This window comes from Fundulus heteroclitus, chromosome 9 (genome assembly GCF_011125445.2).
Source record: "Fundulus heteroclitus isolate FHET01 chromosome 9, MU-UCD_Fhet_4.1, whole genome shotgun sequence".
NCBI lineage: Eukaryota > Metazoa > Chordata > Actinopteri > Cyprinodontiformes > Fundulidae > Fundulus > Fundulus heteroclitus.
Window position 1 is genome coordinate 29,276,887 of NC_046369.1, and position 71,812 is coordinate 29,348,698.

At 40.0% G+C, this 71,812-nt stretch overlaps 3 protein-coding genes and 2 long non-coding RNA genes across 6 annotated transcripts; all 5 read right to left on the reverse strand.

Moving 5' to 3' along the window:
- Nucleotides 1-2,548: 2,548 nt before the first annotated feature.
- LOC105939630 lies at nt 2,549-3,176 on the reverse strand. Its single transcript, XR_004931609.1, has 3 exons — nt 3,115-3,176; nt 2,743-2,829; nt 2,549-2,645 (listed from the first exon to the last, which is right to left on the reverse strand). It is a non-coding gene; the product is annotated as an uncharacterized LOC105939630 (long non-coding RNA).
- Nucleotides 3,177-10,577: 7,401 nt separating this feature from the next.
- Nucleotides 10,578-17,276, reverse strand: LOC118564086. The gene is made up of 3 exons (XR_004931623.1): nt 17,202-17,276; nt 16,228-16,229; nt 10,578-10,590 (listed from the first exon to the last, which is right to left on the reverse strand). It is a non-coding gene; the product is annotated as an uncharacterized LOC118564086 (long non-coding RNA).
- A 2,794-nt stretch (nt 17,277-20,070) lies between these two features.
- On the reverse strand, nt 20,071-22,129 carry faslg (Fas ligand (TNF superfamily, member 6)). The gene is made up of 4 exons (XM_012866399.3): nt 21,699-22,129; nt 21,126-21,174; nt 20,958-21,020; nt 20,071-20,881 (listed from the first exon to the last, which is right to left on the reverse strand). The coding sequence occupies exons 1-4, from the start codon at nt 22,071-22,073 to the stop codon at nt 20,463-20,465; spliced, it is 906 nt and encodes a 301-aa protein (XP_012721853.3). The 5' UTR covers nt 22,074-22,129; the 3' UTR covers nt 20,071-20,462.
- Nucleotides 22,130-25,936: 3,807 nt separating this feature from the next.
- si:dkey-86e18.1 (uncharacterized protein LOC557342 homolog) lies at nt 25,937-31,092 on the reverse strand. Of its 2 annotated transcripts, XM_012866325.3 has the most exons (6): nt 30,960-31,092; nt 30,700-30,740; nt 30,532-30,606; nt 30,265-30,454; nt 26,555-26,608; nt 26,091-26,445 (listed from the first exon to the last, which is right to left on the reverse strand). In XM_012866325.3, exons 1-6 carry the CDS (start codon nt 31,024-31,026, stop codon nt 26,207-26,209), a joined length of 666 nt encoding a protein of 221 aa, XP_012721779.2. In that variant the 5' UTR covers nt 31,027-31,092; the 3' UTR covers nt 26,091-26,206. The 2 variants fall into 2 exon arrangements, with proteins under 2 accessions (XP_012721778.2, XP_012721779.2); XM_012866324.3 differs by having other exon boundaries at nt 25,937-26,608.
- Nucleotides 31,093-54,089: 22,997 nt separating this feature from the next.
- jun (Jun proto-oncogene, AP-1 transcription factor subunit) lies at nt 54,090-56,061 on the reverse strand. The gene has a single exon (XM_012866454.3). The coding sequence runs from the start codon at nt 55,737-55,739 to the stop codon at nt 54,765-54,767; it is 975 nt and encodes a 324-aa protein (XP_012721908.2). The 5' UTR covers nt 55,740-56,061; the 3' UTR covers nt 54,090-54,764.
- Nucleotides 56,062-71,812: the final 15,751 nt, after the last annotated feature.

Here is a 71,812-nt window from a genome sequence, read left to right on the forward strand (position 1 = left end):
GTCGCTTGACACGTTTGTGGAGGCGTCGCTTGACACGTTGTGGAGGCGTCGCTTGACACGTTGTGGGAGGCGTCGCTTGACACGTTGTGGGAGGCGTCGCTTGGACACGTTGTGGGAGGCGTCGCTTGACACGTTGTGGGAGGCGTCGCTTGACACGTTGTGGGAGGCGTCGCTTGACACGTTGTGGGAGGCGTCGCTTGACACGTTGTGGGAGGCGTCGCTTGACACGTTGTGGGAGGCGTCGCTTGACACGTTGTGGGAGGCCGTCGCTTGACACGTTGTGGGAGGCGTCGCTTGACACGTTGTGGGAGGCGTCGCTTGACACGTTGTGGGAGGCGTCGCTTGACACGTTGTGGGAGGCGTCGCTTGACACGTTGTGGGATGGCGTCGCTTGACACGTTGTGGGAGGCGTCGCTTGACACGTTGTGGGAGGCGTCGCTTGACACGTTGTGGGAGGCGTCGCTTGACACGTTGTGGGAGGCGTCGCTTGACACGTTGTGGGAGGCGTCGCTTGACACGTTGTGGGAGGCGTCGCTTGACACGTTGTGGGAGGCGTCGCTTGACACGTTGTGGGAGGCGTCGCTTGACACGTTGTGGGAGGCGTCGCTTGACACGTTGTGGGAGGCGTCGCTTGACACGTTGTGGGAGGCGTCGCTTGACACGTTGTGGGAGGCGTCGCTTGACACGTTGTGGGAGGCGTCGCTTGACACGTTGTGGGAGGCGTCGCTTGACACGTTGTGGGAGGCGTCGCTTGACACGTTGTGGGAGGCGTCGCTTGACACGTTGTGGGAGGCGTCGCTTGACACGTTGTGGGAGGCGTCGCTTGACACGTTGTGGGAGGCGTCGCTTGACACGTTGTGGGAGGCGTCGCTTGACACGTTGTGGGAGGCGTCGCTTGACACGTTGTGGGAGGCGTCGCTTGACACGTTGTGGGAGGCGTCGCTTGACACGTTTGTGGGAGGCGTCGCTTGACACGTTGTGGGAGGCGTCGCTTGACACGTTGTGGGAGGCGTCGCTTGACACGTTGTGGGAGGCGTCGCCTTGACACGTTGTGGGGAGGCGTCGCTTGAACACGTTGTGGGAGGCGTCGCTTGACACGTTGTGGGAGGCGTCGCTTGACACGTTTGTGGGAAGGCGTCGCTTGACACGTTGTGGGGAGGCGTCGCTTGGACACGTTGTGGGGCGTCGCTGACACGTTGTGGGAGGCGTCGCTTGACACGTTGTGGGAGGCGTCGCTTGACACGTTGTGGGAGGCGTCGCTTGAACACTTGTGGGAGGCGTCGCTTGACACGTTTGTGGGAGGCGTCGCTTGACACGTTGTGGGAGGCGTCGCTTGACACGTTGTGGGAGGCGTCGCTTGACACGTTGTGGGGAGGCGTCGCTTGACACGTTGTGGGAGGCGTCGCTTGACACGTTGTGGGAGGCGTCGCTTGACACGTTGTGGGAGGCGTCGCTTGACACGTTGTGGGAGGCGTCGCTTGACACGTTGTGGGAGGCGTCGCTTGACACGTTGTGGGAGGCGTCGCTTGACACGTTGTGGGAGGCGTCGCTTGACACGTTGTGGGAGGCGTCGCTTGACACGTTGTGGGAGGCGTCGCTTGACACGTTGTGGGAGGCGTCGCTTGACACGTTGTGGGAGGCGTCGCTTGACACGTTGTGGGAGGCGTCGCTTGACACGTTGTGGGAGGCGTCGCTTGACACGTTGTGGGAGGCGTCGCTTGACACGTTGTGGGAGGCGTCGCTTGACACGTTGTGGGAGGCGTCGCTTGACACGTTGTGGGAGGCGTCGCTTGACACGTTGTGGGAGGCGTCGCTTGACACGTTGTGGGAGGCGTCGCTTGACACGTTGTGGGAGGCGTCGCTTGACACGTTGTGGGAGGCGTCGCTTGACACGTTGTGGGAGGCGTCGCTTGACACGTTGTGGGAGGCGTCGCTTGACACGTTGTGGGAGGCGTCGCTTGACACGTTGTGGGAGGCGTCGCTTGACACGTTGTGGGAGGCGTCGCTTGACACGTTGTGGGAGGCGTCGCTTGACACGTTGTGGGAGGCGTCGCTTGACACGTTGTGGGAGGCGTCGCTTGACACGTTGTGGGAGGCGTCGCTTGACACGTTGTGGGAGGCGTCGCTTGACACGTTGTGGGAGGCGTCGCTTGACACGTTGTGGGAGGCGTCGCTTGACACGTTGTGGGAGGCGTCGCTTGACACGTTGTGGGAGGCGTCGCTTGACACGTTGTGGGAGGCGTCGCTTGACACGTTGTGGGAGGCGTCGCTTGACACGTTGTGGGAGGCGTCGCTTGACACGTTGTGGGAGGCGTCGCTTGACACGTTGTGGGAGGCGTCGCTTGACACGTTGTGGGAGGCGTCGCTTGACACGTTGTGGGAGGCGTCGCTTGACACGTTGTGGGAGGCGTCGCTTGACACGTTGGGGGAGGCGTCGCTTGACACGTTGTGGGAGGCGTCGCTTGACACGTTGTGGGAGGCGTCGCTTGACACGTTGTGGGAGGCGTCGCTTGACACGTTGTGGGAGGCGTCGCTTGACACGTTGTGGGAGGCGTCGCTTGACACGTTGTGGGAGGCGTCGCTTGACACGTTGTGGGAGGCGTCGCTTGACACGTCCAATTCCACTTCATTGGTTTCCAGTTGCACTTAAAGGAACAAGGTCATTGTTAGATATTCACATACCTTTTAGTCTTATAAATGTCCATGTAATGAAAAGCTTGACAGAATTTAACAAATAATTACCTTCTTTTGAAGTTCCAAACAACCTGGAATCCATTGACTGGAGTAAAGCAACTTTTTTCTTTAGAGGAATCTCATTTTGGGACAAGGCTGAAACAAATCAATGTCAGTTTAGCCAGAAGTAAGCTTGTTTAACAATTTGCATATCCACACACTTTTATCTTACAGTTTCCAGTTCCTTTTTGTTCGTAGTGTATTCCTCCATTTTGATCAATCGGTAAACAAGACCCTGTGAATTGAACAGCATATTTGTTTTTTATAGCATCTTTTCACAACTATAGCGGCAACCTTCCGGGATCACAAATTGCCAGGTGAATCACCCATACTTTTTAAATATACACAAAAAAATAAAATAAAAAATTAAACTACACAAACCTTTAAGCCACAATGTGACTACACAAAAACCCAGAAGCCAGATTCCTCCCATAGTTCCTGCCACAACTGAATGGTCAACCAGCACCTGAGGCTTAAATAGAGCTCTCTACAGCTGTCGCTCATCAGCTCCTAATTGTTTTGTTTATCTCAGACAACCAAAGTCTTACTGAGTATTTACTGAGATCAAGGCAATTTTTTCCATGAACATAGTGTAGCTTTTTATTGATTTTTTTTTACGTTTTCCTTACCATGTTTTCTCAGCAATTCTATTTAAAGAACATTGTGGCTTTATAGACAATTCTCATCCAATAACAAGCCAAAGAAATGGAAATACAATTACATTTTGACCAGTAAGAGCTCCTATCTTATTTCATCTAAATTGTGATTTTTCCCCCCCTTTTTTCCTTCTCCTGCGAATTCGTTCATTCTCCCCATAATGGCATTTTCACAGTATTAACATTTCAACTAAGGAGAGTTATGCTGAGTCTTAGTCTTCTGACCCTTATTTTCCATATTAAGAACCGTACTGATTAGATAATATTCTAACCTCGTCAGCAAGAGGTTATGAGGCATCATTTTAATTTTATTTTTCTCTCAGAATTTTATTTTCTTTAATATTAAATGCATCTAGCAAAGTACTGCAAATTGTAGAATTGGGAATAGGCTTTTGCTTCTGAACTTTTTTAGTTCACTTTTTTATTGCTTTTGTGTATCTGTTATGGAAATACTTTGTGCCTGAAAAAAAACCTTCAAACTCAAACAAACAAACAAACAAAGATGAATGTAATATTCCAATGTCTTTATCTTTTGATCGTGGCCCCATCTTGCTAGTTAATGCTGTTCAAATTAATTTGACATGGAATCACAAAAAAGTCAGTTAGAAAAATCTATCCAACATCTATCTTTCCATCCATTGTCCCAAGGTTAGTTTGACAGATTAGAAAACCTCTACGATGGACATACAGACATCCCTCTCTCTCTAGGAACTATACCAAGCTCTTTCTGTGGAATCCCAAGGGGGTTTCATGTTAACAGGGATATTTTGAATCCTGCAGCTTCCCTGAGGTTACTTCCCAGAGGGATGTACCTGAAGCTTAGGATCAGAGACTACAGTCATTGAAATCATTTCAATGGAGAGGACCAGTGGCTCTGCTCTCATCTTCTTCCTATGAACAGCCTGCCTTTAAAACTGATCCTGGCCACCCTCCCCTGCAGAGCAATGCAATTGATGGCAGTCATGTTTAGTGAATTTATATTTGCAGCAGTAAAAATTAGAGAGGAAGAGTCAGTTAACTCCCTGTGAGCTATAGACCTCTGCCCGTATTCAAAAAGATTCCTAAATATATTTCTTAGAATTTTACCTCGGTAAGTCTAAAGTTATTCACAAAGCACCTTAAGCCTTAAGAGAGCTCCTAAAGTGAAAAAATGTTTAGAGTAGTGAGGAGTGTCTGTATTCAAAAAGATTCCCAAGACTAAAAGTAGCTTTTAGTGACGTAATTTCAGGCAAAATCTTAGAATTTCACAAATTCTTAGAATTTTACTTTGGTCAAATTAAAGTTATTCACAAAGCATCTTATGAGAGCTCCTAAATTGAAAAAATGTTAGGAGTAGTGAGGAGGACTTTGAACGAGTCTGACAAAGTGGGTGAGAATACCATTTGCTTCAGTTCATATAATTTTAGGTAACATTCTTGTTTTGATTTAGCCATATTTTATTTAGTTTATAGTCTGCAAACGTATACTATCTCAGGTTTGTGTATGTTTTGCATTTCTACAGATTGTTTACCACAACATCTTGGTTTAAATCAATTCACAGTTCCCGTTTGTATCTATTGTTTGATCATTTAACTTGTGCATTTTATTTTGGTGAACTTACCTTACTTATCTGTGTTTTCAGGAGGAAGTGTTACCTCACTTCCTGTTATTATATTTTCTTTGTTCTTTTATATCAGAGCCTCCACGGGACCTACTAGAACATCGGGACAAGTAAAAGTGAAATACAAGAATATTCTACAAAATGGTAGCCTTTAATTATTATACTTTATTTTAAAAAGCCACTTGTTATGTCAACAGATCCAACTTTCGGTGTCATTCCTTAGACACTGGAAGTAAATGACGCGTGCAAACCGGGAATTTTAACTAAAAATTCTTTATCTATAAAATAAAGTTCTTCCTTTTCCAAGTCATCCACAGTTTACACGGTAAAACTGTATTGCTACGTCTCTAGATAATCCATCCATAGTTTTTTTCTAAAACAATATACGGCTCGACAAGGAAGCAAGCCTTTCAAAGTAAAACTAAACTTCACAATAAAATGGCCTGAACAAATCTTCTTACTGAATATGATAAAAAATAAAAATCAAACCATCATACAAATAACTTAAATATTTTCTATTTATGTCTCTATCTCCACTTTTCCTCTTTAAAAGCCACTGTGAACTGACCCGTTGTTCCCCCCCTGTCGGCTGGCGTGAATGTAGCAAGAAATACTGCTTTTCTGTTTAGACAGACGAAACACACCCTGACGCTCAAGTCAAGCATAAAAAAATAGGACCTTGCATATTGCGTAGGACCAATGACTTAACCCTAGTTTTGTGTCTTTAGGGAAATTATTCCTCGCTTTTATCAATATAGCTAGTCTAACTATTGCCATCATGCAGGTTTTACAAATGCACAAGGTTTTATCGAGTGAAAACATTTTAATCTGTTTGTCGCTGCTTTTGGATGGGTCTATATTGTAGCTTGTTTGATGAGCTTTAGCTCAAAAATGTGTCAACTCTAAGAATCTTACATCTGGACTAAAAATGGAAAGCCTGTTGTTCATGCCAGGAATCACAGCCAACACTGGGGGCTGAGCACCCCTAAAGGTCAGATCCTAGAATCGCCCCTGATGCAAACCAACACACTAAAAAAGACTCAAGTGCGAGCCACTAGAATTGACAAAGATTCCTGGATAGGTGTTGAAACATTTTCAGAAAAACCGAGTGAAAGTTTGGCTGCCTCCAATTTAAGCCTGTTTTTTGTAGCGAAGACCCAGATAACTTAGAATTTGCAGAGGCACAAAAAAAAACAATAAAAGAAAAGCACATTAAATTCAAAATAATTATTTCAAAATTTTAACTCTTTTATTCATGAAATTACAAATTAAGGGTCAATTGCCTGCTTTGTTTTTTTTTTTTTTTTGTGTGTTGTTTGTTTTGCCTAGCTAGGAAGGATAACCAACACTAGACGGCTGCAGATTATGTGACAGGACATAAACTTGTGCATTTCCATTATTTCCAGAATTTTCTCTGCCTTATCAAGCTCCTGTCAGACATCTACCCTGCCTTGTGTTTTCTGGACAACAACCTGGACTGTTACCAAGACCACTTGTCAAGCCCTACAGATCCACCTGCCTGTCTCTGACTTGCCTAAGTATGACCCATCCATTGGGAAAGCTTTCAGCCTCTGCCCATTACCTGCATGTCACCACCTCTCTGCTCTCAGCCTGCTCTGAGCATTGTTGACAAGACAAACACAAAAACCTTGTTCAGAGGAACTTTCCCTGCAAGGCAGACAAACAGGAAAAAACAAATGCTGAACAATACCGCAAAGTAATCTACTGCTACAAGCTAAAACTGTCTGAAAGCCTTTACCAAGCTGTATATCTTAGTCACAAAAAAAAGGCCTTTGAATTACAGTTTGACATTTAGTTAGTTTATTGCCATCTCACCTGAAGAAAAACCAAGCCATGTGATCCACTCCTTTTCCAAAAGCCTCACGTCATCATTTCCTTCTGTCACACAGAACTCCTGAATCTCTTCTTTAAAGGGGAAGTCCGGTCAACAAGGAAAAATCAGGGTATCATTAGCTATAGCTAAAACTAATACGTTTGTGGTTATTCAATGAACTTATCTTTAATCAATAAGAAAATAAAAACATAAATTGTCATCTGAATCACTGTGTATGGGGGCTGACATTACTGCCCATATTTGGGCAGTAAGGGGCGTTTGACATCACATCCTGGGTCGTGGAAAAGCGGAAGCGGCGACAGCATTTCTCTCCGCTTTCCATGCAAAGTCAATAGGAGCCATTCTACACAGCTGCGATCATCAATAATTTTTTCGGATTTCCAGAGGACTTCACTGCTGACATTCCCAAGAGCTATTGCTGAAGCAACAATGCCCGCGTGCATGGCCATCGGATGTTCCAACACAACTGATAAAAGTAGAAAAAACATTGCTTATTTCAACTTCCCGATTCTTGAGCCACCGGGCTTGTTGCTGGATTGCCAACTTGAACAGAGCGGATTTGCCATCTAACTTCTGGCCAGAGAGAAAACACGTCATATGCAGCAACCATTTTTAAAAAGAATATTTTGAACATGACATGAGAGCAAGGATTTTCGGTAAGTTATTTTTTATTTTAAATTTTTTATTTAGAATTTGCGGGGATGGTCACCGAGCAGAGGGGCGGAGGGATACCACATGTGATGTGGTATCCCTCCGCCCCAGCATGTGCTGGAACGCTCTTATATTTTAATATTTATAGAATAATGACCACCTGCCCTATTTATGAGAGGGCAAATATATAACTTAAGTCACTTCAGCGATCTCTCCTCCGCTGTGTGTGTGGTTGTGTGCGCTCCGCTGCAGCGCCGCCAAAGCCGTGCTGCGGCGGAGCGCGCGCGCGCACACACACACACACACACACACACACACACACACACACACACACACACACACACACACACACACACACACACAGACACACACACACACACACACGCGTGTATACATATATACTGTAGGACCCGACTGAGTTTGCACTGGAAATGGGTACGCTGGATTCCGTCAAAAGTCCGGTTTCTGTCAAGAAACTCTTCTAAAAAAATCCATATCGCTATCAGATGATGATAGCTCCACGGAGCTCCCATCAATGTCACTAAGTACTTCATCACTCTCTGCTTCGTACAGAGCACCAGTCGTCACCATGTTGGAAAATAGTGCACCGTGACAAACAGAGCGTTGAAACTTGCTCAACTACGGGTCCGCCGAGTGACGTGAAAAAATGGGAGGTGACAGTACTATTCTTGACCAAGATGGATTCCTCCACATAAACATGATTAAATGAAAATTATTCATAATTAAAAAAACTTATAATTTTTTGCACAGTATGTAGTAGTTTTATATTTAAAGTACTTTCAGTGGTTTGAATTCTGATTTTGACCGGACTTCTCCTTTAAAATACTGGAAACATTTCTGCACTTTGCCCAGGCTGAACCAACGGTATACCTTTGTGGTAGATTATGTCCCGATGTTCAGCTTCATTTTCCTCCAAAAGAGCAACAATCTGTTTGACCATTCAGTGTGTTGCCTTGATAAAGGTAACTATTTTAGTCCCAACATCAACAACATGGTTCACCAACGACTTACACAACGCTTCTTGATGTATAATACAATGTAAAAATGTACATTTCTGCCCGGTTTTTGTTTCTGTCTCTTTATTCTGCCTTCTTTTTAACATTGTTCCCAAACAGATTTGCGCAACCATCAGCTGTCACACCTGCAAGCAGGTCCCATTTCAGTCACAACATCTCCAAACATGGATTTCTCTCAGAAGAGATCTTCTCCAGTTGCGGTCCCTTTCATTGGCTGCATGGCTGCCAGTTCTCCAAGGATCTTAAAGCCTGTGGTTATCCCTTTGACTACACATTAGGAGTTAGACCATGTCATGAACATCACAGGTCTCAGCCAAAAATTATTAAAATGGTCCTCTCTGTTTTTCCCTCTATATCCTCAATCCTCCTTGTTGTTGCATGCTGCCCTTTGACCAGAGCATGCCCTATACCAGGTGATGTCCTGTACCGTGTACTGCCCAGATCTGATCTACAGAGTGGATCAATGCTGAATCAAAATGATCCAATAAAAAAAACGCTCATCACAACTACCAGGTAGTCTGGAAAATGAGCATCATCTTCATAACTCCACAAAGACCTCATAATTGTCAGGAGTATCTGCAGTCCACCTTTAACTTTTCACTGAAACTGTCCTGGAAAAGATTTATGCACTCATAGATACAGGATAATTAGCAAACAAAGTTAGTTAGCAGTTTTTATCACACAGCACAATGCTGCAAGATGCTGCAAGATTTGAGGGAGCGTGCAATTGGCATGCTGACAGCAGGAATGTCAACCAGAGCTGTTGCTCGTGGATTGAATGTTCACTTATCTACCATAAGGCGTTTCAGAGAATTTGGCAGTACATTCAACCAGCCTCACAACCACAGACCATGTGTAACCACACCAGCCCAGGACCTCCATTCCCAGCATGTTCACCTCCAAGATCGTTTGAGACCAGCCACTCGGACAGCTGCCGAAACAATTGGTTTACATAACCAGAGAATTTCTGCACAAACAGTCAAAAACCTTCTCAGGGAAGCTCATCTGCACGCTCGTCGTCCTCATCAGGTCTCCACCTGACTCCAGTTCGTCGTCGTAACCGACTTGAGTGGGCAAATGCTCACATACGCTGGTGTCTGGCACGTTGGAGAGGTGTTCTCTTCACAGATGAATCGCGGTTTACACTGTTCAGGGCAGATGGCAGACAGCATGTGTGGCGTCGTGTGGGTGAGCGGTTTTCTGATGTCAATGTTGTGGATCGGGTGGCCCATGGTGGGCAGGTGTCTGTTATGGACGAAGAACATATATATATATATATATATATATATATATATATATATATATATATATATATATATATATATATATATAGATAGATAGATAGATAGATAGATAGATAGATAGATAGATAGATATAACAAACTGGTTAAAATACATCCAGCAGCTTTCCTAACCTATCAGAGTATAATTTAGAAATGTCAGCAAGTGAGTTGACCTGTTTTCAATAAAAAATAAACAGGGTTCCAAGAAAAGAAGATAAGACGGGAGTCCACAGAGAGGAAGACCAAGGAAGTGAAAGATGAACAGGCTGTCTTCATCAGACAGTCAACACAAAATACTAAAAGAATGTCAGGAGCAAATAAAAAAAAACTTTACTGACAGTTGCAGACAGTGACAGAAATTAAGGAAGTGAAGCATGTGTGGCATTCACTTTACAGTGTCAAGTATGCTGCCCACTTCCAAGAGAATTGTGCAGCATACAATCATTTCAATAAAAATACTTGCATGATATCATTAAATATTATACAGGTGTTTCATTTTGCAAAAGATATGTGGTGATCTGGTAATTATGTGAAGTGATTTAAACAACAGTTTGTTTTCTAATCTGTGCCCATGCCTAAACAGTCTTAACTATAACTAGCAATGTACATTTTTATGACACCGGCAGAGGGCGCCACAGGAGTGATTGACAGGGTGTAGCAAGGCGGAATAAAATCAGAGGTAACTGTGATATTATGGAGGAGTAAAGCATGTTACGCAATGGTTTAGGCCGGGAATTAGAATTTGCAGAAGTTTTTTGCACCCAGGAGGGATGAACTTCTAGGCACTCTAACATGAATTTTGATTTTTCTTATCTTTTAAAGTTCCAGTGTTTTCTATATGTTAGGAAGCTGCTTGTTACTTCTAAACCCCTAGTTGATGTTTTTTTGCATTAGATTTCTGTTCTTGAAAACCTTTCTTTACAGTCTAGCTTTCTAGACCTGACCAGAGGAAAAATGTGTCTAAGTTTTGCCGTGTTGATACTTATACTCATTATGTGATACGTATTGACACTTCTTCCAACACCAGTATCTGCTACATAATCCCGAAGCTGAATATTCTCAACTCCCACTTACCTGTTGGCAAACTACCTATTTGTTGTTGTAATGCTGTTCTTTCTCTAATATATGCTGATTGTAGCTTGATATTAACTGCTTAAAAAAAGAGCATACTTCTAAAACCCCTCCGGGTAATTTGGGTGTTACTTTGCACGTTTCCTCTTTTCTCTTAACCTATTCGCGCAGACTCATGTGCATGCATCAGCAATGCGCCATCACCTCCTGAGCAGCTTTTAAACCTTCTTGCAGGACAAGTGCAATCATATGGGGCTTTTGTTATTCTCTTTCTTAGAGAATCACTGCAACACTAAGTTTTCAGTGTAGATTTCCATTGGTTCTGGAAATTTCCCATTAACACTAACAGACCGGCCCTACAAGTCGAGTCCAGTCTGTCAAGACAGCCAATGCTCAGGTTTACCCAGTGAAAAAAGCAGATGGATTAGAAACTACTTGCTAGAGATGGAAACTTACTAAAGCCTTTGAATGTGATAGTGCATTTTTAACTCTTATTAATTTAAAAGATGTGTTAGGAGTCCTCTAGTGGAACAAATCCTGTTGTCTTATTAAGCACCAACAGTGTGTTAATCAAGTGTTCAAAGATTATGTTAGATTTACATTATTGGTATGATCAAGCATGATTAGTAAATTAATAAACATTCTGAATAGTTTATAAGGAAAAGAAAGTTGTCTTGATTTGGAGCAGGTGTCAAATTAATTTAATCATCTGACAGATGGTGCTAGAGACAAGGGGAGAACAACATAAATAAAACTCTAGCATCTTGAATTTAAAGAGAATTTTTCTAACTTGAACTCGTTCTTGCACCAAGAGGGTGCAAGTTTGAATCCTGTGTATGGGTTCTCTCTGGGTACTCAAGCTTTTCACCCACAGCCCAAAAACTGGATTGTTAGGTTAATTGGTCTCTCTAAATTGTCCTTAGGTATGACTGTGTGCATGTATGGTCCTGTGTGTCTCAGTGATGGACTGGGGACCAGTCCAGGGTGTACACTGTCTCTCGCCCAATGATCATTAGAGACAAGCACATCTGGTAATAAGCTATAAGCTTATCAAAAAGAACTTTGGTATGGAGACTTGCTAGAAGGTTGAGTTTTTTCATTTTTTTTTTTAAACCTTTGTGTTTTGGACCATTTTCTTGCAGTAAGACCGAATGATGACCATTTTCAGTTTCCAGGCACAGTCCACAAGATTTTAAAGTGAACTGTCCTCATATTTTAAAGAGTTCATGCACTCTGACAAAGTTTATGTTCCTTTGGAAGAGAAAATAGGCCAAAAGCTTCACTGACTTCCCCTATATTTATCAGTAGGCGTGATGTGCTAGCCCACATATTCATGTCATACCCAGTAGGCTTGTTTCTTGCTGTAAAGCTAAGTTAACTATCATCTCAATGGAGCACACACACTAAGTTTAGGCCAAACTATAGCTTAGCAAACACCACATGTTTAGTTTGCACAGGGAGAACATGCAAACTCCATGAAGAAAGACACAGGGCAAGGGTTGTACTTGAACCCAGGACCTTTACAAACCGGTTCTGTTTTATAAATCTATTAGAGACTAATTTTGAAAAATAATCTATTAATTTTTACATTTAACTTCCTGTAACTATTCCTAAAGACTGACTTTTTATGGAAAACTTTACATCCGTCTTTTGAATCCTGCAAGACACTTCTTGTCACCTGTAGTACCTGGATCCTTCACCAGGGAGCAGGAGATAGCCTGGGACTTGAGAAATGGGTATTTGAGGAAGATACAATTCTATGTTCAAGTATTAGTGGTCTAGGAAACATGAATCAAATATTATGCATAGGCGTAATCAAGTTTGGTAAAACCCTACTGTGCATAGATGCTCTGTTTCTTACTGTAATTTTTAATATATATGCGTAGAGGTTTCATCCAACAGCTTTTAAGTTTGTGCACCACCTGGGATGTAGAGGTTTGATCTATACTATTGACCCTACTGCAAACAAGCAGTTGCCTCTGATTTAAGCCTGTTTGCTGTTACGATGACCCGGATAACTGAGAATTTGCACAGACATATTGACCCTATTGTCCCAAAGTGTCTCGAAAACACTGTCACTTATAAACATAAGAGGCCTTTAGTTGCTCTGTGATTAACCAGTGGTCATTTTTAACCACACATTCTACTATGCACCTTGTTTCTTAAATGATTCCTGGTTAACCATTTCAGTATTTGGTGAGAAAAGTCCTGAACATGCTCTGTGTGCCACCAGTCTACAGATTGTCAGAGGTCCAAGTCTTTAGCCCACTGATCACAAATAAATTATTCTTTGAATTGCGATCTCATCTTCAGTTCATCATTTTTATCAATAAGGAAAAACACCTTGCATTGAGATCTTGCTGTATTCGACAGATGTCTTCAGTAAATAAAATATATTATCACACAGATTCAAAATTTTGATTAATTTAAATTAATAAATTTACCTACAGGATTCCTTTTTAGTTGTGTCAATTAAAAAAAAGTAATTCTGCTCTGTTGTCTTCTATCTTTTCAACTTATCACAACTGAGGTAATTTTATGCAAAATATGGCAATTTTCATTGGAATAGAAACATACATAAGTGTCTACATCTACAACGACTTTCCAAAGGTTCCCCTAATCAGTAAAGCATGACAAAATCTCTTGTACATAGCCGTACGAGCCATTGTTACCTAATTTTATCTCACTGGCTGATGTCTTGAGTTGGTGCTTCAATATTTCCACTCAATGTGGAAAACTGAACAGCCCTCTTTTGTGAGGTGCACCAGTCCCTCCTACGGCACACACCTTCACAACATGATGCTGCCACAGTGCTTCACATTGAGCATGGTGTTCGTAGGTGTGCAATTTTAAACTTTATCCGTGTAAAGATAATTATGATAATTATGATCAACACATATGTTCACAGGTCCCGTTTCAAGTCTGTAATGAGTCTGTAATAAACATTTTCTCATCAAACCCATGACAGTTTAGCACACCTTTATAGATGGATTGATGTAGGTTAGGATTCTAACTTTTACAGATTATTATGACACAATAACACCACATAATCCACCAATGTCGTTGGCTAAAAACCAGGTGGTTCCTTTCACAGTAAAATCTGTGAAGTCTGTGAAATCTGTAGGTTACATGCTGAATACATGAAATGAAAACTATTAATAAGACTTGAGACGCATACCAGGAATTCAAGTAACAGGACAAGTATCAAAAAAGTATTATCTGGCTTTTTATGTTGCTTTTAGAGTATTGACTTCTTCATCTGTGACCATTCTGTCGATATTTATGGAATTGTTATGGAGTTGTTATGACAATCATGTGTTTCATCCTACATCTTAACAAAAATAATTTGGTGTTTTTCTGGGGTTGATACACACATTTCTTATCAAAACATGCTGGAAATTATCACCATGGATAAACCTGATATGTGGACGTCCACAGTTCTCTTCTCTTTGAAGACATCGCAATCATTCTCTTTATAAACTTCTGAATTTGAATAAAATTTTGAAAAAAACAATCAGTAAGGTATTTTTAGTGGCAGTGGAAAATGGGCTAACTGTTTCCATCCATCCATCCATCCATTTTCTGACCCGCTTAATCCCTCATGGGGTTGCGGGTGTTGCTGGTGCCTATCTCCAGCGTTCACTGGGCGAGAGGCAGGGTACACCCTGGACAGGTCGCCAGTCTGTCGCAGGGCTAACTGTTTCCTTAATTTGCATTAAGCAAATACAAAACTGAAATGGTTAGTTTGTTTAATTACAAATACTGCTTTTGCATAACATAAGTACATATATAGCCCAACCTGTATAAGATAAGAAACACCTATATTGTCCCACAACGTAGAAATTTAGTTCTGCCAGCAGCAAAAACACATAGACAGAGCTACACCCTAAATCCGCAATGAAAAACAAAGTATTAAAGCAATAGAGAATGAAATCAGAAAGGCAAACAATACAAATGACGAGAAAGAAAGTGTTGCACAAATATTGATAATGCGGCATATTCAGACATGTACTATTCAAGTTAAACAGAAGAGTAACCTTTAGCCATGAGGGAGCGCTAGACCGGTTACTTCCTGGTTTAGCGCCCATGAAGGCCACTGGCAATGCTGCACTGTCGCAAAATTAAATCATCACCCTCCATGATTTGGAGTCATGGAGTTAAAGTAACTCCATGACTTCTCAGTCTGCTGGTCCAAACTGATTCGGTTGAACTACGTTTCGTCTCCAACTTGTGCTACTGCACCATCAACTATTTGCTTGGCTTTGCTTAATGCTAGGTCTGTAGCTAATAAGACCTCCATGCTACACGACCTGTTTACGTCTCGGGATCTGGATTTTTTATTCATCAAAAAAACTTGGTTACAAGAAGGTCAGTTGTTCCCGTTCTCCGAACTTCTACCTCAGAACTGTTCTTTTATAAATACTCCCCGGTTGTCTGGTAAAGGTGGCGGACTGGCTACAATCTTTAAATCCAGTTTCCAATGTCTAGAATCATCTATAAATTAATTTTCTAGTTTTGAGTTTCAAGTGTTTGAAGTGAAATTAACTGAACCAATCCTGTGTGTGGTTCAACAAGGATTTTATTCATCGAATCTCTAAACTTATGGCATGGATTACTTTAGAATATGATCATATTTTAAGTGCAGGTGATTTTAATATCCATGTATGTTGTCCAGATAAACCTCTGGTGAAGGATTTTTTGGACTTGATTGATTCATTCAATTTAACACGATTTGTGGTTGGGCCAACACACTTAAGGGGACGTACTCTGGATTTGGTGTTATCACATGGACCAAATCCAGAGTTTCCATGTTTGGATATCATTGAAATCCTTCAGACATGTATTTCTGATAATTTGCCTGTTTTATTTTCTATTAACATTTCATCTTCTGTGGATACTAACAATACTAAACCTCTACTTTGTCGTACTATAAACTCCGATACTGTTTTTCAACTAACTACACTTCTTGCTAATACTACATTCCCTACTGATAGCAGTCTTGATATTGAAACTCTTTTTCAAAATTTTATCAATGTATGTTCAAATGCGCTAAACACGGTAGCTCCCTTGAAAATTATAAAAACTAAATAAAATAAACTTTCAAAGCTGTGGCTTAATGAAACCACTCGTGCACTCAGACGGGAATGTAGGCGTGCTGAGAGGAGATGGAAAAAAGATAAACTGCAGGTTTCGTTTGAAATTTTAAAAGATTAATATTTAATTATCAGAATACTGTCAAATTAGAAAAATCTAAATATTTCATTAATCTTGTAGTTTCAAATAAGCATAGGCCTCAAGTCCTTTTTAGTGTCCTTGATAGGATTGTTAATCCCTTGATTACATCTGGCCCTGTGGCCTCTGTTGAACTCTGTGATGCTTTCTCTGAGTTTTTCACAGAAAAAATTGTAGCTCTTAGAGGCTCAAATACCCTGTTAGATTTAGACTCCCAAGAAATGCCACAATGCACAGCTGTTTTGGATCATTTTCAGACAGTTTATTTAGATGAACTGACTTCAGTTATTAAGCATCTGCGGCCATCAAATTATTCTTTGGATTGTCTTCCTACTCGTCTGATAAAGGACATTTTTCTCACTTCCAGCCATTTTATTTTAATGATGATAAATGCCTCATTGCAGTCAGGTTGTGTCCCATCAATACTTAAACATGCTGTGGTTAAACCCCTTCTTAAAAAACCCAATCTAGACTCAAGCGTATTAGCAAATTTTAGGCCCATTTCCAAACTCCCCTTTTTATTTAAGGTTCTGGAAAAATTAGTTCTTAATCAGTTTGAGATGTTTTTAAAAGACAATAATATAACTGAGAAATTTCAGTCTGGGTTTAAAGCTGCACATAGCACTGAAACAGCTTGGCTTTAAGTGTACAATGATCTTCTTTTAACAGTTGATTCAGGCAATGTTGCAGTTTTACTACTTTTAGATCTGAGTGCTGCATTTGACACTGTAGATCATCAGAGTCTCTTACACAGATAAAAACAGTATGTTGGCCTGAGAGGCCCAGTATTTGAATGGTTTCAATCTTATTTAGAAAATAGAACTTTTTCAGTTCATCTTGACCAATGCTGTTCTGGGGCCAAACCTTTAAAGTATGGCGTTCCCCAATGCTCAATTCTAGGTCCTATTTTGTTTATTCTGTATTTACTGCCTCTTGGTCAGATTTTCCATAAGTTTAGTGTTTCTTTTCATTGCTTTGCAGATGATGATCAGATTTATATGCCTCTTAAACTACAAAATGGAAGAAATTAATCTCTTCAGCTATTGATAGATTGTTTAGCTGAAGTCAAATCTTGGATGGAACAAAACTTTCTTCACCTTAATCAAAGTAAAACTCAAGTTATATTATTTGGTCAGAGTCTTCACACTACAAATCCAGATCTGATTCTTGGTTCTTTAGCTCGGTTTTGTCAGACCTCTGCTAGGAATCTTGGTTTTAATTTTGATAGCCGTTTAAAGCTAGATAAACAAATCAACTCTGTTGTTAGATCAAGTTTTTGTCACCTGCGGATTTTAGCAAAAATTAAATCTTATTTTTGTTTTAGGGACTTTGAAGGACTTATCCATGCTTTTATTACATCCCGTTTGGACTATTGCAATTCATTATATAGAGGCATGGATAAGTCACAGATGCAGCGACTTCAATTGATCCAGAACGCAGCGGCTCGGCTTCTTACAGGAACCAGGAAGCGTGACCATATAAGGCCTATACGGGCCTCTTTACATTAGCTGCCCATCTTTTATCGAATAGATTTTAAGATTCTTTTATTAACCTATAAGGTCTTAAATGAATTAGCTCCCCCTTATCTTAGAGACCTTTTAAAATTCCAGTCAGTGTCGAGAAGTCTACGTTCAAATAATCAACTACTACTGACAGTTCCTCGGACTCGACTTAAGAGGAAAGGAGATCGGGCCTTGACCTCTTCAAATTAAATCTGCCCACAGCCTGGATCATTTTAAATCGCTTCTTAAAAACTTATTTTTATTCTTTGGCTTTTATTTGAAGCAGTGTTTCCCATTCTGTTTTGTTGATTGGTGTTGTCTTTTTGTAACTGCACTGTGGTGCAGTTTTATACCTGTTTTTAAAGTGCTATATAAATAAATTTGACATTGACATTGACATACAAGACAATGGAGGCCGAGTTGTTTTCAAAATGTTACTCTCTAGAACTTGTTTTCAAAGAAAATGCACACCTTATATAGGCAAACAGTAGAAATGCAACTAAACTTTTCAGTTTTGACCAAAAAACATTTGTAAGCATGAGCATGTTGTCGAGTTTCAAAGACCACACCTAGTATAAGAGGCGTGGGAGGGAAATTACACCATTTCAACTAGTGTGTTGTGCATGGAAATCATAATTACAATGTCGTCATAGAGACGTGTTAACAGAAACGAAACAATTGTATTTTCAATGGATCATTGATGTGTAAACAGGGCCTAAATTAAAACATAGTAATTAAAAGTGCTAGGCCCTATCCACACGAAAATGTTTTTGGTTAAAATGGAAGGGCTTAGTTGTGTTTGTACAGTTTGCGTATGCCACAATGCGACGTTTTCTATGAAAACGTTTTTTTTTTTTTAAAACATCTTGGTCTCTGTTGTAGTGTGCACAGGAAAAAGTTTAGCTGCTTGTACGATGAAACCCGGGCACAGGAGCAGTAGGACGGCAATCGGTAGAAATTAAGCAGGGAGTGCTGTGGTTTAGTTTTAAAGAAAATACCGCCTACTAGCATGGTTAAGATCTCTTGCATGCACAGTTGGTTTAAAAACCCCTTAAACTGCAATGACTATCTCGTCAACAGATATTTAAAAAAACAACCTCAAAATTATCTTAAGATTTTATCTCTTGCTGTGGTTTCATACTGAAACATGTGCTCTGTTTTTTTTTAATAATGGCCTACTTATATTTTATTTGCAATCTATTTATAAATGTGAAAATGTAGTCTCCAAAGATCAAATATTATAAAACAGATGAAAAGCTCAATGACATGTAGTGCATTTTTAGTTCAATCTGTGTTGATCGGATAATAAAAGGTTTGATGTTATTTGAATCCATCTACAACCAGCTAATTAATGGAAAGGAATATGGTGCAGAGTAACAGGTGCAGCTGTGTTACTTGCACAACAAGATGTGTTTAAACCAAGATGGAGGGAGATCTTTACAGACTAAGCTAAGACAAGCAGTATTGCGAAGTGAATTTAGTGAATGCTGGAAAGAGATGTAGTACCCGCCTGTGTGCTAATTGCAGAGCCTGGGTGTCATCGCCCAGACAAGGTTGTCTTAATTATGCTGCTGAGTAAAACCAAAATTGCCCTCAGATGTGTGATTTTGGAAAAAAAGAGAAGGAACCTTAAACTTATGAAACCTTATAAGTAAACCTTATAAATGAATAATAATTTAATGTGTTTATTTAATTAGTGGAAGGCATTTATTTATTATTCTGTGATGAAGGGACAAATTAATCAGCTTCTGATTTACATGCACTAAAGGAAACGTCTGTCTGAAACCAGTGGCTTTTACAGGCCAGAAGATGAAATGTGTGACTGAAACCATAATTATGATAATACAATGCTTTTTAAAAATGCTTTGCAGGTTTTTTTTTTCAGGTCTTACCACCCATCTCCTCTGATCTTGGTCCTGGAAGCTAATTTCTAAAGAAGGCCAACCGCATGGACAGAAGAAAGCATAAAATCTTTCACAAAAATCAACCTGCAGACTTGCAAGACCCTCTTGATGTTCACACAGGAAGGAAGTGCGTCAAAACTGCTGCTGTTATATCCCTCGTTATGTGTTGCCCGGCCTGCACATTTTGTCACTCCACTAACCCAGCTTTGTGGTATACAGAAGCGAACACTGCAAGGAAACTGAAAAAAACTAAAAAAAAAAAAAAAAGTATGTGGTGGTTAGTAGAATAAGGAGGGTTGCTTGTCTTGCAAGTCTATGAAGTAGTTATTTGATTTCAAGCTTATCTGGATAATGTCTTGAAGCTGCAGCCTCTTCACCTCAGTGGAATTTATGACAATGAAACTCACTTCCAGGAGCATAATGCAAAATAGTTTCCAGTGGTCATGATAAAAACCACTGTAGGTGTTTTAAACAAGACCGACCACTCAACTATGAAACAAAGTCAACATCATTTTGTTTTGTTGTACAGAAATTAACACACATAAATCTCCATAAATCATTCCTTTATTCCCCTTTTAAAACACCCAATATATAATACAGGCATACATAACAAAATAAATACCGAAAATGCTACAACTATATCAGCACCTTAGTGTCAACTGACTAGACATCTTTCACAAAAGCAACATTTTTGGGGCAAAAAAGGCTCTGTTCATTTCTCGGTGCTTTTTTTTTTTTTCCTTGAGCTGCCAATAGAAAAATGTGCAATAGGATCTCTAAGTTTTTACATTACAATAAGAAGCTATTCAGTCCAGGTATTACAGACAAAATACTGAAAATACAATCAAAGGTTCACTTTGTTAAAGTTATGAGTAGGTTATCCTCATTCAGAGCAAAACCACTGCACAGTAATACAAAGCCAAAACAATCAAAGCTCTTCAGATCTTGAATAAGCCGAAGAAGTTGCCGTTATGGGAGTGGCTGAGATATTGAGGGTGCGACACGTTCACGTAAACTCTGTCGAACTTCCCTAGCTTTAGGACCCCGCCGAGGTAGTTGTCTGTGGTCCACGAGTGGGCTGCGCGCTGGGCGCAAAAGCCCGCCCTGTGGGCCTCCATCAGAGTCACAGTTGGGGAGTGTCCCCCTCTCCTCACAAATATGATATGGTTAAAAGAGGATTCGGGAAGGCACTTCGAAAAGATCAGCTCAACTCGAGAGTAAATTTGGTAGACTCCTGACTCGTTGACCTGCAGGGAGCCATCTTCAATTCGATAAGACACCCCTCCAGAGACGAAGGCCCGGCCAGCCATCGGCTCCCACCGCAAAGTCTTTTGGGAAAGTTGGTTGTTAATTCGCCCTGCAAGAAGAGAATTACACTAAGCAAAGTGGACATGAGAAAATGAATGACTGTGTCAGCTCAATAGAAACCTTACCAATCACATGAGCTGCGGGCCTGTCCTTGTTCTGTTCTTCATTTGATTCAGGCTTATAGAGACCTGAAATGACCATCACATTAGTCCCATCAACTGTTTTTTATTTATTGGGAACATTTCCATCATTAAAGGAGTGCTTTATGTGCAGAGAACACAATGTTCACATACCAATTTGCTTCAGAGGTGAACCAAACTCTGTCACGGGTACAGGTTCAACCTTGTGGGAAATGAAAGGAAGAGAAACTCAATACCACATCACACGGAGACATGTGGCTCAATGCTTTCTAAAGCTTCAAGCTCTATCGCGGCACATGTGAGATAGAGGATATCCTGTCTGATTGGACGGGTGACCACAGTGGAACGACCAAGACTCTGGGTTGCATTTTAAATGTCAGGGCTGAGGAGTGAAACTGTAACACTAAACAGTTTCAAAATAATTATTAAACTTCACATGTCTGCCCAAACTTTCCAGCCATGGTTCCATTCTCCCACCTCCTACCTCTCATTCACCCCCACTTTATGCAAAGATGGCAGAAGTCTTAATTTAAATCGTAGCTGCTGAGCATTACACACTGAACATTGCAGAAATAACATACTTTCTTGGTAAAAATGCCCTTTATCAACAAGCAGAACTTGAAGCAAATGTTTTACCAAAAAATTGGCATTTCTTTAATACTCATGGCCATTTTTTTTTACTAAAATACTGCACTTAACTTTAATGTTTTTCTTGTCAGCCCTTACCTTCTCCACATCTTTGATTTTTTTCTGGATGTTCTGGATCTGCCAGGCTTCAAACCCCAGGGCTGCAAACACCAGCAGGAACAGCATCAGCAGCACCATGGCCAGGCTGGGGCTGGCCCCCATGCAGCCTCGGCTCCTGCCGCGGCTCTTGATGGTCTCCGGGGCCGGCGGGAACGACCAGCAGGGAATAAGGTTTGGAGGAGACACCGGCTGGCGTTGACCTCCGCCTTCGTCCACCAGGAACACCTGCGGGAAGGGGTACCTCTGGTCACAGCTCATGGTGCAGGTCCTGATTGGGAGGCAAGTTGTTGTCGAGTTGGTCTGCTCTGCACTGAAGGAGGTGTGGACTTGTGTCTGAGAATCTGTCAATTTCATGTCAAACCCAAGATGCTGTCAAAGCATTCGCCACCCACTATTCCCTCCCACGCCTCCCCTAAAGAGTTAAACCCTGTTATCTACGCTAGGCTTGCACGAACTGTTGCTCTCAAGAAGTACTGAATCTGAACATATTGTCTTTCCTGTATACCTTTTCTCAACATAACTCATGCATGTTGTGGTTTTTTTTTTTTAAATGTAAAACCTTTCCATCTTTACTTGTGCAGACTGCAGACCGATAGGTTTAGCTGCACCTGTAAAGTAAAGGAAGTTTGAGGTTGAGCTGACCCATACCTTACTAACCACCCTCTCGTTTTCTACATAAAGAGACCTTTTCACAAATTCCATGAAAGGAAAGACTGACTAACGTCCCCTTCAGGAGCCGTTTTCTCTATCGACACACTCAAACGTGCCACCGTCACACTGAATCAGATTCCACCTGATCGAAAACGCTGTCTGATTGCCGGGCTAGATTCTTTATGTGTGTCAGCGTGGATCGGCGTGTTGGTAAACAGTGATGCTGCAAGTTTCAAAAGCACACAGCGTATTCTTGGTGGGAAGAAGCTGCTGCCACATGAAAAGAAACGACTGCTGCGCATTGGCTTGAGTGCTGTCGGCTTCTGAAAGGCTCGCAGAAGCATTCACAGCCATAAATGAACGGGGGTGAGAATTACAACGCAGACCAAGATCTGAAGAGAGAGCTCACAGAAAGCTGAGTGCAAACATGCGCCGCCTCCCTTCCACATGACTAACACCCAATGCTGTCGGGTCATTTGGTGAGCAAGCGCACGGATTGATGGATTTATATGCCGCTTTCAAACAACCAACTAAGAAGGCCAAAGCGCTTCATGCTGCATAAGAACATACAACCATAAAATCAGACGACAGGAAGAAAAAGAAAAAAAAAGGCCACCATGTGGTTTTGGTTGAGGGTGACTTTGCTCTTATGTGACTTATCTGATAGTTAAAATCAAAATCAATTTTGTGGTCTCTTTAAAGGCCCACATATATAGATTTTCAAATAGCACACTGTCCGTTGCAAAGATAAATAAAACAAATTAAATGAGAGATCGTTATGGCTCATGCTTTCTGCTGCAACTCTGAACAAGACTGCATGTCGAAGCAAAAGCTACGATCAAGTGAGGACAAGCTGTTCTGGCGAGATCTATCTATCATCTGATATGCAAAAAAAGCTTTGGTGAGATTCTGTGCGTGTGTGTCAGGACTTGGCTTTCTGCTGCAACGACGCTGCAAAGTTCCCTTTCGTTTCTCCAGGTTCAGGTAGACAAAGGGAAACCCACCTTGCACTGTGCACAAAAGGCTCCAACTTAAAGGGCAATTACGTCAAGCTTAACCATAAACTTCACAGACTGCCGGTAGCCTGGAAGCCGATGTGTCTGTTTCCCAGAAGTGTCATGCTGAAACAGTCGCTCGCAGCAACACCAGCAGCAGCAGCAGCAGCAGCAGCGGCAGCGAGCAGGTCTGGTGGGAGGGTAGGGTTTTGGGGTCTAACCAGGCCGCATTCACGCTTGCTGCTCCAGTTATTATAACCAGCCGATCGAAATAAGGCGAATTACTGAATCAGCAAGTACTTTTCTCAGTCATTGTGTCTCCCACCGTCTTCTTCTGGCGGTTGTGGTCTTTGATGACTGATAACACAAATAACGCAGAAAATGAGAAGGAAGTTTGCTACCTGGAGAGAATGACATAACTCAACCTAGATTTTTGGGAAATATACACTTGGTCTGTATTTCGACCGAACCTTTCCATGAGTTAGCATTTCCTAAGAGAGGCGCCTTGCAAAAGCATTCATGCCACTTGACGTTTTGTAACATTATAACCAGAGTCCTTAATGCATTTTATTTGGATTTATGTAATAGTCCATCACAGTGATCGCCTTTCACTTCATAAATTACAACACAAGCGTTTTTTTTACAGCAGGGGTGCTGTGATGTCCACACTTGCAGCCATGCAGTGAATGTCACTAACAACACGTTATGCATTAGATGTTCATATTCGCAAACATGGCACAAGCTTTGTCACCTACTTTAACCCATGTCTGCTTATTGGTAACTTTATCGGTAAGCCAGCTGCTTTTTTTAGCTCCCCTTTGTATTGAACTGGGTTAATCCACTAGTGTCTAAGTTCACCTTTATCTCTTGTCGGGTAGATCTGTTAACAGTTCTGTTAAATTTACCGTTAAAGCAGCCAGTTCATCTGACCTCTTTAAAGAGCCGTGACATCATTGGATGTTTGTAGGTTGCTTTAAAAATAAACTTCAACTGCATCCTCATGCCTTACTTGCTTGGTCCACTACAGATGGTGTTTTAATGGCTGACATTATGGTATTAGTGTTCCACCACATATAACAACGTGATTGTCAGCCTAAAAAACATAATTTGGGGTTTTATTTGACTTTAACATGCTTGCTATAAAGTCGACATTGTTTAAAATGTCTTTGTTATGACAAGACCTTAACTTAAGAAAACCCCAAACCAAGCCCTTAATTTAACTTAATCCCAAATCAAGCCCTAAACTTAACCTTGTCTCTGTTAATGTCAAATTGTCATAACAAAGACATTTTAAACAATGTCAACTTTGCTTTAATAGTGTCATAATTTACCGAATGACAATTAATGACAACAGTCCTAAACATTCATAAAGAGTCATTTATGTTCATAACAGGTGTTATGTCATGTTTATGACAGTGTAATGTCAGTCTTATGTACACCCCTTCAAATAAAGTGTAACCGAACGTTTTCATGCATGAAATGCGGATTTACGCAGCCCCTCCAGAGTTAACACGGACCTCTTAGTTACTTTTGATTAACACCTTCTTTGCGTGGCTGTCAGTTTACGTATGCGGGGATCTCTCGTTAAGATTGCAGCTTGACCGTACTCTTTCCATTCCTGAATGATGAGATCTGTAAGATGTTCAAAGTTCAGGATTATATGTTATAACATATACGTTCTAACACAACACAGATTTAAAATACTTGAAAATTAAAGCTGTGTTTGTACAGAATTTAATTTACACAGGTATAGACTCTAAATAGTGATTGCGTTGGACTTTTTTCAGGGGTGTTCGCCTTTTCCTTTTGTAAAAAAAATAAAAATAAAAATCTAACCACTGCAATTTCTTCTGAAGCCACAGGGTTATTTCAAATAGACAGTAACAAAATTACAGTATGACTGTATTTGTACTGTCTGAATTAGGGCGCAACCAAAAAGAAAAAATATAATTAATTTATAAATTTTATTTTTTTAAAGTGTCACCTGAACTACAAAGCAGTAAACACGAAAACTAATGTTAACATTCTTCATGGAAATACGTACCTTTAATTCAGTTGTGCAATTATTTAAATTTTTGTTAATTATTTTGGTGCTCTGTGTGCCTCCACTTTCCTTTCAATGTTATGCTCATATTTCATTCTGTTCTTTCTAAAATAGATTTTTTTCTTTATAGTGCAAACAGTACATTTGATCCACGCAGTGCTTCTCTCCAGTGTCTGATTCTGAGTATCTTGGATTAAATTGTTTTTGGTGATCAACTAAAGTCAGCAGAGTAGGTTGCTAAACGTTTTGACTAGTTTCTGCTCTGTCAGCTTCACTCTGAGTCCACTGTTAACATGTATTCATGTTATTAATAGCCACAAAATAATAACTTTACCACAGTTTAGTTGTAATGCAACTGTCTGCTGAGGGATTTTAACGGGGAATTTGATCCAATGTAACACCATGTAGGAGCAATCAGTAAGTCCCTAACTTTCTTCTTGCCCATACTATGTTCTTGTAACAAACGTATAACATTATAACGAAAAAGAAATATTTGTATTTGTACTTTTAAGAAATTTGACAATCACTATGAAAAATAATGTTTTAATAAAGGTTACATATTTTGAAGAAAAACAGGTTTCTCAAGCAGTTCAATAAGTTAGGTAACTTAATAGCACAGTAAAAACCATTATCTATGAAAAATGACTATGTGTTAGTGTCCTCATCAGAGGAGGAGTAGCAATCAAGTCCCAGGATATGTCCACTCGTCACTTCTGTGGTTCTGGAGTCAGATGCGGCTTCACGGCTTGGATTGTCGTCTTGAACAGCACTTTGTTCTGTTTTAACGTCAGAAGCTTTCATGGACTCCTCATTTCTCTCTGGTTTCCTGCTCTTACAGTCAACCCTTTGTTGTAAGTGAAACTTACTAAGATTTGGAAGGCTAGACTGCAGCATCCTGGCAAGGTTCTGTGTTTGAGAGGAACTCTGATGCAGAGCTGGTCCTCTGAATGCAGCTGCAGCCACCGCCAGCCGTGTCTGGTCGAAGGAGAGGGGCTGGTCCTGGACTGAACGGGGCCCCGCCGAGGCGTCTGAGATGCTGCTGGTGGAAACAAGGCCCTGAAACCTGGTCTCTAAAAAGCTGCAGGTCTCCTCGGTTGCTAAAGATTTAAAGTCTCTGGGTGAATTTCTTGCCAAGTCGCTCTCACCTCTGCTCTCCTGGCTCCCTTTGTCATGCAGCTCATTAAGTCGAGGGTTTTTAACTACGAAGAGAGAGGACAAACATCAAGGTCAAGCATACGTACAGTTAATTAATCATAAGCAATCCAGGCGATTTTTCTGTAACTCAAACCAAATTGTAAAAAAAAAAAACAACCAACTCGGTTAATTGAACTTATTATTCTTAGATGGCATTAAAGCACACAATGTATGTAGTTTTACTGTAAACCCTACAGCTTTGTGAAGGCCAAACCCATGGCCACACCTTAAAAGTCTGTACCACACATACACTTTTCATTTACCAATCAGTATATGCACATTTTAGTTTGCAATAAAACTTTATTCTTAGTTTAAGTACCTGTGTTCTATTTGTAAGCGCGCACATTTAGTTCACTTTTGTACTTGGTCAATTTTCCATACCTTTTTTGTGTTTTGTTACTAATATTTATTTCTTACCTTCCATGGTGCCTGGGAGTTTTGCCAGACAAAAGATGGCTGCCAGGGCTGAGATCAACCAAATACCGGGGAGGGTAAATTGGACTGTTCCACCTGCTTTTGCTGGAAGGGGGGATTTGTATTTTTCTTTCTTTGTTTTGTATTTCACTTAGGGTTTATATTTAGAGGTTGTGTGTTTTTCATTGTTCTTAGATTAGTTTAGTGCCAAACATAACTGTACTGCTTTGTTTTGTCATTTGTGAGTGTTTGTTTGGTTTTAATTACCCCTATTGTGTTAATTGGTCTGATCAGCCAGAGTGTGTGTATATATACCCGTGTGTCATTTGTTTGTAGGTCAGTTATGTTTGGTTGTGCAGTCAGTTAGTTTGGGCACAGTTTGCTTCAGTTAAAGTTTGTTTTTCTTTTTTTTGACCTCTTTTATGACTCCGGAACCCACCATTTTTGTACTTTTGGCTTTTGGGTTAAAAATAAAAACCCCAACTTTTGAATAATTTCCTGTGACTCCTCATGCGTTTTTACCTCGGTCCATCACAAGCTTCCTCAGCAGGAAATACAGCTAAAGCCTGTTATGATCATCCACCTTCTGCGGCATTCCTTCTGCCAACAGCACCAGCTACGTTCAAAGAAAATAAATATTGCTGATTTGTATTGCAATCCATTGAGCTATTGTGTGATTATATATTAGGTAATTATCCACAACAGACTTGTAAAAATCCTTCTTCTTACATACAAAGTGATAAAAGACTATTACGAGCTTCTTGTATTCTGTTTAGGTAACTTTTGTGGCCGTGACTTCTTGTCAATTCTAGCCCCATAAATACAAATTATGTCCTTAAAAAAACACTTTGAATATTGCAACATATATTAAAACAACAACAGGAAACCAGTGGAGAAAATAGCTAAAATAACAATCCTGACAACACTGGCAGCTTTGTTTTTTTTAAAAAAATTTAACTTTAATGGGCGACAAAAAATGTTTGTCTATTTAACACAATGGAGGGCTTGTCTTTTGACAGTGGTCATTGAGATCAGGATTTCAAACGAGGATTGCTGCTTAAATCAGAATAGATTTTTTAATACATGTTAATGACCCGAAAATGAATTAAATTTTTTGAGGAAATTTAGACAATTTGTGCCCGCGGTTCTATTGTGCATGACTGTGTGCTGACTGTTGAATGGCTAATTGATTTCATATCACACAGTCATGACATCTTGAGCAGTATTTAAAGAAGGTAACCTGGTGCTCTAAACCCAAAACAGTGCAGCGAATCTCCAAAATGTGTTTTTTTTTTTTAAATCAAGGCTTTTCTTTTAGCAGGACATTGGGCAAGTGGGGAACTACTGTGATGTGGTACTTCTTTTACCTGCCATAGAAAATCCAACTCCAACGTATTCTATTAAAACAAGATTAAAAACTTCATTAGTAGAGACTTTATTTCTGAGAAAAATTGTTTCGGTTTTGTATGCATCTTCTTAGTGTGTTGATAATCTTCTGTTTTCATGCTGTCATTGTACTTATTTCAATAGGTTTTCCTCCCTGTAGGGTCCTTCAGTCTTTATGCTTCTGAATAACAGTCTGTCTTTTGGTATTTTTCTTGAACATTTTGAATATGCATTTTGAATATGCAGCTGTCCAGCATATGATTAAGTAACCCACTCTTGAGCCCCTTGTTCTTCCTAATCATAGACCAGTCTCTAAACACATTTGTTTAGAATTGCCTTTGAATGTTCAAGTTAAAATGTTTTACTGATTTCAAATGTTCTTTTTTGTTTCTACACTATCCCTGCTTGCTTTTATTCTGTTTTATTTTCCTATATTTTAATCATGTAAAGCACTTTGCATTGTCTCTGTACTGAATTGTGCTATATAAATAAATGTGCCTTGCCTTGCCTTGCCTAAACTGTCATTTCTTTTCAAATACCGTGAGAAGGTAGTCTACCACCAACTAATGGCATACCTAAAAGAGCAGAACATCTGAGAGGTTTTACAGTGCAGTTTTTAAGCTTCTCACAGTAAAGAATCAGCCATTTTAAAAGTTATGATCTTTAAAAAAATGCTTAATCTATTTCTATTTTATTTCATTATTACTTATTGTATAACTCTTATCTTATTTTACAATACAGGGCTGTTTTATTTATTTTTAGGCCATTGATTTAATTATTCTTATATTATTGTGTGTGACTGCTATTGTACAGACCTTTGGTCCTGCAGCTGTTTAAAGTGCTGTAGAAATACAGCTGGTATGGTAAGATAAGTTATTTTAAAAGTCTAAGAGAAAGGTTCTTTTTTTCCATCCTATGTTTACCCATGCTGCAAATTCTTGGGGGCAAGGACACCAATACAGTAATAATCAGTAGTATTGTATGAATGATAAAGATTTTTTTTCCCACTCTGTTTCCTGAACACCTGGTAGGACAGGCCAGTAAAGATACAATTTCATACGAAACATTGAGCTTGTCCAACATTCAATAATGTGTCTGACTGACTGACTGACTGACTGAGGCTAGCTGTGTTCATCAAAGTGTAACAAAGTGAGACTTATAAGTACTAAATGCTAAAATGTGGACATGCATGAACAACAGAGTACAGGAATTACGGCTGTATTCAACATTAGTTATTTTTACCCTTTACTCCTAAGCATTGCTTTTTTGTAAAATGTACCTAAGCTAACTATATTGTATTGCCATCATTAGTATACTGCTCCCTAACCGGTGTGTTTAAAGTGACATCTAGGTGTTATTGTCTCTTCTTTCAACAGTAGAAACCAATGGGTGGTAGCTGTTTGCAGCTTAAAATATACCACTTTCATAGATGACATATTTCTGGTAGGAGACTTGTGCATCGTAATTAAGCAGCAGAGTATCCAGAAGCTGGTTAACTTTGATAGCCCGGTTGCCCTGCAGCAGGAAGATCCTGGGTTCAAATCCCGGCATGGGGTCTCTCTGTGTGGTGATTGCATAGGCATGGTTGGGCTCTGTGGGTACTATGGCTTACTCCCACAGCCCAAAAGAATCACTGGTAGGTTAATTGGGCTCTCCAGATTGCCCTTAGGTTTGTGTTTGTGATTGTCCTGTGCATCTCTATGTTGCCCTATGATGGACCTGTCCAGGTTGTATACACCACCTCTTGCCCAAATTGCTGGAGACAGACACCAGTCCCGCTGCAACTATGCACAACTATGTCCTCCACAGATAAGCGAATAACTTTGATTTCATGCTTGGATTTGACAATCTAACCACTGACCAGCAGCCGGTGAGTCTTGGGCCTCTGCTCTCCTTTTGCTGTACGCTCTGGGAGTCCACGGCTTGTGTTTGCATGTGGGGTCTAGAACTCGTAGCTTGGCGATGAAGCTTTTGTATTCTTTCTCCAAAGCCTCGATGCGCAGCTGGAACTCAGCTATCTTCCGCTCCGGGTAATGAGGAAGCTGGGATTGCTGAGGAGTGGACAGGAACTGAGTCAACAGCAGGACAGGGGACCCCTTTAAAACGTGCCAAGCAGCAGCTCTCATACCTGCAGGTAATACTCTATCTCACTCTTAATGCTGGGAATCCACTTTTTTACAGAGGGAGCTGAATTCAGAGCGGACTGTGAAAGGAGATTGATTAAAGATGAATCTTAAGGGAAACCTATTGGGATGTATTACCTTCATTATTGAACACAATGTATTAGCTTCAGTACCAGTTTGGGCCGACGCTCATTCACATCTTTAAGCCGTCCTTCTGTAAGGTAAATGTGCCATTAGTTTACATGATCAGAAGCTAAAAAAAAAACACCACTGTTGTATCTAAAATATGGATTCAGAGCAATGTACTCCGGCGTTGACAGTGACAGCAACAACACAGTGTAGCTAGCAGGAGAAAGCTAACAGATGGAAAATCCGGAGGCCTCTTTCTAGCAGCCTGTGAATAAAATGGCGCCATGTCCTACAGACGCTTTACCCTCTCTCTCTTTCTGTAGCCATAGTCTGTTCAGTTTCCCCTGTTGTTTCTCTTCGTTTCTAGCCATTGAAGGAGCAAGCAGTCCCGAGTCTGCCAAAACAAACTCACGTGACCTACACCAGCTATCACGTGATGTCCACAAGCGTCGCTTCTTAAAGGGGACGTGTGTGCAAATCAAAACGAGCAGCAGAGGCAAAAGCTGTGGTTCTGTAGGCTGGTGAATAAATAGAGATCAGTGGGTAAAACACACTCGATGCTACAGTCCGACATTTTAAAACAGTACAACAGATTAGATTATCACCAAGAACTTCATTTAATTTAATCGTTTGGTTGAAAGAATGACACTGATAGAGTAATTGCACATTGACATTTTTAAGCATTTATTTATGTAAATCCCGCTGATTATGTATTACAGGACATGCATATGTCATAAAAGTATACTATTATATAAGATGAATAAAAAAATGGATGTTTAACACGGTAATGGTTAAATTACAGCCATTTTAAGGCAGTTATCGGGAAGACTGTTGACTTGATAGTTGTTCATCAGTCCATCAAGTAAAAACTGCACATGGAGGGAAAGCAACAAAAGAAGCTTGCCGTTCACATCGTATTGTAAGCAAGCATCTAACCAGGAAGTTGGGTGGAAGGGAAAAATGTCGCACTCATGAGAGAATTGTGGGGAAAAAAAGCTCATTGAAATATTTGGGGGAGCTTGTGATTTTTTTTTTCACCAGCTTAACAATAAAGTAAGCATGTGTTGTCTTAATAAAACAAAATGCTTTTTAAAATGTATGTGTAAATCATTGTAAATCTGAAACGAATCTTTGTTTTTATTTGTTTTTATTTTATTTATCATGTTTAGCGTGATACATGGCAAGCTTTGTGTGGCTTCTTATCAGTAATGCTTATCTATTCATCTATTTTTTTTATGTGCTTCATCAATATCTAAGACTTGCATCTTTGAAACACTTGCACAAACTCCTCAATCTCAGACCTCGGCAACAACCCGTTCGGTTCCCTCTACCTCAGCTGCCTCCTCTTGATGCTATAACAACCAGAGCTGTCTACGCTGGGTTCTGTTATGTTTTATTTTGAGCAATCAAAGTATAATTTACATTGGTGTTTAATTTGTGTAAGTTTTGCATGTATTTTAATTGGGTTGTACTTTATAGTATTTATGTTAATTATTATTGCTTTTATGATTTGTTTTGTGTGGCTGATGGAATAAAGTGAAGTTGAATTGAAATTGAACTGTCCCACTTGTTTATCGATACTGTTTTTATGTATTGGTATTTGTTTGCATCTAACATTAAGCTGTATATATGTGTGCGACAGAAAAATGCTACATGATGTATAATATACTCAGGTTTATCAAAAATGCCAAATAGTGCGTGCAGGGGTTGGTATGTGTTGGGGGAGCCGGGTGCACACCATAATTTCACCTAGAGCACCAAAAAGGCTAGTGCCGGCTCTAGATCTAACCTAAAGAACACTCAATCAAATGAGCGCAGCGTAGTGTGAATACACCATATTCAGCCTATAAAAATAAAAAGCCCTAAATTTTGACTCCGTAAGGCGGTTTGGACCAGATCAGTCTCTTCTGCCCTCTGCCCTTCTTCCTCTCTCTCTCCCACACACAAGACTTGTCCAGGGCAGGCAGAGAGATTATTAGTTTAATCTGTGATCTAGATAGTTATCCCAGTGGTTTATGTTGTCCATAAAAACTATTCAAGACATTATTGCATATATAATATTACAAAGATTAGATGTATTTTCTGTTTCTCACTGGTTTCTTTACAGTTACTGCCACACAATAATTCTTAATAGTAGCTGTGCACAAAACTAACCACTTAAGGTGGTTAGTTTAGAGTAATTTAGTATAATAAGTAGTAATTGATAGAGTAATTGCACATTGACATTTTTAAGCATTTATTTATGTAAATCCCGCTGATTATGTATTACAGGGCATGCATATGTCATAAAATTATACTATTATATAAGATGAATACAAAAATGGATGTTTAACACGGTAATGGTTAAATTACAGCCATTTTAAGGCAGTTATCGGGAAGACTGTTGACTTGATAGTTGTTCATCAGTCCGTCAAGTAAAAACTGCACAAGTAGGGAAAGCAACAAAAGAAGCTTGCCGTTCACATTGTATTGTAAGCAAGTATCTAACCAGGAAGTTGGGTGGAAGGGAAAAATGTCGCACTCATGAGAGAATTGTGGGGAAAAAAAGCTCATTGAAATATTTGGGGGAGCTTGTGATTATTTTTTTTCACCAGCTTAACAATAAAGTACGCATGTGTTGTCTTAATAAAACAAAATGCTTTTTAAAATGTATGTGTAAATCATTGTAAATCTAAAACGAATCTTTGTTTTTAATTTTTTTTTAATGGTTGCCTTTTTAAAAGAAAGTCATCCAATCAACAAAATCTTTGGACTAACAAGAAAACAGGTAAAAAAAAAAAAAAAAAAAAAATGAAAATCATGGAAGGAATGCTATATTTAACTATGTGTATGGTTCATCTGTGCATAGTTGCTCTTGTTTTACTGACTCCAGCCTCAGTCTACTCCTCGGGAAGCTCTACCAAAACCTTAAATGATTTTTCTTTAAAATCTTCTAAGCACTGTGGTTATCTCTCCTGCCTCTGCATCTTTATCTACCACATTTATCCCTTGCACTGTGCTGTCAATTTCTTCACAATATTAAAATTTCCCGAGGCACTGGAGTTTGGATTTTCCTGCTGTATCTATATACATTCTTTTATAATGAAAAAGTTTCATCTTATTTAAAGGGAAAAATGAAGGGAAGTACATAGGTTTTAGTCTGTATTGTGATATCAATTAGCAAATCCCACTGGTTTTCAAAACAGAAACAGAGCATGGTCGGTGTTATTTGATGTCAATCCCAGACTCCAATATGAGTGATTAAGAAAATCCATATTCAATTAAATGCATTTATATAGCACCAATTTACAACACATGTAATCCCAAGGCGCTTTACAAGGTCAGTTCTATCAAATCTTACAGGCAGATTGGTTAAGATGCTATCTTCTAAGGAAACCCAGCAGATTCCATTGAGTCACTGACTTGCAGCATTCACTCCTCCTGAAAGAGCGTGTTGCGACAGTTGACAGTTGCTTACATTGTATTGTTGACTTGCTGCAATCCTTCATACTGAGCATGCATGTAGCAACTGTGAAGAGGAAAAACTCCCCTTTAAAGAGGACATATGCTTTTCAGTTTTTTATTTTCACATTTATTTTCACATTTCCACATTCCTTCTTCTAAGAGCCATGGATTTTGGTGTGGTTTCTTTAAACCTAAAAGAGGCACTTCACACCTGCCCACCCTCCAGGTCGCAAAGCGTTCCACTTCACCCTGTTCAACCATTTTTTTAGTATGCTGGGGGGCGGTGTAACGAACAACCGAAAACTTTCCACTTGTAGCTTCGGCCTAATTCAGCTTGGATTATGGTATTTTTCTGACTATAAGGCGCATTAAAAATCCTTACATTTTTGCAAAAATTTAGTCTGGGCCTTATAATCCGGTGCACCATATAAATGATTACTGTACTCGTGCTTATTGAATGATTTTTGTGGTACAATGCACTCAAAAATATGTTAAAATGTATAAGTACAACTTTGGTTAGCAACGAAGTCGCTCCACTCAATGGATATTTGGAGCATTACGGTACACTGCGTCACAACCTGATCGGACCCCTGAGCTGTCTACAAGACTGCCTGACTGTAATGTCTAAACTAGAAGTGTATTCATGTTAGGCATCCCGCGCCCCGAGTATGCGCTAGCAACAATAAACCAAGTAAGTTAATTCAATATAAAAGTTATGTTTATTTTGGCCTTATGTTGAGACTGATAGCTCTCCCTCTCAGTAGAGAGCTGGGTACATGAAGGGGCAGAGTAATATTACACACTTGGGAAGAATATTTATTGTGCCTTATTTTCAGGTGCCCCTTTAAAATTATAAGGTACAAAATTATAAGGTACCTAAAATTGTACCTATCTACAATACTTTATTAATTCTAAAGGGAAATTAAACGCTGTTGTAATTCATGTTATGTGGTTTCTTCATAGAGTGGTTGTAGATAAGATACGGATGGCTGCAGACTGGAAGGATCTCTTGTACCGGTCTGTCTTACAGCTGATCTGGATCTAGGGAGCTGGTGTTTGGTGAACATCAATCCATAAGGTTTTGTTGTTAGCTAGCTTTATTTGGAGCAGTAAGTGGAGAGAGCAGAACATTACATATGCAGCAAGTGAACTGTTAGCTAAAGCTAGTTTGCTTTGGAGGATACAGAGTAAACATCACTGATTAAATAAAGAACAGCAGCAAGAGTTACCATCAGTGACTTCCACTTTAGGGGAAGTTAGAAAGTACTGTAGAAACAGCCTGAACTTGATATCCTGCTGCAGAGAACAACGTTCTGTCTACCTAAGAGGCCAGCTGTAATGTTAATTTTTTTTTGACAAGTTGACATCCATCATTAAATCAGAACTGGTTTATATGATCCAAAATCATTTTATCTGAGGCTGAGTGGAGTACTCAGTGAAGTAGTAGCCCCTTATCATCTTCTCACTTCTATTGAAACAAGACCACGATCAAAATAATAAACAATAATAAAGTCAGTGTTTCATTCCAAGGATAATGGTGATTTTTGCAACATTATTTTTAATAAATGCTTACATGTGGATATAACAGTAGATAAGATAAATAATAATTAAAAAAACTGCTGGTTCAGTCTTTCAAGTAACACCACTTGATTGTTGTCTGATGTAGTCTTTATAACCAGAAAAAGCAACACTTAGGCCTATGCAGTATCAGTGTTATAACCAACATCTAGTCTTAAATCACAGTATCAGTACAATATTCCCCAGCCCTACTTGTTTCGGTCAATAGAAATGCCTACATTTTAAAATTTAAATGCAAAATGAGTTGTTACAGTTTTTCTCGGTTTACTCTTGCTCTTCATGTTTAGCGTGATACATGGCAAGCTTTGTGTGGCTTCTTATCAGTAATGCTTATCTATTCATCTATTTTTTTATGTGCTTCATCAATATCTAAAACTTACATCTTTGAAACACTTGCACAAACTCCTCAATCTCAGACCTCGGCAACAACCCGTTCGGTTCCCTTTACCCCCGCTGCCTCCTCTTGATGCTATAACAACCAGAACTGTCTACTCTGGGTTCTGTTATGTTTTATTTTGAGCAATCAAAGTATAATTTACATTGGTGTTTATTTTGTGTAAGTTTTGCATGTATTTTAATTGTGTTGTATTTTATAGTATTTATGTTAATTATTATTCCTTTTATGATTTGTTTTGTGTGGCTGATGGAATAAAGTGAAGTTGAATTGAAATTGAACTGTCCCACTTGTTTATCAATACTGTTTTTATGTATTGGTATTTGTTTGCATCTAACATAAAGCTGTATGTATCCATCTGTGCGACAGAAAAATGCTACATGATGTATAATATACTGAGGTTTATCAAAAATGCCAAATAGTGCGTGCAGGGGTTGGTATGTGTGGGGGGAGCAGGGTGCACACCATAATTTCACCTAGAGCACCAAAAAGGCTAGTGCCGGCTCTAGATCTAACCTAAAGAACACTCAATCAAATGAGCGCAGCGTAGTGTGAATACACCATATTCAGCCTATAAAAATAAAAAGCCCTAAATTTTGACTCCGTAAGGCGGTTTGGACCAGATCAGTCTCTTCTCCCCTCTGCCCTTCTTCCTCTCTCTCTCCCACACACAAGACTTGTCCAGGGCAGGCAGATACATTATTAGTTTAATCTGTGATTTAGATAGTTATCCCAGTGGTTTATGTTGTCCATAAAAATTATTCAAGACATTATTGCATATATAATATTACAAAGATTAGATGTATTTTCTGTTTCTCACTGGTTTCTTTACAGTTACTGCCACACAGTAATTCTTAATAGTAGCTGGGCACAAAACTAACCACTTAAGGTGGGGGTAAAAAGAAACCCCCAGGAGCTGTTCACACACCCTTTGGCCTCATCATGTCTGTGGGAAACCAAAAGGAGTCAAGTGAAGCAGGGATGGGGCAAGTGTTGGGTGGACAACGGATATGGAAAAGGGTGCTGGGATCCCAGCTGAGTGGATACTGAAAAATGTACCATTACTTAATAATAATAATTAAAAAAAACGAGTTAAGTCAAGCCGAGTAGGCATTAATGGAAAAGTTGCTTGTTGCCTTTTTTACCATTTGGAACCAGTCTGTGTTTTCGTCAACGTATGTTTTACTACACATGTATTTCTTCTTTATCAAACATCTTTCTGTTAACGCGAGAGATAATTGTGTTTGAAAATGCCAGCACATCATCACTTTCTGAAATACTTACAGGATGTGTCGTACCAACAACCAGAGCAAATTTGTTTCCTTTACTTTAAAAGTCTGATTGCTGCCATAGGATTTACTAATCACTATTTGTGTTAATTGTCAGGGTTTAGTTTTTAACTAGCTTTTTTACTGTTAGTTTTCACTCCTTCTGCAGTCAGTCACACCTGTTGGTCATTAATTAGTCAGACTCACTCCACCTGCCAGCCTCCCTACATAAGCCTCCTCAGTCTTCACTTCCCTGCCGGTCCGTCATCAGAGTCTACTCACTCAAGCCTCTGCCTATTGATGGACTTACCTGCCTTATCTGTACTGTTAGCCGCTGGGTTCCTGCCTCCTCTGTGCTCCAGCGGTCCTGCCTTTAAGAACTGTCTCCGGGCCGTCAGCTTCTGCTCTCATCCACACCCCAGTCCTGCCTCTCTGGTTTCATCTGTCTCCACTCATCTTTCTTTCAATAAACTCTCAATTTTAGCTCCGTGTGTGTGGTGTAATTTCTGGGTTCATCCAAGAAAAATCACGACATTAATAAGCTATTAAACAGCTTTACCTAAATGTTGGATAGTTTGTTTATTATGTCCTGACGTTCCACCTCCTAATACTCCCTCAGTTGCTTTAGTTTCACATGCCCCATTCTTATACTCTGTCGGTCTACTGTGTATTGTCCGATCCATCCATTTTCCTACACGGTTATCCCTGCTGGGGTTGGTGCCTATGTCCAGCTGTCAATGGGTGAGAGCATGGTACACCCTGGACAGGTCACCAGTCTGTCGCAGGTATTATCCGATCCCTTTTTTTTTTTGTTTTGTTAAAGAAATGTTTTCAGCACAGGTTGTTTGAACTTTATTGTTTAAGTTTTGGTGTCTGCTTTTGTCCTGATTTTATCGAGTTTCCTCTTTAGTGTGCTTTAAATGTCATTTGTGTCATACTTGCCTGCTTCATGCCTGCATATGGGTCCTCAAGCCATCACCTCCCAACAAATTGTTTCGATTTTATTATAAAATTACGGAAACACAGTCATGATGAGAAAGAAACAATCCATGACTCTATCAACAGTGAACATTCAGTGGACCGTTTAAACACCTTTAGCCACAGTAACAGGAAGGTGGAGGGGTGTCATTCATTCTTCTGAATTCCTTCTGAATTTCTCTGTGCAGAATTTCTGCACAGCTCTCTCCAAAATCCCACCATAGCATTTTATCAAGTTGAGGTCTGGACTTTGACTGGGTTGATTATATACTCCATAACGCTGGAAATAGTTCTCACTCTTGTGGCTGCAGGAGCAGAATGATGCTATTTTGTTCTTGCTGCTTGTTTTTGAGACATAAACTGGGCAGAGCTTCTTTTTTCTCTTGTGTCTGATAGCTGTTATATACAAATGCTCCCGACAAATGGATTTATGTTGACTTCCTAAACGTTCACCATTTGAAGTATAAAATGCTCTGGCAAAAAATAACTGACATTTTACTATTAAATACTTTTGGTTTTAGAGGAGTGGACTCAATTTCTGCAAGGTAGTCGAAGTAATTGATTGGATTCATCAGGATTTATGGATAAATATAGCTGAGTGTCTCATTTTGCCAATCGGAAGCATATATAGTAAAGAGAGTTGGTCCAACGACTGAACCCTGTGGTACTCCACAAGTGACCCTAGAGTTTGAAGAACATTTATTATTAACATGAACAAACTGGAATCTATCAGAAATATTTAAACCATCCTAATGCTTTTCACTTAATCCCTACAGTATGTTCAAGTCTTTCTAGGCGAATATTTTGATCAACTGTATCAAATGCAGCACTGAGATCTAACAGGACAAGTATAGACAGTCCATTATCTGAGGCCATGAGAATATCATTAGTGACCTTCACCAGAGCTGTTTCAGTGCTATGATGAGCTCTGAAGCCTGACTGAAACTCTTCAAATAGGTCATTACTTTGTAAATGTTCACAAAGTTGATTAGCAACTACTTTCTCAAGAATGTTAGGATATGAAGAAGAAGATGGTGTCAGGATTCTGCAGGCTGTGCTGTGCAGCTCTCTGACAGCGCTGCCTGCTCTCTCTTCTCTTCCTCTTTCACAGGTGATTGCAGTTTGACAGATGGGCATGGTGCGCACCTGCAGCTCGTTGGGCAGCTCCTAGTGGGTGCTTAAAAGCAGGTTGAAGGCAGCTGAAGAACGCCAGAGTGTTAAACCGTTGTGGTACGCTTCAGTGGCCGCTGTCTCTCGACAGTTTATCTGTTCCCAGCGCTAACTCATGTATCATGTTTCTCACAGATCGCTTCATGCTCTGGATCACTCTCTGGACGCTCTTCCAAGTTCTGAAGTCTCAAGTCAAGTCCCTGGATCCTCTTCGCTCAGATTCTGCTCTGGCACTCCTCTCGAGCCCCCTTGGTGTTACCAAGCCAAACAAGAGTTCCCCTCTGGATTCTCCCTGGTTCCTTCAGCTGCTCACTGCCCTCTGCTTCCAGCTGCGGTGCTGCTCGGACTGCCTTGCTCCATCTGCCCGCACACCTGTCGCTCAGTCACCTGGTTCCCACATCAAAGAGAGCCCTGCTGAGTTCCACTTTCTGCTCCACTCTCCCCGGCCCAGTTCATGTGCTCTGTGGTAAGCTCCCCCCTCATTTGCGCATCTCCCATTTATTAGAATTATCGAATCACTCTCCTCTCATCCTTAGATCGAGCGAGTCCTGGCTTCGCGTCTCTCACTGGCGCTGCCACATCGTGCTTTGTCCCCTTGTTCTCCCCTGTTCGCCTGAGTGTCTTAAATAAACATCTTAAAACTGCTCTCTGCCTCCCGATTGTGTTCTGCATGTGGGCCAAACACTTAAAAACCATGACAGATACAGATAGGTCTGTAATTTATTAAGTCATCTTGATCAAGAGATAGTTGCTTAAGTAAAGGTTTAATAACAGCTACTTTAAAAGCCTGTGGTACATATCCATTTACTAAGGATAGACTAATTATGTCTAAAATAGGGGCATTAATCAAAGGGAATACCTCCTTAGATAACTTGTTTGGGATTGGGTCTAACATACAAGTTGAAGGTTTAGATGAAGCTAAAATTTTAGATAGCTCAAAAAGCTCTGCTGCACTAAACACTTTAAACACGATCAGGTTCTAAAGATTCCTCCAACGCTGCCTCACTTATTGAGGACAAGGTAATCATGTCTGGGAGGATGCCAAATATATATATTTAATGGAATCAATTTTATTTATAAAGAATTCCATAAAGTCTTTACTGCTAATGGAATGGATGGATCAACGGAGCTATGACTCTGGGTAGGTTTGGCAGCTGTACTAAAGAGAAAGCTAGGATTATTTTCATTCTCCTCTATTAATGATAAAAAATATGCTGCTCTAACTCTGTGAAGGGACTTTTTATACAACAGTAGACAACAGTAGGATTCCTCTTGATGTGTATGGTGCCATTTTCTTTCCAATTTCCTAACATTGTGCTCCAAAGAACGCAGCTCTAAATAAACCAGGGAGCGAGCTTGCTGTGAATAATCGGCCAACTGTATTTACCTCTCTTTTAACTGTTTACTGTAATATTGTGTTTAGTAAAAGAAAATAGAAGTTTTCCGTTCATTAAAAAAACACGGTTTTGTGTGTCCTGATGACACACTGATGCAATGATATAAATCACTGAATTTGATTCACACGCAGCTTGTATCACTTAGTCACATCGTTCAATCTGCGTGCCTCTGATAACTGTCTTTTTGGTCAAATTTGATGCGATAAGGGCTGCTCGGCTTGTCATGACACAAGCCGAGCAGCAGCTGTGTTTGCGAGAGTGCACTTGTACATGTAAGGTTTATCCATAAGAAAAACACTCAATAGTGGTTATGGGGAGCTAAAGACCCGCCCGAGGCAGACACCGGAGGAACCAGAACCCCAGACGCCCGAAAGGACCCCCATAGCAAAGGAGCCACTAGTAGTGCCGCTAAAATCTGCTGGGCCTAAGGCTAGAGACAAGCAGCGACACCCGAGAGCCTCCACCCCCACCTCCTGGACCATCCTGACCCCCTGAAGGAAAAGAAAAAAAAACTAGTCTGCCAGCCCGCCCGCCCGAACCATGCATACCTCTGTTCCCTGGATAGAATCAGCACAGAGAATAATCATGAACCAGGACCGAGACAGGGGGCTGTAGCCTGATCATTGAAGTTATAAACCTCCTGGACAACACAAGATAATCCTATAGCTGTTATTAGCTTGAGGGACCGCCCAACGAAGGGGTTCTGTCGGTCTGGGCTCACCCTGCACCACGCAACGCTCCGCTGCTTGAATACACGCTGAGGCAGTGAAACAACCTACCACTTGTGACTGTTCATCCTCTCTTCAGGGCCATGGATTTTCACCTGTGTTCTTGTTTTTTTTTTTTCCAAGCCTATAAGTAGCAACTAACATGATCTTCAGCTTAAAATGATGACCACAAGTAAAAAATGTTGTGGTCATCATTTTCAATACATTGCATGTATTGAAATTGTTATTCTTTAATAGAAAGATTTACAAAGAGAACCAGTAGGCTGTACAAATAACTGTCATTGCTCAAATATACTGGGTTCGATTCTTGGCCTGGATGTCTTATTGCATAGAGTCTGCATGTTCTTTCCAGGTACTCCAGCTTCCTCCCACAGTCCAAAAACATGCCTTTTATTTTAACAGGTTACACTAAATTGCCCTTAGGTGTTAGAATGTGCATGTTTATGTGTCTGCGTTGCCAGTTGGCGACCTCTCCAAGGTGGACCCTGCTTCTCACCCTGTGGCTGCTTGGGACAGGCACCCGCTGCCCCGACACCTCTCTAAGCAAAAGTGCCATAGACATTGGTTGAAAGGATGGATGAGCTACCCCTCCTGATAATGTAGAGAATGGTAGGGCAGTTTTAGGGAAGACAATTTTCTCAACTTTGTGGAGGGTTAAAATAGCATAACACCTCCTAATTAAGTCTTTTTTATAAAATAGTGACTTGGTCATTTGTTGCTCTGGTGGAAAACTCTGCATGACACCTTTCTAATTTCTGTCAGGAAAAATATATCAGTCCATCTTGCCACTACTGATTTATGTCACTGCGGTGGAAAACTGATGTGCTGTGTGTGTGTGTGTGCGCGTGTGTGTGTGTCTGGGGTGGGGGTGGGTGGGGGGTTTGCAGCTTTCATCTTACAAGTTACTGAAAATATTGATGACAGCCACAAACTGAGCAAAAAAAATCCCACCCAGTACTCTTTGAGTCTCTGGTGTAAGATATTAATCACTTTGTCATTTCATTAAGAATCACACAGGAAGAAAGACAGGGGCTTCGCCTCCGATATGCATCGTTACCATCCTGCAACAATTGCAGCGAGAAACCACAGAACAAAACACTGTTTTCAACAAATTTCAAATGATGGGAAAATAATGTTTAGTTATAATGTCTGTCTAGTGTCATTGTCATGGTGCATAGTGTTGAAATTAATATGGGCCTGCTCCTGCTTATTTCTGAACGCCCGTCTTACCCCGGTTTAAGATTTGATGGTAAAGGAGAAACAGATTATTAGAGGCAAACATTTAAAATATGCATATTTATTTAATTTGGAATTCCAAAGAGACAAAGAAAAACTTACAAGCTTAGTTTCAGTGTGTTACCCACTTCCTTCTCCCAGCCATTGCAGCTTCTTGGTCTACCGTCTTCTTCGCAAACCCATCTTTTATCATACTGACCAAACCCTCCTGATTAGTTTGGGGGGTTTGAGCCCAGACACTGTGACTCCAGGTCCTATCTGCTTCCAAAACAAGGAGACTATTCTCTTGAGGGTCTTCATGAAGTAAGGCCTAATTTAGCACCTAGATTGTCCTATCAGGGGACCTCAAGAACCATCTAATAGCTTTCAGAACTTAAAGCAAACATCAGTGTTGTATAGTAACAAAGTAAAAATACTTCACTACTGTACTTAAGTATATTTTGGAGTACTTTATACTTTTCTCAAGTATACATTTTTTTGATTACTTTTACTTCACTATATTTCCGTACTTAATTGCATACTAATACTCCGATACATTTTCAATGTTTGGTTTAGTTACTCGTTACAAAAAAAGTGTCGGTTTGGCTCAGCCAGACGTGCGTACATGCATGGATCCGTTTGAAGCGCTCGGCGTGTCATTTCAAAGTTGCCGTGCGCCAGTGGGGGTGGGGGCGGGGCCTGGCGCTCCACGCAGCCAATCACTAACGTGCCTGGCCTTTGATTGACATGGTAGAGACCCCCCCTCAACTCCGCTCTCATTGGTTGTGCTGTCTTAAATCCCGCCTTCCCTCTTCCTGATTGGCTGTTTTCTATTACGTGTGTGTGCGTGCATGTGCGTATGTGCTTGGAGCACGAGATTTCAGTTTTGATTTTAACTGGGATACTAGACTACGAAACTAGTCCCAGTTAAGAAACTAAATATTATCTGCACTAAAATAGGTAAAAGCTGCTCAGTGCAGTTCTGAATAAAAGCAGCAAAAAGAGTTTTGAATTGTTGAACTTGAGAAATGTAAGTAACCAACGTCAATATCTCAAAATAGCATTTAATTCTGAAGTATAACACATTTTATCAACAAAAACCTAATCTCCTCTATAAAACTAAATATTCTGTGCCAGGCAGGAGTTCTGAAGACTGCTGGAAAGATGGAAAAGCAAAGACTGTAGGTCATAAAAATTCAGATTCTTAGCCACAGCCGTGGCCATTATTTCATTGTTATTGTTGCTTTCATTTATTTTCGACCATTTGCTACTCTTGTTTAGACCTTTGCGTAGTAATAATAGTATTATTAGGGTTCCACAAAATAATAGTGTTATTCATTTGACTATTTCTAGTTCTAGAATTAGGATAAAGACAAAAAAAACAAAGGAACACAATATACATTGGTTTTATTGTTCATAGATTTCCACACTGTCCATTAAATAAATTAGTATAAACCAGGGCCGGAGCTAGCAGATTCAGAGGGCAGAGAATTCCCAAAGTATCTAACATATTCTACCTCCTGCAATGGAAGGGAAAAATTGTTATGGGCTGGCTGATATACAGCAGGTCAAAAAAGGCCATATTTTGGCTGCAGTGCTTGCTGTTCTCTTATGAAGAAAAGATCATCTAGTGCACTAAATTCAATAGCTGGGTTGAAAATATCCAGTATAAAATACAGAGCTTTGTGTGTGTGGTGTGTTGGCGGCAGGTGTAGAGGGGGGGGGGGCAAAAAGACTGCAAAGCTGTCAGCTGGCCGGCCTGCAGGTGTATCTATTAGCAGCTTTACCACTTCCTGTAGGTTAACTAAGCCTGGTTTATCACTTCACCATGTTCTTAGTATACACCCCCTTTGCCTGCACTTGGTTGTGTGTTGGTTTTCTTGAAGGAAAACTAAAAGCTTACAAAAAAGTTGTATTTTCTGTCTAAACTTGGTCTAAATTTCTCCTGTACTTGGTTGTTTATATTATTTTAAGTGAATTTGACTTTCAAAGTTTACCAAAATCTAAAAAATGCCATTCAAACTGCATTTGCTTTGTTTTACTTTTTACTTATACTTTTCATTACATTACTTGAGTACATCTATTTTTACAGTAATTTTCATACTTAAGTACAAGACATTTCAGATACTTTAAGACTTTTACTCAAGTAACATTTCAGTCAGCTACTTGGACTTTTGCCAAAGTCATATTTTGGAGAGGTACTTATACTTTTACTTGACTCCGAGATTTCAGTACTTTATACAACACTGGCAAACAACCTATGAGCTGTGTGTTTTCTGCTTTAGAGGGGAGACAGAGTTTAGAGACCAGAAGTACCTCTTATTATTTTCCATAAAAATGCCTGATTAATATAACAACTAATGATATTTTTCCATAACAATAGTAAAATTATGAATGCCTCCTCTTCTTTTTTTATATTTGGCCACAACAAACTTTAGTACATTTTATATAATAGGTCTAGCTAAATGTAGTACATCATTGTAAAATAGAGGCAAAAAGGACATATGGTATTCAGAATGGCTTAAAAAAATTAACAATTGACCTTCAGAAAGGTGGATGTCCGCTCCGGGCTCAAGTCTCCAGGATCACACTGGAATTAATTTCATTAACTTTCTCCTCAATTCTGACCCGTTTCCCTGTCTCTGCTAAAGAAAAGTAACCCCAGAGCATGATACTACCACCACCATGTGTTTAGGCTCATGTGCAGTCCTGCACACTGCTTTTTCACGTGGGTCAGAAAGTAAAATGTTGGTCTCATCTGATCAGAGCACTTTCCTTAACATGTTTGCTATGGCCCCTACATGGCTTGTGCAAACCGCACTTTTTAAGTTGCTCTTTTAATAATGGCTTTTTTTAACCATCTAGTATTTCTTTCTGATTAACAAGTATGCACTACTTAGTGTGTTTCTAATTAAAAGCCAAATTAGTTGCACGCTGTCCATCAGAGGCTATTCCTCACATCTTTAGCAGAAATAACTGCTGTATATTTTATGAGCTTTTAAAGGTATAGTAGACAATCTTTTTCAGCTTTGAGTTCCTGGGATCACCTCATCTATTGTTTGTCCGACACGTCAATTAATGTGATGCTTTCACAGAATGCCAGTGAGCGTGCATGTTCCTTGTTAGTTTTGTTTCCACCCAAAACGAAGCGACACCAACGTCATACTTCAGCTCATTCTGGGGGACACCAAGGCATTCTCAGTCCAGACAGGCTATATAGTCCGTCCTGGTAGTTCTGGGTCTTTATAGTCATTAGAAGACTCAAGAATATTTATTGTCATTTATGTTACCATAATGAAATTTTTGATCAGACAAACACTGGCTCAGGATGCACACGGATTACATGTAACACACAGACACAACAAGACATAATGTTTACACACTTTTTTTCTTCCTGAGATCAGTTGATTGAACTGACTAACAATGCTTCCTGAAAAACTTAAAGTGTGCAAATAGGGCTTAGGATCTAATAAGACTCATATCCGAGTTCAAAAAGTCAGATAGGAGTCCTTTTCCAAAGAATATACTGTAGATTACTGTGCTGTAACATTAATTAATCACCCAAACGATCGTTAATAGACTCATGCCCGCAGTAATTCAATTTAATTTTTTTATATAGCACCAATTCATGAAACATGTCATCTCAAGGCACTTTCCAAAGTCAAATTCAATCAGATTATACAGATTGGGTCAGATTATACTGATTGGTCAAAAAAGTTTCCTATCTAAGGAAACACAGATTGCATCAAGTCTTGACAAGCAACATTCACTCCACCTGAAGAAGCGTAGAGCCACAGGGAGAGTTGTCTGCATTGTTCATGGCTTTGCAGTGATCGCTCATACTGAGCAAGCATGAAGCGACAGTGGATTGAAAAACTCCTCTTTAATGGGAAGGTAAAAAAATTCCATCAGAACCAGGTTCTGTATGAACTGTCATCTGCCTCGACCTACTGGGGGTTAGAGGAGACCTGGCAGAGACACAATAAGTAATCTGTTCTACATTATATGGTAATAGCGGGTGATCTGTCTTCCTTGGATGGTGTCACAGCTAACAAAATGCCAGACCAGGTGTACCTACTATGAAGAAAAAAAAGAGAGAGAACAAAAAGTTAAAAGCTGAAATAACAGGAGAACTCAGCAGAGTGAGAAAAATAGACCCTGACATCCTCCAGCAGCCTAAGCCTACAGCAGCATAACTATAGAAATAGCTCAGGGTAACATAAGGCACTTTATAATCTTTGTCAAAAAGGAAAGTTTTAAGCCTAATTTTAAAAGTAGACAGGGTGTCTGCATTACGGACCAAAACTGGGAGTTGGTTCCACAGGAGAGGAGCCTGATAGCTGAAGGATCTGCCTCCCATTCTACTTTTAGAGACTCTAGGAGCGAAGTGCTCTGTTAGGAACATACGGGGTAATCAGAGCTCTGATATATGATGGAGCTTGATTATTAAGGGCTTTATACGTTAGAAGAAGAATTTTAAATTCTATTCTTGATTTAACAGGAAGCCAGTGACGGGAAGCTAAAATAAAATAAATATGATCCCTCTTGTAGAACTCTTGCTGCAGCAGTAAATACTGTGCAATAATTTTAAACCTTCAAGTTAGAGAACTGTGCAATCTGTATGGATGGATGCCCAACCAGACATTCCCTGAGAAACTATAGTGGGCAAATGAGCATTACCAGTAGTGAATTTGTAAGCATGTAAGAGACCATGAACTAGGCTGGGGGTGTATTGATTTTCAGCAGGGGGTGATAGCCCTCACAGCTGTGGGAAAGCAGCTGTTTTTAATTCTTGTTAGTTTTTTATTTAATATTCCTGAATGATTTACGTGATGGTAATGGAACAGTGCATAGCCCGGGTGAGTAGGATCTGTGGCTATACATTTGGCCCATTTTTGGACCCATGCAGCATAAACCGTGTCCACATCTTGTAGACGGCATCCTACAATCTCCTGTTCTGATCTCACCCCCCGTGTTAAGGCCTTTCTCTTCTGTGCAGGTCCCATACCACACTATGCTGACACACAAATAAAAGTTGATTAGCATCTGAGTAGAAAGTTCATTCTCTTTCAGTTTCCTGAGAAAGAAGAGCAGTTGTTGGATCTTTCTTCACCAATTTTATGCTGCCCACACACTCCTCCACCTCCCTGTGTGTGTGTCTCCTTCCAGTGGGATGAGCCCAGAAAAACCCCAAAAGGAAGTGCCCAGGGGGCATTCTGATCACATCCCTCAAACTATCTAAAGTGACTCCTTTTGATGCAGAGAAGCAGTGGCTCTACTTTGAACCCCCTCCATATGACAGAGCTCTGGTTGTAATTATGGACTTGAACTTGCCTTATCTTAACCCCATCTTCAAGCCAGAGTCCATCCAACCTACAGAGAAAGCTCAACTTGGCTGCTTGTAATCGGGATCTCATTCTCTGAGTCATTCATATCTCATAGGTGAGGGTCAGAATGTAAACAGACCGGTGTATATCTATATCTATATCTATATCTATATCTATCTATCTATCTATATATATATATATATATATATATATATATATATATATATATAGAGAGAGAGAGAGAGAGAGAGAGAGAGAGAGAGAGATAGATAGATAGATAGATAGATAGATAGATAGATAGATAGATAGATAGATAGATAGATAGATAGATAGATAGATAGATAGATAGATAGATAGATAGATAGATAGATAAATATTTTTATTTTATTTTTTTTTCTAATTTTTTTTTTTTTGCTAAACCACAACAAACCGGAGCAACACTGGCTGTACTGCAGATGCAGCTCCAGGCCGTCTTCCGTTCTATCCTACCATAGCTCCTGAACCAGACACCAAGATACTTAAACTCCTTTGCTTGAGGCAGAGGATTACCCTCATGTTGCTCTTAACTATTCTGCATGACCTATCACATTATTAGATTTTCTTTTTTTTTCACTTATATTTTATTCATAGATATGCACACTGTTTTCTGGACAAATTTACATTGTTTGAATATAGTAAAGCAGCTGAAGATTCCCTGAGATGGGGAATCTTGGAGCATTAAGAAACACACAAGAAGTACGCTAAGTACCAGAAAAGACAGTAGGGCTGTGAAACTCAATATATGCTGTGGCAGCAGCATGAAATTACAAACAATATGCACAAAAATGTAGAAAGAAGGGGGTATGTGATAATTTTAAAGGATAAAGTTTCCAGGATATGAGTTACCACATTTTAACATAAACATTATTGTACATTAATTGATCTAACCATCTTTCTGACTGAGGGTAACCTTAATGATACATTAACTATGCTGCGTCCATGTTGGGTTTGTCTTCTCTCTCTCTGTTTTATGCAGCTGCATCTTCACCTCATTATTTGTAACCCACAGCTTCATTTCCTATATGCTCAGTTTGCCCTTCGCTTTTAAGCCCTTACCCTGCCTTGTGGTGCACAGCACATTGAAGACAAGTATCTTCTCAGTGATGCAGCCAGTAAGTCATTGGCCCGCTCAGCTGCAAAACAAAGTTTGTGCATTCAAGTCATATTCACTGCCTCTGTTGTTGGGTGGCTACAGAAAGAATGCATTGTTGTTTTTCTTTGATTTACTTTATTTTAAAGTGATTGCACTTGGATGAATAAATATTTTTTTACATCATTGGATACAGACTTCATGCATGTATGTTTAAAAAGTGAAATACAATAAGTATCTTTTTCACAGGCTCATACAATCACCATTACTGTTGTACTTGACCAGTCGGAGGATTGATGTAGACACTTCAACACAACAGTTTCAGAGGTTTAAGAGCTGATTGCTTTGGGAGTATTTTGAAGGAATTGCAACAAAGAGGTGGTCCTGCATGCCAGCAAAATTGAAACTGGTTGCATGGAGAAGTCAAAAGGGGGTGGGGTCCCCTGGAATGATCTTTATGCTGCAAAACTTTGCACCTTGAGACAGCCATCACAATTTTTGGGAAGCTATATGTGGGCAACGAGATGATCCAAAACATCCAAAAATAGCTGAATGTTGTGAAACATGGAGGTACATTACCAGTCAAAAGTTTGGCCTCACCGTTGTCATTCAATGGATTTTCCCTTGTTTTACGACTTTCTACATTGCAGATATGTGGTGAATACATAAAAACTATGACTCAAAAGTATATCAAATTATGTATCAAACAGGAAATTGTGAAATACCTGAAAACATCTTGTATATTTTAGCTTTTTTCTATATCATTATCCTGTGTAATTTTTAAGTTTATTAACAGTTTATAATGGGTTTTGGTGCACACTCTATTTGAATGTAAGCATTTAATAAACGTTTTTTTTTTTTTTGCAACAAATGACTGGTGAGTGTGTCCTTGTCAGAGTTGAGCTGGGAGCTGCTGTGCATTTTTTTTACAGGCATATGAAGCACAACATTAGTTTTTAAATAGCTCCCTCTAGAGGCACAACGTGCTCAGTTAAACTTATTTATTAATTTCAGGTACATTCACTACAAATGTGGGCAAACTCAATGTGCTTCAGCAACTCTGCATCTTTGCAGGAATATTTCACCTGGTACCATTTAACTTCTTATTTTAAATTAGAATACAACTAACTATGTTTATATTTACCCTTATTTGACATATTAGAAACAATGACACAAAATATACTGTATATTTCACATGTGGGTCATTATTCATTTATAAAAAGCTGATTTCAAAATTTGTTGATGTAAAAAGTGCTTGCAGTTTAAATACAATATACATATCTGAATTTGTTTTTGAGCACCTCAAAATTAATCGGAGGTACACCTCATATCGACGATGTGTGCTAAGCTCCCAGCCATTTACTCCGTTCCCTTCAGACTGCTGGTGAAGGTTCTCAGTCATCTAGGTCATGGTCATTCCAAAAAAGTTTAAAAAACAAAACAACTGGACTTTTTTCCGAAGTTTGAAGACGTTTCGCTTCCTATCCAGAAAGAGTCTAAGCCATTACAAGGCCTTTGTTAGGCAGTACTAAACTTGCCTTGCCAATCATAAAAAACCCACTATGATTAAATTTGAGGACACCATCATGATGAACAGCCATAAACGTATAAGAGTCACTCAAAATTAAAAAAATTAAAAATTAAAAAAATGTTGTAGCATATCTGGCAAGTGAGATGATTTAATTGCTTAGATTGTAAACATTATTTATTATATAATCAATAGTATATCTTTATGAAAAACAGCACTGCTAAATTCTACCTTAGCTTATTTAAATGTACATTATATGCACTTAACAATATCATACTTATGAATAAAACGTTTAGAACAATATCAGTTCAGCGGGAACCTTATGCTTTAATTAATAGGCTACATGATACGTAATGGAAATATTTTGTTTTATCATTAGTTTTATAACACATCATGTTTTTAGTCTGATAATCACTAGTGATATTTTCATCATGTTTTGTTGTTATATGTAGAGTTTTATTGTCCTACATAGACTCATTATGTTAATGATTATTGAATGATTGTTGTCTGTCCGGGTTAAAAAATTACTAAAACAAACCATTTCATTCTTGTGACATGTCAAATGTTCTTCTAAGGAATTTCCAATGATACTCAATAAATGCTTCTCAAAGGCCGAACTGAATAAAACTAAGATTTAAAAAAAAGCACTTGACTTCTTCTTATGTTGAACACTGCACTTTGTATTGGTGTTGTAGACTTTTAATTAGTTTGCCCTTTGAAACTAAATCCAATTTCGTCTCGGGATTTATTGGACTCACCCGGTCATGCCGCAAAGCAGCAGATTAAACTGTCGAGCCACTTCCCGTAAGACACGCCTTCTGCGTTGTGACGTGATCATCCGAGCGCTCCCTTTCCTTATATGGTGGAGAAGCCAGCCGAGTTCCGGGATGATGTCACGCTGATGTAAGTTTGAGAAACCAAATCGTAGTATATTTTAAACTACAAATTAATAGCGGTCTTTGCAACAAAATAGAAAAATAAAAAAAAGGAAATATGGAGAGTGAACTTAAATGAAAATCATTAGCTTTCGTAATTTAATGTTATTTTAAATATACGGAGTAATATTCGAAAAATTCTTAAAGGAAGACTACACTATAAAACATTGCTATTTCTAAAGTTGAACTAAACAATCAATCATTAGAATCAATCTTTAGCCAAAGCTTGTTGAAAGGTTATAATGAATAAAATGTGTCATATATAACAGAAACAAAATTGCAAACACTAAATGGGAAGGAACGTTGTCAAAAGTCCTAAAGCAGGACTGATGGAACTGCGAGAATTTCTGTGTAATATAGTTTGTTTTCTTCATCTGACAGAAAACCCCTGTTTTCTCCATGTCTGGTTTATGGGGGGTTACAGAATTATTTTGTCTAAAGAAAACATCCAGGCTAAAATCTCCTAATATTTTGTGTAAAATGCTTCAACGTCCCATACAACCATACTGAAACTTTCTGACCACAATTTTTGCAAGACACAAACAACACTGAGCGCAACAGAACACTGTAAAACATGGTAGTGGCAGCATCATGCTCTAGGGGTTCTTTTTGTTCAGATTAAACTTGGATTTCCGTGTTAGTAAGTGAAATTATGAACAGTTGAAAATACAGTTTGCAAAATCGTAAAGAAGATGTGTCACAAGCTCATAGAGAAGGTTAAATAATCAAAACATGATCTGACAAAGTCTTAGTTTAAGGATAATTTTGTGTAGCCAGGCTTTTGTGGCTATTTTATTTCTTTGTGATCTCCTAAACAGATTTGTTTGTCTTTCAGTTCAAGTGCAGGATAAATGTCCTAATAAAGATGGAAAAAGCTTTTGAAAAATGTACTTTTATGGTTTCAATTTATTACAACCAATCATTTGGAGAAGGGTGTGTAGGCTTTTTGGCATTAACTTCACAAGATGTTAAAGCTCAACAATAATTGAAGATAAAGAATTTGAAAATAAAAATTATAACCATATAGAGCAATTAGAACCATATAGAGCTGCTTTTTTTCTCCTTTTTTTTGCTTTGTTGTTTCCTTCGGTTTATTTCCGTTTGCTTGTGTATGTGTGTGTGATGTTAGCTAACAGCATCTGGCACACACCCTTCTCAATTATCTGCACTGTCCTAGTTAAAATGAAAACACTTGAGGAATGAATTCTTTACTGGCCAGTTTTGTTTGTTCTGTGTTTTCAATGATAACCTATTTCCAATTAAGGCCAAACACACAAGGAACTATTACAAATAATAGTTAAAAAAAAAAAAAAAAAGCCAAGAACTTTTGCCGTCTGTCTTCCCCCCTCGTTCTCAAACCTATTTTCTGTTAGTAAACATTCAAATAAAGGCAAAGTGCAAAACAAATAATTAAATACATTTTTGAAAAACCACCACAAGTACATGATCAAAGGCACTCCCCTCAATAGGAGGTAATCTCGGTTATAGTTTGTCGCCCTCTAGTGGTTAACTGGATTTACAGGACCGAGGGGCCTGTTGCTTTACGCATATCGTATGCTTTAGCTGTCCTGTCAAAAAAATACGTTTACTAAACAGCCACAATCCTTGTGTAAGCTTCATTTATACGGTCATGACAGAGTTTGAGAAAAAAAAATCGACTTTTGTAAAATAACTTATAGGATACGGTTCTATTCCTTTGAAATATTTCATAAAAGACCTCTATACAGTTAAACTTTTTGTTGTATTTGAGCATGTTTTTTTTTTGTTGTTCCTTAATACTTCATCCTAGAAAGGCTACACATCTACAAAGTCACAGTGACTTCGTTTAATTCTGTGTTGCACCACAGATGACACTTTGGCATTGTTTTGAAATATTGACTTTGTTTATTTACCAAAAAAGTAAAGTTGCATAATTGAAAGTGGCAGCAGCATTGGGGAAAACTGGCCTTAGATTCTCAGTGTTAATGTCAACTCAGTTGATATTTATTAGTAATTTCAACCTGGTGTCAAAGGCTTGGTTTAAAGTATTGTTATATAGGGGTTATGTAGATAACCTAGGGATTTTTACACTTCATTTCATCTCTTCTGTGCCTAGACATGGAGCAGAGGCCTACCCCGGCCTGTAGCATATAGGCGTCCATCAGTAAGTGAGCCGGGCCTGTCAGCTGTAACCCAATCGCCGGGCTTGGATCAATAGCAGCACTAATGGAATTTACCTTGAGGTTTTTTAGAACTAGCAGTTCTTGCGACATGTTGCAACATGTTTTATTGTTTCTGAGCTCCTGACATGACACACCCACGGTTTTTTTCCCCCCTGTCCCAAGAACACAGAGACACTGTTGCTTCGTTTCATCTGGTTTATTTTTTTCCATAAATATCGATTAGTTTCTGAAGTGTTCAGAAAACAAGCAATAAAAAAAAAAACATTATACAGTTTCCTTATTACAAATAGTAAACATAAGTACTCCAAGTTGATCTTATATACATATAGCAATGAGTGAAACCCCATTAAACAGCTTTAGAAAAAAAAACAAGACATTCTTGAAGCTTTTTCTAACTTAATTTCTTACAATTAAGAAAATGGTATTTTGAACTGTAACTCAGAGGTCGGCAGCATTTGTTACAACTTTATTTAGCGTTGACAACACGCCCAAAAATATGGCTACAGCAAGAAAAAAAATCTCTCAAGTCCTAATACTGAACTTCTCCTTTGATGGTAATGGCCAGGTCCATGCGGAGCTGTGGATAAATCAAGAAAACTTTCAGTTCACTTTAGCTCAGTGGATGCACGTCCTCTCAGGTTCATGGCTGCTCTCGCTGTCCTGAGCATCATCTCCAGGACGCGCCACAGGGGAGAGCGTGGCACTTCGGCGCATCCCCCCCTCTTCCCCACCCTCATCCTGCCACAGTGTCGCGCCATATCCTCCCAGATCCCATCGGGACGTTTTGGGGAGACACGCCATCACAGGTAAGCGTCCGTCTCGTTCAAACTAGTCTCTTCTCTCTGCTGCGATCGCCTCAGAAGGTCTGGAGCTGCTGTGTCAACATGAGCTGGCAGCCGCTGTTGACATGGTTCATCACCTTCTGCTTCAGCTGGGCCACCTGCTCCCGCAGCAAGTTGGCGGTGGACGCCAGCTCGGAGTTCTGGGACTTGAGGGTCTTCACCTTCTCCTCCAGCCTGGAGATCCGCTCCAGCTTCCTTTTCCGGCACTTGGAGGCTGCGATGCGGTTCCTCATGCGCTTCCTCTCCGCCTTGATGCGCTCCTGGCTCTCCATGTCGATCGGGGAGAGGGGAGGGGTCTCCCCCGGCATCTCGGGCACCGTCTGGGGCTCCTCCTTGAGCGCCGTGAGCCGGGGGAGCTGAGCCAGCGACGGCTGGTCGTAGATGGGGAGCTGAGGAGGGGGCGCGGCGAAGGACACGGCCGGCGCCGAGGTGGTGTAGGTCGGCGCCGAGACGGTGCTGATCGCCGGGTTAAAAGTGTTCAAGTCCTCGTAGACCGGAGAGTCGGAGCGCATGGCGGTGCTGCTGTTGAAAACAGCGGCGCCGGCGACGGATGACACGGGCGGCAGCGCCGTGTTGACGCTGACCTGCGGGGCCGGGGCATTAGTTGTGGCCGGCATGTGCTGGTGGTGGAGCTCGGCCAGAGCTCGGACGAACCCCTCCGCGAAGCCCTCCTGCTCGTCGGTGACGTTCTTGGGGCACAGGAACTGGGTCGGGGTCGGGGTGGTGGTGATGAGCCCGTTGCTGGACTGGATGATGAGCCGCTCCAGCTCCGGGGAGGCCAGCTTCAGCAGCCCCACGTCGGGAGAGGTGAGGACGTCGCCGGCCTTGGCGCGCAGGTGAGGCTTCTGGGAGTACGTGGGGTCGGACAGGTTGAGCGTCATGCTGTGCTTCAGCGCTTTGGGGTTGCTGTATCCGTAGCCGGCGTTGTCGTTCTGGGAGAAAGCGTTGAGTGAGTCGTCATAGAAAGTAGTTTCCATCTTGGTATACATAGAAAAATGTTGAAAAAGTGACGCCGCTAGAGAGTCTTCAACAAAACAAACTTCGCGTGCCCCCTTTCTCTTCTTCCTGGTTTCCAAAAAGTCCTTTCTGTGCGTAAAAAAAACTTCCAAAGTCAGAGCGACACAGGAATCAGAACTTACTTCTGTCACTCGGACACAGCGGATCGCTCAGTGTTGGTCTGTAACAGTTCACTAAGCCCTTCCCTCAGTATCCACTACTGCTGCACTGAGTCTAAGTGAAAGGCGCCTTGCAGCGGCTGAGCTGCTTCCTCCTGCCTGGAAGTGTATACACTGTAAGCTAGGCAGCGTGGAGGCAAAGCTTATCTGCTGCCGCCGCCTCTCTAAAAATAACCATGATGTCATGATCGGCGCTCTCCCATTGGCTGGAGGGCGTGCCCGGAGGGCGGAGTCAAGTCCGCCCGATAAGGGTGTTGCCTAGACGACCACCCAGAAGATTCTCTGAGTCTCGCGGTGGATTGTGGGATGAGGTAATGCAGTAAAGGAGAGCGTGAGCGCGGTGCATGCTGGGATGACGTATTGTTTTTGAATATTTGGTTACCCGCTTCTTTTTTCTGTGCAGTCAGTGGCGGGACAGAAGGAGCAGGGCAGCCTTAGTCCTTTTTTATGACTCAAACTGCATTGCGCTTCCACTATCTGACAGTATTTTTAAATTTAGTTTTAAATTTTACTACTTGTTTTGTGTTAAATAAAACTTTCATGTGCTTTTTGTATTATTTCCTCTTATAAAGCGGTAGTAGGCTAATCAGAACTGTGATTCAGACTTGTAGGAAAAATGTAATAACACATTGTGTTTTATTTGTGTGGGTTCATGATGCAATGTTCTCATATTATATTAATTTCTGTGGATGTTGTGATGGCCTGAAGTTGTTGGCTCCACATAATTAAATTTGTCCTATATAAACCTGGAGCAGTTACATTATCATTATTTTGTGGCTGTACTACATACAGTACTGTGAAAAAGTTGTAATGATCCTCTAAGTTCATAGCCCAGGCGCTGTTTCGCCTTTTGTGAAGTTGCAATCACAAATGTCATTAAATAGTTTTTTTTCCCCCTTTTTCTTTTTTTGTGACAGAGCAACACAAAGTCATGCATAATTGTGAAGAGCAAAGCAATTTTCAAAATAATGAAAATCATATCACAGCATCGATGCTGACACCACCAAATGTTACTGTGGAGATGGTGTGTTAAAAAAAAGTCTGATAAGTGTGCATTTGGATTTCTCCCTTTTATTTAGACACCCTACATAAGTGGTACAGGGACAGTGTAAAACTAGTAGACTAATTCAGTGAATAATTGATTCAATCTTAGAGTACATCCAGCAGTTTTATCAAGACAAAAGGTTGTTGAAGAACATCAGGAAGTCCAAGGAACACAACATACACTTCAGCAATCATGTTGTGGGGAAGCTAAAAGCAGGGTTGGGAAACAATTATCCCAAACTTCAAACATTTCACAGAGTAGAGTCAATCCTTTATTAAGAAAGATGGAAAAAGAACAACTGCAAATTTCCCAAGACATCACCATCCAACTAAAGTGACTTGACAGGCATTGAAAGGAATAATCAGAGAAGTGGCCAAGAGACCCATGGTAACCCTGGAGGGGCTGCAGAGATCCACAGCTCAGGTTGGAGTATCTGTTGACAGAACAACTATTAGCCGGTGCACTGTATGCATTTGGCATTTAGGTAGAAACACAACTATAAAAAAACAATGTTGAAAGAAATCATTTTTAGGAGGAATGTAAGGGACATGGGGGATATTCTCACAAGAAATGTATGTAACATTGCAAGCATTTGGAAAGATATGCTCTAGAGTCTAGACAAACAAGCCAAAGGCTATGTGTGGTGGAAACATAATACTAAATATCACCCTAAACCCGCTCTCCAAGATTTGAAACATGGTGGCTGAGGAACTATGCTGTGGAATGCAAATCATTTGGGGATTATAAATTGATGTATTTAATAAGTTGGGAACTTGAACTCGAAAATATTATGAATGTAGTTCAGTGATTTATGGAAGCTAAATTTACACCTGCCAGACCATTGGCTTTTACTTGATGTTAGGTCATCCAACCAGCTAATTAAAAGGTTTCTATAACCATTCACAGTTTGCATAACAACCACAGCGACTTTCAGAACCTTTCATCTCTGCTTCAACTCCAATTTGTTAAAGCTGGAACAAGACATGTGCGCCGTGTCCTCATAAAGACGCACACTTCCTATTATGTGTTGGGGTGGTAATTAGTGTAGTGAAGTCCATTGTCCCCTGGCCTTTGGTTTGAAATCATGGGTGGTTTAATGGGAGGAGGTTAACCGGTGTGTCTGACGTGTTCCCCTCTAGTCCTCTCCCGCTGTCTGGGTCATCCTCTGCCCCGCCAGCTTTACTGCCCAGTCTCTCCACCACATATCCAGGCTAAATGAACCCCCCATGAGTGTCAAGTAAATCAGTCCCTTGGCGCTGCCTAGCTCAGAGAGGCACCTAAAATCATAAAGCACTGCTGCAGTTGGACTTTTTATGGCTGCTAATGTTGTCTTTATATACTGCAGTAAGTGTCAGAATGGGCGATCAATAATCTGATTTCACTTTGATTTACCTGATCTGATGTAGTTTCTTTAAGGATTTAAAACTCAGCAAGAACATTGCTTGGCTGTGCGGTCACAAAATGCACTTGGAAAAACTTAATGCAAGTTTTACTACCACATTTTTAATTATTATTTCATTGTCTTATTCAAGGTATCTCAGTTTTTCAGTTTGGATAAAATATACAGGAAGCATAAAGACAGTACAGAGATATTTTAAGGCTTTTAAGGTCAGACTAAAAGTTCTACAGCGACACACGGAAATTATTCTATTCATTGCTTTAATTTGCGTGCACTGCACACGAATTAATATAAAGTTGTCATCTTAAATTAAGACTTGTTTGTTGGAAATATGATGTGTCAAGCCTTTGAAGACTCTTTTTTTTTAATATAATTTTTCCTGGGTTGTCTTTAACACAGAACTCCACAGTGTTTCAGTTTTTTCTTTTTTAAAAGGTGCCCCACAAAATGGAAGTCTAAGAATGCATGGGCAAATTAACACAGAGGAACCCTGCTGTTTGAGCTCTGAGGGAAGGATTTCCTGCTGTTGTTGGATTCGAGGTCTGGATATTTGTTCGCCCATGAAGTACTTACTCTTTAACTGCTACTGGCCCTATTGTGTGCATTTTTCACATAAAATCTTTCTCTTTTTTTACAAGCTAGAAAAGAGACAATTACACAGTACTGCAGTGAGTTGCACTTATTTGCTGACTCTGTGGATTTTTTTTTTATGAGAATGTGTCTTTATTTCAAGGTAGTAAACACCTGGTGTTTGACTCTTTCCTGTACACTGTAAAAAGGAATTTTGGAGGGTATTGCATTTTTTCTTACAAAATAATTAAGATTTTTGACCAAAAATACTAGCTTCTAAACCTAATGTTCAGTAACTATTACATTTTATCAATATCCCTTTTGGTAACAAATTCTGCCTTAAAGAAGCATTGTGTAGGTTCCAAGATTTCTGCAGACATCTGCCCCCTCTGGCGATAAGCTGAAATTACACTAGTGTTGTGCGCATGCAAGGGAGAAGAGGAAAAGGATCTGCCGCTGCAACTGTACAGGTGTTTTATTTAGAGGCGTAATGTCTTCCAAGGTAGGAAAGCTATAAATATTGAAGTTAACCTTTGTTCTCTGCTAATGCATCAATTACAATGGAGACACAACAAAGTAGCCAGAACAGGAGTGAATCCTCTGAACAGTGATGGGCAGTAGCGCCACTACATGTAGCGAAGCTATTAGTTAAACAACATTTTCCAGTAGCTTGACCGTAGCGTCGCTGCTTTATGAATCAAGTAACTTTCCTGTAGTGACGTTATTTTTTTGATTAAGTAGCGACGTAGCGTCCACAAACGCTACAAAATCCAGGACATAACTAAGAAATGAAACCAGGTTTGCTATTTTGAAACAACATTCAGAGTGAACAATCAATCTGAGTTGTTGGTTGGACATGTTCATGCGCAAGCTTCTACTTTGCCTCTCCTGTCTGTAACTATCGAAACATGCTCTTGCATACGGCAGTGGAACTTATGGCAAGCCGATTAGGCATATTATCGCCCGTACAATAACGCGCAGTTCCAACCCGTATTTTACGCGAGTGCGCGTTTTTTACGTCACCGCGCGTTTCCATCACTACACATCCACACGGACTTCTCAAAGCAGTAGCAGTCATGGCTCCACAAAAAAAAAAAAAAACAAGCATTGAAAAGGGACCTTCTAGAATCTATTTTTATTTGTGTAATATAAGTTTGCAAAGCCAATCAGTGAGCCACAAACTTTAGGTGACCACGCCTTTCTTCCACTTCCTGTTAACTACTTCCTGTCAGTGAAACCGCTGAATGGCTCTATGTTTACATACAGGATTCTAAACTCATAACCATCCATAGGAGTAGCATAATCAGCAGACAACGGCCGCGAACAGGTGCAATGGTTTAGAGACATGTTTCAACGGTCAGGTTTTTTTTGTTACCTAGACTTCCTGATGATACTGATGGACTTGGAGTCACACCCATCCCAGAATTGGAACATTTCTGAGTTGAGATGAATCTGCAGGGAATGTTTATGCCCTGCATGCAGAGATCCCCAGTGTGAGCTGGGTGGCGAGCCAACTGAACTGTGAGCTTGAATTTGATGCAGTCTCATCCCCCTTCCCTCACAGAGTGTGAGGTAGGACTGTTGAACACTGATTATTGACACTGGTTCTAGTGCTAATACATCACAGACTCAAGAAGAAAGGGCCCCAACGAGAAAAATTGGGTTAAGAACTGAGCGTTATTTCCTTTATTCTCCTCGTGAACTCTTGCCGGCTTTATTATTCCCATTTTGTATTTGTTTTGTATATACGTAGATATTGTTCGAATTTAAATGTTATTTTGTATGTGAAGTTGTTGTCCTCGTTCAAAGAAAAAAATTTCACAGCAACTCAAATCACTGATGTCTGTCATTATTGAGGTCAAACCACAGGCTCTTAAGGCATAGCACCTTGTGTTACTGGTCCTGTTATTGTCATAAATCTCTTATTGCCTGTTTCTCTGTTATCATATCATGACAAGGGTTACATTAGCACTTCCACAGCAAATACTGTTATGTTGTAGTTCAAAAAAACGTAACAAAGAATAGAGAAAATTGAAATATATGACCCAAACACAATATAAAGAAATCGTCGCAGCTCCTGAACAATCTACATTAAACTTTCTGCACTCCTAGAGACTCCACATTCACAACTAAATATATTTAAGGGCTAAGAAAGGGTTTTTTTCATAAGTCCCCTTTAACATGTTAGGTTGACATTAACTGAAAAGGGTTTGCTCAGTTAGCCGTAGTTCTTCCTCATTGTTTGCAATGTCCAACAGAGGATTCTACAGGTTGCATTATAAATGTATATGTCAGTTTGTAACTGTCATAGGATCATATGAATATTGTTTGAATAAGTTTGAAGAGTTTAAGCTTTTGTGCAGCTTTACTCAACAGTGCTATGCTAAAGTCAAGCTAGCTAGTAAGCAGTGGTTGTCAGGGGAAATATTTACATACCAGAATTGATTAAAAAAATGTTTTTGTTTAAATTTGCATTTTAATAATCTTTTATGTTTTAACCACAAAGCAGTAGGTTACTGATCATATCTTATTTCTAGGGAAAGATCAGATATGCAAAATTATTTGTTAATTAAAATGTAATTAATTTAGTAGGACATGCTAGAAACTTGGTTGTAATTGAACTAATTTATGTCTTGAGGAGTAAAACACCAGAAATAAACAATGTATACAGACAGCGACACTTTATTGATTAGATATTGACAGCTTGTGTTATTAGTGCTTCTGTAGTCTTTTTTTTTTCAAGATAAAGAACCTCGTCACACAGATGCTTGTGTTTTGGAGCATTGTGTTCCTGCTCGTACGCATCCTGAGGTGGGTCAGTCAGTCTATAGTTGTGTAGTCTTTAGCTTTGCTTGAACCACAAAAGACTTATGCTTCTCACCTCTCTCCTCTGTCTTTCACATTGTTCATTCCCTCCTCTGGCTTTTTCTCTTTGCTGTTTATCCCCCTGGATTTTCCCCAAATGGTTCTCTCTTCTGTATCTCCCACACACTTTATCTCCCACCTCCTTATCTTTCTCCTCCTCTCTGGCCCTCCTTCTCATCTTACTCCTATCAGCTACGTTCCAGGCTACAGGATTTCCCTTGTGACGGAAACAGGCCCTGGCCTTATGGTATTGTTTCAGTAGTATTTTTCAGTAAAATCCCAAACAGCTCTGTGTGCTCGTGCTGGTATCAGGAAGTTAGACTTGTACTGTAGCCAAATCCCTGCAAGTCACAAAAGAAAAGTGCAAGTGATAAACCAATTAAATAATTAGAGGAGCTTTTGCTTCCCCCCCCCCCCCTTTCCCACAAATCACACTTTGGATGAGGATTATGGAGGGAGTGAGAGAGAGAGAGGAAGATAGACTGTTTAAAACCCAGACAGTGCTCAAACACAATGGTCTTACCCAGTGTGAAGGACTGTTGTTTCAGCTGCTGTGTGAAGGAAAAGACCAACCAGATGGGTTTGCTGGACAGGACTATAAGCAAATACACTCACAAGCTCTGTGTGTGGCTCTGAGTTCATTGGTAATGTAGGCATGTAACTATCGCTCTTTTGACACTCACAGTAGCTATGGTGCATCTGTTAACAAATTTACAGTTGTATTCACATAGAGTATTTAGGTAGCCATGACCAGCTGCTCACTAACATTTTAGTCCGAATGAGCTAAAACTAGTAGGAAAAAAAGACACTCAATAACACTGATCTTACATAGATCTCATGAATGTGGTGAGCCCACGTCTTCATCTTATAATGCTAATGGCTTCAGTGTGTATTAATGTACATCTAGGCGAAGTCTCTGACACAGAATGTTTGAGTTAGTGTTTGTGTTTAGAAGTAGTTTGAGGGAATATATTTTCTCTGCTTTGCCACTCTGAAAGTCATCTACCTCATAAGGAGACCAGAGTTAGTTTCTGCAGCTGCAAGGTAAAGATAAAAAGAAGCTTTTCATGTTGAAAGTTCGCATTTCTCCCATCCTTGGATGTATAAAGACATATTCTAAATAAGTAAGTCAGGGCTTACATTCTTATGGAGATACTCTATGTTGAAGTTTTTTTTATCTCATCTTGTACAAATGTAATAAATCTGGTTGATTTTCAACAGTTCCTTGGATGGTCTTTTTCCCCTCAACACAACAGACAGGTGGATAGATTGAGAGATAGATGTAAGAATGGATGAACAGATATTTATGGACATTGGTGGGTAGATAGACAAACAGAAGGATGGATGGATGGATGGATGGATGGATGGATGGATGGATGGATGGATGGATGGATGGATGGATGGATGGATGGATGGATGGATGGATGGATGGATAGATACGTAGCTCAGCTGGGTTTACCTGTGCTTTACCATATTTGGAGTAGAAATCCAACTGAAAGCAGGTGTCACATTATTAGGTCCCCATAAAAATCTGTGACACAGTCAAAGGTAATTTGTCCTTCAGTCCGAGTGAAAGTTTACTTTAGCTAATGTAAAAGGAAGCATTGTACAACAGTCATTCAAAGTTAACTTTTTTTCTGTTCCAGCTCAATGGTTTTCTTTGTTAAGCAGCTGTTTAACACACCCTGGGCCAAACATTAAAACACGACTACAGGGTTAGTAGTGGTTTGGTTAGTGGTTATTTTCACAAATACAGTATTTTAAAAGTTTTTAAAGAACACCTGTGACCTGTTTAAATTTTGGAGACAACCAATATGCTACATTATGGTACGTATGATCTGGCATCACAAGGGTAAGAGACTCACGTCTGACCACACCTTCCGGCCCAAGCATGTCATTACAAAAAGCTCTACGTGAGTGACTAATTTACATTGCCTTAAACAGGTCATGAATAATATAAAACTTTCCGGCGATTTGTAGAAATTATGTCATGTTTATAATTTTAAAGGAAAAAACTAATACACTCATTAAATGTAGAAAAAAGCTTCGTCTGTTGCATTTTCTGCGACTCAGAGATCCACTCAAACTATATCAATTAACTGCAGTCATTGTTAAATGAAAAAAAAATGAAAGGCCCGGGTAAAAGACAAATGTCCCTAGTACTTGTCTGGATTTACGACACACCGTAAAGAATTATTAATTAATTAATTGTAATTCCCAGAGACTGAATGTCAGAGAGTGATGGCTCTGTTTTTTTTTTCATCACTAAGTGTAGGATGAGTGTTTAATGCCTGACTTTGACAGGGTTGTTTCGGTCAGTGGTTTAATCAATTTGCCCATGAAGTCAGCAGTATTTTTCATCAGCCTCCCTGGCTCTTCCAGCGATACACAACTTTATTAGCTTTAACAATTAATCGCCACTAACTACCCAGACTAATCTTGGATTTATTGGTCAGAATCATATGGAATATTGATTGTCTCCCTCTTTTTGACCCTCTCATATTGCCGTAAGTCACCTGCCAGTGTATGATGAGCTCATTGGGAGAGAGGGTGGTAATAGCACAGGGTTTTTTTTCTCCTCCAGTTTGCTGATGCAGGATGCTGTTTTTTTTTTTTTTTTTTTCACCGCTAAAGCTGAAGAGCGACTCCAGTGAAAGGCTCCCATCGACTGGGTTTTGCATGTTTGTGGGGCTGCTTGTCTGCATTCATTTTTATTTGTTGTCTCAAAGTAATTCAATCTGGCAGAGTGAGCCTGGGCCTCATTATGTAAATTAAATAACCTCGTCTGAAAAGAAATGCAGAGTGAGCTGCAGCAGGACACATCAGTGCCTATAAGCTGGCCCAGGAGAAGCACAGGGACGTACTCAGCCAAAGCAAATGGCCTTTTTGACACTACATAGTGGTGCGTGTGTGCGTAAATGTGTGCCAGTGTGCATACACCATGGGGACCAATGCAAGTCCTCAGCTGCCTTTGCTCTGCCTGTAACATCGAGGTGTGTGTGTCACCAGGGAAAATGATCGATAGCTATTAAAAACCACCAGAGCCTCAGTCCAGATGGAGGACATGTGTGTGTGTCCATGTGTGTGTGTGTGTGTGTGTCTGGTTTACCATGATCTAGCTCTGTGTTTGTACAGGTGGGACACTATATGGCAGCAGCAGTAACCTGTTCCACTCCATTTACCCCTTCAAGCTGGGGAACCCTACCAACCGCACACCGTGTGTGTGTTTTAGTATGTCCCGGGATATTCACTTGTGTGTTTGTGCCATTTGCTTGTACAAGTGGGACTGGGAGGCTGTCAGCGTGTGTTTGGACTTGCTGGTGTGTTTTGGCTTGCTTTTCAGAGGCAGCTAAAAAAAATAGAAGGAACAGGGGTGGGAGGGTATATGTGTTTATATGTGTGTGTGTGTGTGTGTGTAGGGGGGGGTGGGGTTGGAGGCTAAAAGATGGAAGAAGAGAGGTTAATTATGTCGTTTTAACTATAAAGGACAAAGGATACAGATACAAGTGAACTTGATCTGGAGGAACGCAATGCAGTCCTATGAAACAAGAGATGTGCAGCAGGGAAAAATGGTTTTCTTCATTTCTTCTCTTTTACTTTCTCTCTTACAGAGTACATGAACTCAGTCAGTCACGTGGAGATTATCTTCACTCAGTCCTCTGAGACAGCTGTGAAACCTGATCACAGATCAATATATAGCACTGTTAAGCTGCGATGAGAGAGAGGTTCAGGGTCTAATGATTGGCATACTGTGGGATTTGTAAATATGAACAAATGTTAAAGAAAAGTAGGCCTACACCTATTTTCGTTTCTGAGGTTTTACTTATCAGAATGTAATAAAAAATGATCTGGCCTTTCCTAGGCTCTAAGACGTATTCATTTATTGAAAATCAAGCGTTTGAAAAAGTAAACCTTTGTCGCTTGGGATTTAAAGGGGAAAGCAGCATTCAGGCGCTGTTAATCAAACGTCGTTAAAACGTCAATAAACGTCATTAATTCATCATGTGCAGGCCTGACCACCTCTATAAGAGATACGTTTCAGCAGTTTGTTGATCTAAAACACACAGGTTTGTGTTAACACTATACCACCAAGCCACAATATCTTATGCTGCCATTAACAAACAAGTACATCATTGTGCAGCACAAGGCATTTAAGTGAGCGGCCAAGCTTTTGTAGAGTTGATATCCCAGTAAATTTATCTATACAATGGTAAATTTGAAATTTCCCAACCTCATATCCTTTGCTAAGCATGACGGTGGGTTGCTGAAGACATGTTTCACAGCCACATGTATTGGACCCTTTGCAGATATTAAGTTGACCATGAACTCCTCTGTGTACTAGAATTAAATGTGAGGCTGTCTTTCTGGCAGCTAAAGCTTGACACAAAAGAGGAATGTTGTATCAGGAAGACTGGGCAGATATTCCTCCACAACGATGTGAGAGACTGAAAAAGTCACGCAGAAAAATGATTAAAGTTATCGTTCCTGATAGTGGTACTACAAGCTGTTGATTTGTGAAGTATGCCTAGTTTTTCACGCACAGGCTTTCCCTCATGAGGTTACATCTGTTAAATGAATAATGGCCGTGTAGAATATCTTCTATGTTTTTGTACACATGTGGTTACATTTAAGTCATTTAAAAACAAAGAAAGGACCCGATAATCTTTATTGTGATGGAATTTGTAAGACACTACACTAAAAGAAGGTTTACATTGTTTTTACCATGACAACATCAAAATGACGAGTGTTAAATTGGAGCTACTCAAGGATTTTAGTCTTTAGATTTTTCAACCAGAAATGGTAACTATAAAAGAAAGGCAACTTAAAGTGAAAATAATATATCACTTTGGTTTGGTGTTTTAATTAGTTGGGATGTTCTCTAAATTTTTCCTAGACTAACTGGTATGACTAACTAGTATGGCATTTTCATTGGCTAACCATGTATTAGCTGCAAGTATCTACCTTAAGGGTACCTTTACCCAGCCAAGTGCGGCTGAAACAATATTATTAATAAATACATCTTGGTGTTTCATTCATATGCTGTAAATGTTATAAACATGGTCTGCCAGAGTGGCTGTTTTTATTTTCTATTTCACTTTGTTAATTGGCTGTAAAATGTACTGATACTGAAAGACACTAGTGTCGATGGAGTGAGTCGTGTATTCCATTGTGCTGTAAGACCTAGTTTTAATCACGCTGATGTGCTTATTATCAGATTTTATGATCATACCTTAGAGCTACTCGGAGCCTGGTTGTAGATTTCCTTTGCACGTTTTTGTTTGTGAGGCTGCGAACAAGAACACAAACTGATTTCATACCTCAACCATTTCTTTCGGGTTAGTCAGATTTCTACGAATGAATCCCAGGTTGAGTAAGACTTGTCAGGCTGGGGCAGAGAAAAAGTTGTTTGTTTCTCTGAATTGTTAGTTGCTACTGTATCTTCCTGTAGGCTTATCTGATTGTTTATGTTTTTTTGTTTCTTTACTAAATGAGTCTTTATGTGTACCACAATAATAGAAGTCACAAACCTGTAATCATTTTGAACCGTGAGGGGTGATAGGAGATTTATGAACGAATGTGTTGTAGTGAAATTATACAATGCAATAACATCTGCAGAAACATGTTGCTCAGCAGAATCTGATGCAGATACTCAGAATCGCCTTTATTTGTCAGGTATGTGGACTCATGGAATTTGACTCTGGATTATACAATGCTCACACTGTGCTTACTTATAGATCAATACAATAACACAATAATGCAGTAATAAAAAAAAAAATCACACCCAGTCTGCAGTATAGAGAACACATATGAACACACAATAAACAAGCAGATAGACTTAGACAGTATTCCAATGGTGCAATGAGCAGAGTGCAAAGGATGCAGAAGTAAATGTTATTTTCATTGTTAATATTATGTACATGTCGGAAGTGGAAGCGATGCACAGGTACACATACACATTCAAACATACACGTCCACAGTGTGATGAGTGCAGACAATGAGAATTATGGAATAAATAAGTATTACATACGATGTTACATATGTAAATGGCACTGAAATAGAGAATTGGTAGCCAGTAAGCAGTTGGCTGAATGGAAACAGAGTTACTGGGTTATTGCATAACAGTTTTTTTTTTTAGTCAGCTGTTCATTAGCGTGATAGCTTGTGGGAAGAAACTCTTGAATGACTAAATGAAGTGTGAAGCGCTTTGGGGATGTCAGGACTTGATCAAATACTATACAAGTACAACAAGCCATTCACCATCTAGTTGGAAAACACACAGGGCCACACGTCCAGAACATGATTTTTTCCCCTATTAAAAACACAGAGGCCATTTTGCTGGCCGTGCCAAGAAAGAGCTAGATCACTAGATTTGAGTCAAGGATATCTTTAAGTAGTGGTGAAATAGAAATAGAACCAAATAAAAAAGCCGTCACACCCCACCCATATGTAGGATTGGAGATGTCCAGCACTTTTTTTAATGCGTAATGCTCTATATCAATCCTGCTCTTCCACTCCATACCTCCTCTTGTCCCTCAATGCTGGCTTCATTTTTTAAAGCTCACAACTGTTTGGGTTATGGACCAGGTTGCTCAGTGGTCCTTGTACTACCAGAGGCAGATCAAAGCGTTTGCAGGTTGAGGCTTATGTTTTAAGCACTTTGCAGGCATGACGGGTTTCCAGATCAGGTTTAATGATTAACTGTTAATTTTCTCCTTTTTTGAAAAACAATGTCAAACTGAAAAAGTCCAATTCATAATCCACTATTGCTTTCAAATGTGTCATTATCATGATCTTTGGGAATCTGTGGTGATACTCATTTCAGAAAGCTTGAGAACCACTGGCAGAAATAATGGAGACATAGTAACGCTATTTTCCTAATGATTCATTGAAAATCCTGTTTATCGGAGTGTGTGTATTCATGTATCTCCATGATGAAATTCTAAAGGTACGACATTTTTTTAAACTGTGCTTTTTTAAGATAACACACTTTCCCCCATTTTATTTTATCCTCAGTCTTTCCTCTCCTTATCTTGATTCCCCTGTGACTTGGTAATAAACATGCTGGATGGCTAGTTGCTGTGCCGACCTAGCAACAAATGTTTGGAGATATGTGGCACCCTTCACCAACATTCCAGGACTGGCTGCTTTGGAAAGTTCCTCTGTCAGCCATCTTTCTCTCCTCTATCTTTTTCTAGTATTTAACTCACCCTTTTTGTTACCCCTCTCATTGTCTCTTTCCTTTCTACTGTGCCTCCCTTTGCATAAAGAGTCTCTTTGTTTTCTGTCATATTAACTTGAAAACAATAGGCAGGACAAGGAGAATTGTGCAATGCAGCTGCTCACTTACTGCAACTACTTGGCAAAAGGTTGATCACTGTAGTGTAGGTTTATGGTTTTTATTGTCCTGGTCAAATTTATAAAACAACTCAGACAATGTATCCTTTACAAAATTCTCAAAAGTTTCATCTTGCTGTTCTTTGCTCTCTCATAAAAACGAGCACAATGCAGGGTTTAAGAGCCAGAGTCTGAGGTGACAGATAAGAACTTCCCCTAAAATAGACGTGCAGCTTCATTTTCATTTCAAGTTTTCCTTCCTGTTCATTATTTGTTGATCTGACTCGCTGATCAGTGGATCTTCAGTTAATAATTACATTATTCTGTCAAGATGTTGCAGGGCTGCTGATGTGTGGTTGATTCTTAGAGCAACAACACACAAAGAAAAAACTTCTGGTGAGTGGTACTCTGGTAGTACCCTTGCCTTTTGAGGCTTTTACGTGCAAGCTTGCAAACCCAAGGCATGCACCGACACAAGTTCAAATTAGTCTGCAGGAGCACAGTATGGTTGTTGTAATTGCTGTCCTTATAGCAACTGAAGAAAGCCCCCAGCAGTGGATCTTTGAAGCACCTCTGGATTCCCATTTGAGCTCTTTTCTGCAAGTGTAGCATTGTTCCTTAACCAGTCCTTTATCTGGAGAGCCTGCAGAATCTGTTCGATCTGTGCCGTCATAGAGTCCTGTTTGGGTTTGGAATGGCTGTGATCAGTGACTAACTTTGTACTTCCACCCTCTCAAACAATTATTAATCCAGCCAAACAAGTGTGAGAACTCGTGTCTAAATGGCCCTGCTACTTCAACATACTGCCATTTATGTGTTTCTCTGTGCATGTTTGTGTGCATAGCTAGCTGTGCAGTCAGACTGGTTTGTCAGTAAGAAATAGAAAGAGTTCAATCGAAACTGACTGTGTTGTACTTGCGGGTACATACTGTCCATGTTTCACATGCAAACACAGAAGTGATCAAGCAAAAGAGGTAGGATTCCAGTCTTCTTCCCTCTATCTCAGAGGGTTAGGGGCCAGGGTGCTTATCACATTCTAGGTCTGTGTATGTACATTCATCTGTGTGCTCGTGTCTGTTTGTTTAACCCTATGATTATGTGTGTGTGTGCATGTTTGAGAAAACACAGACCGACCCCGGGGGATGCCTGGACTGTGTGCTTTGGCTCTATCAGGCAGGCCATTACTATGGCGTCAAAGGTCAGATAGTCTTCTAGAAGGCCCAGATATGCTGTGCTTGATTTAGGTAGACCAGGATGTTGAAAAACCTCTCTGGGAACTGAGATGTAAATGGCCTGAGGTCCCAGTGGTTCTTGAGTATTCTCATGACACTTACCTTTTTTTCTCCAGGAATGTAATTCTGTGATGAGAAAGGTCACCATTGCAGTCCAGCCTTTATTGCTTTTTTTCTCCTAAACCAACACATTGATCACTTATCCATGCATTGGAGATCAACACATTCACCTTTAAAAATCAGCTCAACTCGATTCTGTTTATCTTTACACTGCTAGCTCAGCAGAAGTAATCTAATAGCACTTTACAAAGAACTCAAACAGGTTAATGTAGCTCCAAAGAAACACTGGTAAAGCAACATTTTAAGCCGATTCAGTAAAATACAACTTAATAATCCCTTTCAGTAAACACTTGAGAAACAAGCCAACACAACAAAAATAAAAAAACATTGAGGTTGTGGCCCAGTTTGGAAATGAGGAAGATTCAGTATTGCGGGCAGCCATTTACCTCAATCGGCTGGCGGTTTAGGTAACGGAACACCAGCACAATTCTGGACTAGGGACATCTGGTTGGCATTAAAAAAGAAGAAAGCATATTTCAAAGTGATAAAGCATTGGCACAAACTCAGAGAGAAAAGAATGAAGAGTGGCTATTCAGTACTTTACATATCTTATCTCCTGGAATATCCTCCATGTTCTTGAGACTGTGCTGGGAGAGTCAGCAAACCTTCTGGCATTGACAGGTATTGATGTGCCATCCTGGTGGAAAGGTTGACTGCCTGTCCAACCTCTGCAGGGTCCAGGTTTTGCCTCATGCTACCAGTAGTGACACTGACCCTGGTCAGATGTAAAATTACTGACAAGCAGTCAAAGAAAGAGGAGAGAAGAAATGTCTGTGGCCTCCAGCTACAAAACCACTCCTGTTTTAGGGTTTGTCTCTTTGTTGCACCTTTGATGTTGTTAATTTCATGAACATCAGAAGAGTCAGCACTGATTAACAATACCCTCTTCTACTGACCTGGCCAGATCAATATTACAAAAGTTTACCTGACTTGATATTATACTCTGATTAAAAACCTGTTCCTATAATTCTTCTTAGCAGTGCATTAGTCTGGATATAAATTCAACATGGTTGTCTTGCATTGTAAGTTTAATGACATTTGTTGTGAATTTGCACTATAGAGATACACTGAACTGAATGAAAACAGAAAAGCAGCATCTGTTCCTTCTGATGCTAAATATGACCATGTTGAGGATTATGTTATAATAATTTTGTCAATAAAGTTTTTTGTCTATTTGATTATGTTGCGTAGACTTAAGCAGGAATTCAGAATAAACACTTGCTAATTATGGTTGTACTTTTCAAGTAGACCTCTAATGTGCATACGACCGGTTTTCATCTGTATTTGCATTGTTTTGTAGCAAGTTTCTTAGTTTATTATT

Coding starts and splice junctions, on each gene's coding strand:
- faslg (XM_012866399.3), bottom strand. CDS start 22,073: ATGAAATTGACAGATTCTCAGACACAAGTCCACACCTCCTTCAGTGCA. Junction 21,021..21,125: donor TTCACCTCTGAAGCAAATTG/GTATGTGAACAT, acceptor TGGTCATTTCAG/GTCTCTATAAGCCTGAATCA. Junction 20,882..20,957: donor GCCCGCAGCTCATGTGATTG/GTAAGGTTTCTA, acceptor CTCTTCTTGCAG/GGCGAATTAACAACCAACTT.
- si:dkey-86e18.1 (XM_012866324.3), bottom strand. CDS start 31,026: ATGGCTAGAAACGAAGAGAAACAACAGGGGAAACTGAACAGACTATGG. Junction 30,741..30,959: donor GCTACAGAAAGAGAGAGAGG/GTAAAGCGTCTG, acceptor TTTACCTTACAG/AAGGACGGCTTAAAGATGTG. Junction 26,609..30,264: donor CCAAGACTCACCGGCTGCTG/GTCAGTGGTTAG, acceptor CTCTCTTCGTAG/TTAAAAACCCTCGACTTAAT.
- jun (XM_012866454.3), bottom strand. CDS start 55,739: ATGTATACCAAGATGGAAACTACTTTCTATGACGACTCACTCAACGCT.